We start from the raw sequence: 71,872 nt of genomic DNA on the forward strand, positions 1-71,872 counted from the left end.
ATTCAATTCCTTTGGATAACCATGATCTGGATGAATGAGAACATTCACAGACAATTAAAGGCCAAAACAAAGCTTATTACATTGAATCATTTAATTCAGTTGTGTGTAGGCTACACATGTGTGTGTGTGTGTGTGTGTGTGTGTGTGTGTGTGTGTGTGTGTGTGTGTGTGTGTGTGTGTGTGTGTGTGTGTGTGTGTGAGAGAGGGAAAGAGTCTGCTGCACTTGGTCTGTCTGCTGTCCCCCTTGCTTCTGTTTAAAGCATGTTTGTTCAATCCACTGCAGAATACCTGTGTAGGTAAGCCAGGTCCAGATCATGTAGTTAGGACAGCAGATCATCCTACCACAATGGAGCTACATCTTCTCTGTGTGAGGAGTCGCTGTCCCTGGTGCCAAACCTGCCCCCTTTTTTTAAAAATGTGGCTTGCCACAGTGTGTTTGTGTAATGGGGTCAACAGAGTAAAAAAAAGAAAAGAAAAGCAATTGTTGCATTCTGTGATGCCAAGGTGAAATAAATGTGTATTTATTTCAGTATGTAAAAACATGAATGCCATCCATTCCATCCATTATCCAAGCTTATCCGAATTCAGGTGGTAGGATGCTGGAGCCTATCCCAGAAGTCATTGGGTGGCAGGCAGGAAGACACCCTGGACAGGCCACCAGTCCATCACAGAAAACATGAATGTTCGTGCACAAGTATTAACTTCCATGATTGCCATGCAATCATAGAAGTTAATACATCATAGGTAGCTATTGCATTTTAATAAGTACAACCCATCAAGTTTTGTTTCTGCACAACTTGGTCCATGGTAGGGTCCAGTTTACATACTTATGGTTAGCTCCAGACTGTCTTTACAGAGGAAGGGTGGGATAAAAATATGATAGCACTAAAGTTAAACCGTGTTGATTAAAGTTCAAGACGCTTTCATCTGAAAACTAAGGAATTATAAAAAACACAGGGCCATAGAGTGGACAGGGCTGCACCATATTAAGACAATCTGCAGTCTTTCCATACTGACTACTAAGGCTATAGTACAACCCAATTTAATTTTTATATATATATATATATGTGTGTGTGTGTGTGTGTGTGTGTGTGTGTGTGTGTGTGTGTGTGTGTGTATTTCATTCATTCATTTAATGGCCAGGGTATTTTATCCAGAAATCACAGGTTCGGAAGTATTATCTGACCTAGATATTTCCCTGCAGATACTTGAATTCTTCCAGTACAGATAACAACTACAATGCAAACTGGACACACAGCATACAACAGACATAGAATCTAAAAGGTACACCAAAGCTATTAAGGAGATAGTGGAAGATTCATTAGATCAGACAATCAGTTTTCTTTTTCCATCTGAGAATTTATAGAGCCTTCTGTGACGGTCTTAAAGGCCAAGATGGTTTGCCACTGCACAAAATACATGAGGAACATTCAGTAATTTAGCTGAGATGGAGAACACATTAGTCAACTCTGTGTGAAATAACATTTTAATGCAAAGTCTGATTGCAGTCTTTTAACTGCAGTTTGTGTGCATATTTAAGGGCCCATCAGGGACAAATACAATGGACCCTCTGTTCCTGGCGGGCACAATTGCACCCTCTGCAGGATTTCTGCCAGTGAAGGGGATAGTAGATGGAAGCCCTGAAGTTGGTTTTGTAGTTAGTTAATCGACTAACCCACATGTTAGATTAGTGCTGTTGTGTCTTCCGCTTCATGGTAGGTGAGCCACAACTAGGTAATACAAAGCAGAGTGTTGGCTATTTGTCCATCAGTTGCCCACATACTGGAGTTAGTCCATTTGTAGGCTTACTAAAGTAGGCTTGGATAATAGTAGTAAGCATGCAGTACATATTTAGAAAATATGGTAGATCGGACAATATGTGGTAAAAGGTGCGACAAACACAAAGGTCGTTTAGGCATTTATTTGGAGGCAGGTAGAATTAGGAGTGGCTTGTCCAGGCAGTAAGGAACAACTGTTTATAATTAACCACTCTGCCTATAGATATGCGTGTTTTTCAGGAGAGAGAGAGGGAGAGAGAGTTATGCTGACACTCTGGAGTAGTGGCTGATAAAGGGAGGCTATAAAACTTGTGGTACTCAACAGATAGCCAATTGATGGATCGTGGAATATCAGCATTGAACACTTCAAATAAAGTATTGCTACAGATACCTCTAAGAACAGACAATACCCTTCTTACAACATTTAATCACTGCTGTTTGAACTGGCTAGTTTTGGGGATCTCCTCGGTTCCAGAACGTTTTCAGTGACAGAGGACAAAGATATTAGAGCAGTGCAAATGAAATCTCGGTGTATGGAAAATACCAGGCAGAACATGACAGCACGTCAGAGTGTACAGATCACCAGCAAGAACATCCACCGAGCCGTTATCCAAAAATTACAAATTTGCTTGAATGTAAATACTTAAGAAAAAAAATCACTGATAGTGGGGATTATCAGAAAGTCCTACAATCAAAAGATCTTGCACCTTGACACAAACAACAGCTATGGCAATGCATGCAGAGGTCAGGGACCATCTCTTCACGGCATGTTACATAAACCCTGCACACCTCAGTGAGTTAAATTGCGTTTTTGAGACACAAGAACTGTGTGACCTTTTAAACTACATAGATAAAAAAAAACCCAATGAAGTTGGGACGTTGTGTAAAACGTAAATAAAAACAGAACACAATGATTTGCAAATCCTTTTTGACCTATATTCAATTGAATACACTACAAAGACAATATATTTAATATTCAAACTGATAAACTTTATTGTTTTTTTTGCAAATATTCACTCATTTTGAATTTGATGCCTGCAACACGTTCCAAAGAAGCTGGGCCAGGGGCATGTTTACCACTGTGTTACATCAGCTTTCCTTTTAACAACACTCAGTAAGCGTTTGGGAACTGAGGACACTAATTGTTGAAGCTTTGTAGGTGGAAGTCTTTCCCATTCTCGCTTGATGTATGGCTTCAGTTGCTCAACAGTTCGGGGTCTACATTGTCGTATTTTGCGCATCATAATGCGCCACACGTTTTCAATGGGAGACAGGTCTGGACTGCAGGCAGGCCAGTCTAGTACCCGCACTCTTTTACTACGAAGCCACGCTGTTGTAACACGTGCAGAATGTGGCTTGGCATTGTCTTGCTGAAATAAGCAGGGACGTCCCTGAAAAAGACATCGCTTGGATGGCAGCATATGTTGCTCCAAAACCTGTATTTACCTTTCAGCATCAATGGTGCCTTCACAGATGTGCAAGTTACCCATGCCATGGGCACTAACACACCCCCATACCATCACAGACGCTGGCTTTTGAACTTTGCGCTGATAACAATCTGGATGGTCCTTTTCCTCTTTAGCCCGGAGGACACGACGTCCATGATTTCCAAAAACAATTTGAAATGTGGGCTCGTCAAACCACAGCACACTTTTCCACTTTGCGTCAGTCCATCTCAGATGAGCTCGGGCCCAGAGAAGCCGGCGGCGTTCCTGGGTGTTGTTGATATATAGCTTTCGCTCTGCATGGTAGAGTTTTAACTTGCACTTGTAGATGTAGCGACGAACTGTGTTAACTGACGATGGTTTTCCCAAGTGTTCCTGAGCCCACGTGGTAATATCCTTTACAGAATGATGTCGGTTTTTAATCCAGTGCCACCTGAGGGGTCAAAGGTCACAGGCATTCAATGTTGGTTTTCGGCCTTGCCGCTTACGTGCAGAGATTTCTCTGGATTCTCTGAATCTTTTGATGATATTATGGACTGTAGATGATGAAATCCCTAAATTCCTTGCAATTGTACGTTGGGAAACGTTGTTCTTAAACTGTTGGGACTATTTGCTCACGCAATTTTTCACAAAGTAATGATCCTCACCCCATCCTTGCTTGTGAACGACTGAGCCTTTCGGGGATTCTCCTTTTATACCCAATCATGACACTCACCTGTTTCCAATTAACCTGTTCACCTGTGGAATGTTCCAAACACGTGTTTTTTGAGCATTCCTCAACTTTCCCAGTCTTTTGTTGCCCCTGTCCCAGCTTCTTTGGAACGTGTTGCAGGCATCAAATTCAAAATGAGTGAATATTTGCAAAAAACTATAAAGTTTATCAGTTTGAACATTAAATATCTTGTCTTTGTAGTGTATTCAATTGAATACAGGTCAAAAAGGATTTGCAAATCATTGTATTCTGTTTTTATTCACGTTTTACACAACGTCCCAACTTCATTGGAATTGGGGTTTGTACACTGGTCCTGAACCAGACTTGGCAATTGTGAGGATCAGAGACCACCAACAGCTGGATGGATGAGCTTTCAGTGAATTACGGCACAACTGATGAGAATTCCAAAATAATACATGGCAAGAGACAATACGCACAAAAATAAACAATTAGTCAAGCACTTCTTTTATTTAAAATTTTCCAGACATGTATGAGCTCTACTGGCGCAGCAAGCAGAATGTGGCTGCCCACCTCCTCTGAAGGTTTGATTGCTGTCAAAGGTTACACAACTTCCTGTGACACTAAATGTCCTGAGTCCTGACACCAGTGCAAGTTAGCAGGATAGTCCAATAATATCTTAATGGGGATTCGCCACTTTCACCAAAATGTCTTGAACGTGTTTTGCAGAGGATGGACAAGACATCCGTATGCGTGTGCTGCTGTGCAGGTGGCTAAGGCCTCGGGAGTGTTCCCATCTATGAATGTGTGCAAACCCTGCTGACTCCTGACACGTTACTGATGTCGGTATCTCCAGTGTCTCAAGACGTTGCTTCAGTTAAAATCTTTTTACTTTACTTAAAATGAACACGAAAAGTATTCCAACACATGATATGGGGACATATTTGCCATGCTGACTTCATCAGCACCAATACCTCATAAAAAGCTGCCTCAGCCAAAATTGAATTTACCATAATTGCATTGAACCCCCCCCCCCAAAAAAAGAAAACAAAATAATGTGACAGAGAAGCCAGATACTACTTAAAAATTCCAACAAACAAAATAAAAATACTAACAGCGAATAAGTTGTCAGTGAAATGTGAATTTATAAAATTTCTGTTGTATCTCACAAAAAAAGTTTGCAACCTGAATTTTACACCTTAAAATTTGGAGACCCCTATCACATGATGACTTAATAAACCATTTTAAAGCAACTTGTAATATGAAAATTTAGAAATAAAAGTAAAATACCAAAAATCAGTGTCCAAATATATTGGCATCAACATTGTAATTACTGGATTCATAACCAGGAGCACATGTACCACCTTCATGACGTGCAAACAGTGTTTACATGGTGTGGACAGTCAGTCAGAAACCCTTTACACTTTGCAGCATGACCACAGCAGGGCAAGACCTCCCGTCGCTGACAGTGTCAGACATTTCTCAGGCAAAGGAGAAATACTTTGAGTGAAATGTGGTCAAATTCTAATTTCCCCATTATATTACATTAAGATTCACAAAATATTGTGACCAATTAATTGGGCAGTCCTATATAATGCCTATAATGCCTATATAATTCACCTCCGGTCATGGAAATCAAAGGAAATGAATCCCACTGAGACCTTGGTCGAAGCAATAAGCTTAACTATCTGTAAACATCCGTAAGCGTTGTGTAAAGTGCAATAAAATAAATGTCAGCTACTCATGAAACACACCGTAGCTATGTTTAAAAACTTGGTTAGGACTAAGTTAGAAGACTATTATGGAGAAAACACAATTCAGCTACTTGTATTAAGTTGCAGTTGGAATAAAGAAGTATCTTATATTCGCAGTGAGACACATCAAATCAAATTTGCCAGAATAGACCATATGTTACCAAACAATTTGGCCCTTTTTGAGTCGCCAAAAAAAAAATATATATATGTGTATATATATAAAGATAGATGTAGGGACAAAAACTTTCATTCATAGCAGTGCAAGTTTGTTTTGTGTGTCGTGCACTCATCAGCTGCCAAGTTGGATATACAACTAGGCAGCTGATGCGCGATGCACGAAACAAGCTTGTACTGCTATGTATTAAAGTTGTTTTTCCTACATCTATATTATATATATATAGTGCATCCGGAAAGTATTCACACCCCTTCACTTTCCCCACTTTTTGTTATGTTACAGCCTTACTCCAAAATGGATTAAATTCCTTTTTTTTCTCTCATCAATCTACATACAATACCCCATAACGACAAAGCGAAAAAGGTTTTGTAGAAATTTTTGCAAATTTATTAAAAATAAAAAACTGAAATATTGCATGTACATAAGTATTCACACCCTTTACTCAGTACTCGGTTGAGGCACCCTTGGCAGCGATTACAGCCTCAAGTCTTCTTGGGTACGAAGCTACAACCTTGGCACACCTATATTTGGGGTATTTCTCCCATTCTTCTCTGCAGATCCTCTTGAGCTTTGTAAGGTTAGATGGGGAGCGTCGCTGCACAGCTATTTTCAGGTCTTTCCAGGGATGTTCAATGGGGTTCAAGTCTCGGCTCCTGCTGGGCCACTCAAGGACATTCACAGACTTGTCCCGAAGCCAATCCTTCGTTGTCTTGGCTGTGTGCTTAGGGTCGTTGTCGTGTTGAAAGGTAAACCTTCGCCCCAGTCTGAGGTCCTGAGCACTCTGGAGCAGGTTTTCGTCAAGGATCTCTCTGTGCTTTGCTCCATTCATCTTTCCCTCGATCCTGACTAGTCTCCCAGTTCCTGCCGCTGAAGAACATCCCCACAGCATGATGCTGCCACCACCATGCTTCACTGTAGGGATGGTATTAGCAAGGTGATGAGAGATGCCTGGTTTCCTCCAGACGTGACGTTTGGCGTTCAGGCCAAAGAGTTCAATCTTGGTTTCATCAGACCAGAGAATCTTGTTTCTCATGGTCTGAGAGTCCTTTAGGTGCTTTCTGGCAAACTCCAAGCGGGCTGTCATGTGCTTTTTACTGAGCAGAGGCTTCCGTCTGGCCACTCTACCATAAAGGCCTGATTGGTGGAGTGCTGCAGAGATGGTTGTCCTTCTGGAAGGTTCTCCCATCTCCACAGAGGAACGCTGGAGCTCTGTCAGAGTGACCATCGGATTCTTGGTCACCTCCCTGACCAAGGCCCTTCTCCCCCGATTGCTCAGTTTGGCTGGGCGGCCAGCTCTAGGAAGAGTCCTGGTGGATCCAAACTTCTTCCATTTACGAATGATGGAGACCACTGTACTCTTCGGGACCTTCAAAGCTGTAGAAATTTTTTTGTACCCTTCCCCAGACGTGTGCCTCGATACAGTCCTGTCTCGGAGGTCCACAGACAATTCCTTTGACTTCATGGCTGGGTTTCTGCTCTGACATGCACTGTCAACAGTGGGACCTTATATAGACAGGTGTGTGCCTTTCCAAATCATGTCCAATCCATTGAATTTACTAGAGGTGGACCCCAATCAAGATGTAGAAACATCTCAAGGATGACCAGTGGAAACAGGATGAACCTGAGCTCAATTTTGAGTGTCATAGCAAGGGGTGTGAATACTTATGAACATGCAATATTTCAGTTTTTTATTTTTAATAAAATCGCAAAAATTTCTACAAAACCTTTTTCACGTTGTCATTATGGGGTATTGTGTGTAGCTTGATGAGGAAAAAAAGGAATTTAGTCCATTTTGGAATAAGGCTGTAACATAACAAAATGTGGGGAAAGTAAAGGGGTGTGAATACTTTCCGGATGCACTGTATACAAAACTTAGCTAAAAGAAACATTCAGTGGTAGGGAAAGTGCTCAACAAATAAGGAGCAAAATAACACTTGACTCAGCAATTGACTCACTGGATTTTATATATATATATTCTTTTGCTTCTGTTTTTTTTCCTCTCTCTCAAAGAATTAAGACATGAAATATAAACACATACACAATAGTGCTGCTTGGATTCTGGGCTTGAAATAAAAAGGGACACTGGGTCCTCCAGTGATGTATTTGATAAATCACTGTATCAGCTTGTCTATCTAAAGCCCACTAACCCATCCCACCTAAAACACACACACACACACACACACACACACACACACACACACACACACACACACACACACACACACACACACACACACACGCCTGCACATGCTCATTCATTTGATGTAGATGGGTCTTCATGACAGGGAAAGTGCTCCTTCTTGTACAATCATAAAAGCTGAATTATAAAAAGTTCGCATCTCTGTCTATTGTATTAAAAAGAACAAGCATAAAATGCACAAGGGCCCTCAGACGTGAGAGCTAGCTAGTTCACATTGGTTACAAGGCTAGGAAAACATGCACTCCTGCTAAAAGTATGTTCTGCAAGCAAGGCCCAAATGGCCACAAGCATTCACCTTTTCAAGTAAGCTTGCAAGGGAGGACAATTTAAAAGCTGCTTATAGGGAGTAGGCAAATACGAGCATAACAGTACAGTTATACGTTTCTGTCAGCTACTATGTATACAGTATTAAATCTATTGTCTAAGGAGGTGTATCCTCTGTATTCACAGCAGCTCTTACATACCTACAGTCCTTTTCTTTTTGCACAGCCTCGAGGTATATCAAAACAAGATCATAGTATGCAGCATTCATGAGCATGCCGTCCTTATTTTAAGTGATTTGCTTCACTTTGCCCTAAAGAGGAGTGCCTGTTACTTTAATGTGCTTGGATCATTACTTAGCCTGAGAGTCGCTAGAAAACAGGTGAAACCGGGTGGCTTTACGAGCCTCCATTTATTCTGAATGAAAGGGAGTTGTAGGGCCAGTCATTACATGTTACATATGGCAATGTTGGTCAGATCAGCTAAACATTGTTTTATGGTAGATGACGCTTTTACCCAAAATGTGAAACACGTCGTAGCTATTCCTATCACTCCCATTGGTTTAGTATTAGCAGCGGCTAATTCTCACCAACGTTTGTGTGGCATTTACCAGAAAAGTGTCCTGATGCATGCTCAATAATCCAGGTAAGAAAATCAAAGAAGGTTGAATCAGTTCATCTGGATACAACGTTTATTGACATTTATTGACAGATACGTTTCATCATGAAACGTATCTGTCAATAAACGTATCCAGATGAACTGATTTAACCTTCTTTTAATTAGCAGAAAAGAAAGCAATTCACACACTCCCCATTAGGACGATCTACATTCGATTGTTTTTTTTCAAGTTCTAAAAGCATATGGCTCATGAAAAGCCGTTACATTTTGGAAAACAGATGAAAAAAAAAGACAAATATACATGGAAAAAGAGAAATAAATGTTGCCCCAATGTAATCACATTCAGTCACCGAACCAGTGCATCATACCCTGTCATTTTCAGTGAAATCTAAATTCACCTGCTTGACAGTCGTCTGGTGTGAAAATGATTAAAAATTTCAGCTTAAATTTTGGTTTTGTAGGCGTTACAAAATTTCATACGGCACCTTTTTTCTCACATTTTTGCTCTCCCCTACTGGAGTAGCAGGGAGAGAAGATTATGTTTTTGTGGCTATTTCCTGTCTATGCTTGTGTCTGTGTGCCTTTGGTCAGGTTGAACTTTCCCTCCTAACCTGTAAATCTGCCACCCAGACACCATTTGAGAGTGCTCCTGGCAAACAGGAGTAAGATGTGCGACGGAGCCAGCCAGTGACTGTAAAAACTCATCTAAAATGCTTCTGTCCTACCTCTGCTAGTGCCTAACAATACTGCCTATGCCCTTGACTACCAGTGCGTTCAGAAATTAAATTGAGATAACTTATCTTGGTTCTATTTGGGTATACATCACTGCTGAGAGAGCCAAACAGAGCCAAGAAATATAATGCCGACAGACATTAGTTTGAGACACGCTAGTTTCAATGTACGGAAATTTCCAGGGTCAAATGGTTAAAGTTGATATTGTTGTATATTTCTTAAAGGGAAATTTCAGTGATGGTTTTGTGTATGTACAATCAGAACTGATGAGTAATGTAGTCAATAGAGGCAATAAAGTCCTCACTGTGTACTATATTGACAGAGAAATCGGTGATGTCTTACTGAGAGTCCTCCACAGCACCAATATGAATCAGAATGCATTTCTGCATGCTAGCTTCTGTATCATCGTCCAGAAAATCCTCTGCGCTGGTGTTGTGGGACATCATCTGCACCATCAGAAATGGCGTCCCACAACATTACCATTATCGGAAACGTAGCTTAGCTGAGGGAATGGGGATGTGGCTGAGGAAATGGAGATGTGTTTTCAAACAGTATGTGTAGAGTAGATTAGAGTATTAGAAACCCTGCTAGGCTGTTTGTAGCTTTTCTGGCCGCCAAATGACATCACAAGCAGTCACTTGGCGGCCAGAAAAAAAAAATCACTGCTGCTCCAGAGATGCAGAAATGATCAGGAACAACTGCAGGTGTTTTTCATGTGCTATCCCTGTCAAAGATAGACAGAGATAAGGTTGACGATCTGTGAAATTTCCCTTTAATGCTTCATGGCTTTCACCGGCAAAAGGATACCACACATTGCAAATGATATCAGAAAGTTGCCCATTGAGCCTTTACACCGAAAGAGTAACATATGCCCTCTCCTAATGGAGCATGAACATATATAAATGATTAGATCCTCGGTACGTCCTAACTATTTTCTCATAGGTGGAAAAACAGTCTCACTATTAAGACTGATGCAGTTTTAAAGATTATAGCTTGCTAACAATCAGTTAGTTTAAAGTGACAGGAGATGGATGATGTATGGTTCAGACTGTACTCTTGCTTGGTTTAAGGCAATACGTACAATCATACATACACACCCACACCCACACAAACATACACTTTGCACATCGATGGTCCTGGTGAGGGAGATATGAGGAATGAGGAGAGTCAAGGGGGGAGATGGCTAGATCCATGTTCTGTTCTCTTCTGTCTCTCTGACACAACAGTTTTCCTTCCCATATTTCCCCAGATAAGTGCAATCTAATCTCTAACCCCCTTTCCCTAATTACAGAGGTATTAGGAGAAAAGTGCTCACAATGAAGCTGACTGTGGCTGCAGGTTTGCAGCAGTCTGATCACTTCATTTCTGTATTGTATGGACCTCTTCCTTTGAATGCCCAGTCTTGAACTACCTCTTCTTTCTTCTCCATTTTGCCCTACTTTCATAAAAGGACTTAAGAGGTCCTTAACAGGACCTTTTCCGCCTCATCTCTGCTACTTTTGCAACATCCTAGTTTATTTAAGATAGATATTTTTTCTATGGCCTCTCTCTGATATCACATTTTCTTTCTTTGTCTTGACTTAGGAGCCCACACCTAGGATTCTCTTCATGTGCTCATACACAACATAGGAGATGCTGACAGCAGGAATGACTTTGAGGAAGTTGGGCGCAATGCCGCGGTAGAGGCCTGGTACACCCTCACTGGACATGATGTGTTTGAACAGGTCCAGCATGGATAATTTTGGCTCTCCCTCAGCGGTGGCTTAACAGAGAAAACAGGAGCATTAAGGGGCTTATTTGAAATACAAAATCATGACTACATCACACCCTTTGCATTTGATTGAAAATGCTGTTTTAATTAGCATGAGTGGCAATGACAGAATAATGAAAGATCCGATGTAAATACAATAGACATTTCCCTAAAGTGAATATGAGTAGCATGTCTTACCCTGAGCTTGCATGCGGGTTCGGATGAGGGCCAGAGGATAGGAAGCCAGCTGGCCACAGGTACTAGAGATGGTACCACAGCCTAAGAGGACCAGAACTCCAGGGTCTGCTGAGCCTATGCAATACCTCTGCAGCCAGGCATTCTTCAGAGTCTTTAAAGGGTGGGAGGTAACACACAGTAGGGAGAGGCAGGTTATAAATTAGTAAAGGATGGGGCAAAGGAAAAGCAAAGCTGAAAATGGTACCCAGGAGAAGTGAGGATGTGAGTAAAGAAAGAGTGGAATAAGAGGAGGAAAACGGTAAAGACAGGATACATATGGCTATCTTTCAAGTGAGCATTAACTGAGCATTTCAGAATTTCACTGTGTATCTTTAACAAAAGGATTTGACTGAAGTCAAATATGAATCACTGACACCAGAAAAATGTATATTAAAGTAGAAAAATTTGATAAATTAGGGAATAGCAAATGGTAAAAGAGAGCTGGTGAATCCCACTACTCACCTCATACACAGCAAGATCGATGCCAGCGTAGGGGATGATACCCAATGTGTTAGGCAGATAACCCCTGTAGAAGGCTCGTACACCTTCCTTTCTAAGGATCTCCCTAGCACAGTTAGCTATGCCTTGGTACTGCCCCGTCTTCCTCAATGTAAGACGAGTTTTCAACACCTGCCGAATGGTACAAAAGGAGGTTGGAAAGGGGTGGATTTTGGTGGGTATGTAGAATGCAAGCTTGAGAAAGTTGGAATAAAAAGATATAAAGAAACATAAGAAACTGAGAAAGCTATTTGCAAAAGCAGAATGGAGCTACAAACCGCCTCACCTCCATAGGGTAGATGATGGTCTGGGCAGTGGCTCCAGCCAAGGAGCCAGCGATAAACCTCTCTTGAACCTTTAGACTGCCGCCCTCTTTATGCCCTCGGATCAGCCACTTGATCTACAGGAAGAGGAGAGGGAGGAACAGCAGAAGGGTGGTAGATTAAGGAAGGGGACATGGTTGAAATGTTAGGGAAAATTTTGATTACAATTGGTGATGGGGGGCATTTGATTGTTGATGTATGTAAAGAAACACATGCTGATCAGTACTTAAGGTTTGACTCTCATCATCCACTGGAGCACAAACTAGGAGTCATTAGGACGCTGTATCAGCGAGCTGACAACGTCACCACCGACACAGTGGCCGGGGAAGGGGAGAAATCCCATATTAAATAGACCCTGGTTAAGGGTGGTTATTCTAACTGGGCGTCTGTCAAAGCCAGGAAGACACCCAAGCAGTGCACTGGCCGATTGAAGAGAGGAGAAGGACAACAGCTGCCTAAGTGTAAACCAGTGGTGATTCTGTATGTGGCGGGAGTGTCGGAAAAGTTGAGATGCATCTTTTCCAAACATCGCGTCTCAGTTGCTTTCAAACCCCAAAACACGCTGCGTCAGAAATTGGTCCACCCCAATGATTGCATCCCCTGGCACAAACAGAGCAATATAGTGTATGCTGTTAAGGGCCAAGAGGATTGCCATGACTTGTACATTGGGGAAACTAAACAGATGCTGGTCAAGAGGATGGCACAACACAGGAGATCTAATGCATCAGGCCAGGACTCTGAAGTCTACACCCATCTACAGGCCAGTGGCCACTCTTTCAAAGATGAGGATGTGCACATCCTTGATAGGAGGAACGTTGGTTTGAATGGGGAGTCAAAGAGGCCATCTATGTGATGAAGGAACGACCATCCCTGAACCGGGGGGGGGGGGGGCTAATAGTACATTACATTACAGTCATTTAGCCGACGCTTTTATTCAAAGCGACTTACAATAAGTGCATTTAACCAAGGAAATCAGGAGAACTACTAGTCATCAGAGGTCATAAATGCATCTTCTCTCTAAACAAGTATCTAAGAGCAAAACCAGTGCTAAAGTAAAGCACAAGAAAGAGTTTTTTTTTTAATGAGTGAATACAATAAGTGCTAAGAGCAAGTAACAGGGTAGTAGTTCTTGAAGAGGTGAGTTTTCAACCTGCGCCGAAAGATGGGCAGCGACTCCACTGTTCTGACATCAGTGGGGAGTTCATTCCACCACTGTGGGGCCAGGACAGAAAAGAGCCGTGACCGGGTTGATCGGCAGCAGGGGCCTCTGAGCAGCAGGGCAACCAGGCGTCCCGAGGCAGCAGAGCAAAGTGGTCAGGCGGGGGTGTGGGGCTTGACCATGGCCTGGAGATAGGAAGGAGCTGTTCCTTTCACTGCCCTGTAGGCTAGCACCAGAGTAATTATATGTTGTGTTCTTCCCCTCTACTTCCAGTTAGTCAGGCAAATAAAGTGTTTTAAAAAAGATTATACAATTACCAAAGCGAAGACAAAATTGGAAGGGAGATGATTGTTAGGTCTATGTGAAGCAGTAAATCTGTCGCCATCTTACAATGCTGTGATTGCAACTATTCCCCGATCCTCTGAATAGTACACATTGCCGTTGTAACTAGTTAATTGTGCTTGGTGATGTAAGGCTTGCATGCAGCTGCTCGGCCATGGAAACCCATCCCATGAAGCTCCCAGTGCACAGTTATGTGCTGATGTTAATGCCAGAGGAAGTCTGGAACTCTGCAGTTATCGAGTCAACAGAGCGTTGGCGACTTCTACACACTATGTGCTTCAGCGCTCGTTGACCCCGCTGTGTGACTTTACGTGGTCTTCCACTTTGTGACTGAGTTACTGTTGTTCCTAAACACTTCCACTTTTCAATAACACCACTTACAGTAGACTGTGGAATATCTAGCAGAGAAGAAATTTCACAAACTGACTTATTGCAAAGGTGGCATCCTGTGACAGTACCACGCTTGAATTCACTGAGCTCTTCAGAACGACCCATTCTTTCACAAATGTTTGTAAATGCAGACTGCATGGCTAGCTGCTAGATTTTATACACCTGTGGCAAGGGGTCTGAATGAAACACCTGAATTCAATGATTACGAGGTCTGTCCCAATACTTTTGTCCCTGTAGTGTAGATCAATATAAGATTGAGTGTCAAAAAACTGTCTCTTGGACAAGACACCACTTACAAATCTGCTTTGGAAAGAATTTCAGTGTTAAATGTATTTTTTCTTTGGGATCCCCCCCCCTTTTTTCTCCCCAGTTGCACTTGGTCAGTTACCCCATTCTTCCGAGCCATCCCGGTCACTGCCCCACCCCCTCTGCTGATCTGGGCAGGGCTGCAGACTACTGCATGTCTCATCCAATACATGTGGAGACGCCAGCTGCTTCTTTTCACCTGACAGTGAGGAGGTTCGCGAGGGGGCGTAGCGTGTGGGAGGATCACGCTACTCCCCCCAGTTCCCCCTCCCCCCTGAACAGGCGCCCCAACCAACCAGAGGAGGCACTAGTGCAGCAACCAGGACACATACCCACATCTGGTTTCCCACCCACAGATGTGGCCAATTGTGTCTGTAGGGACGCCTGACCAAGCCGGCGGTAACACGGGGATTCGAACCGGCGATCCTCGTGTTGGTAGGCCACGGAATAGACCACCATGCCACCCGCATGCCCCCTCATGTGTCATCTTTAACGTGACTGAGCATGTTGGTGCCGGTGTAGCTCTAGCCATAGATAATGATTAATGATATTGTTGCATCTGTCAGGTGTGTGTGTGTGTGTGTGTGTGTGTGTGTGTGTGTGTGTGTGTGTGTGTGTGGCCGCCGTGCCAGGCTATGTGATGCTGTTAATGCTCATCTTGGTGCCTGTAACATTACCTCTGACGAAGTATAAGGCTTGCATGATTAAACTGTGGTGTATTCAGGCAAGTATAGTTGTACTGGTCTATTTTGGTTAACATGTGCATTTCAGAACCTATTAAGTATGATTGGTCTTAGATGGGCTAGGCCCGCTGGATTTTCTCTGCCCACCCACACTGTGATTTCTGCCTATGCCACAGCTAAGAAGGTTTAATTATTCATTGTTTTTCATCATTTTAGTCTTTCCTCTGTTCGTTCCCTCTGTTGAAGTGTCGTGAAACAAACAAGCCATTCCCTACGGCTAATCTTGTAGGCATTGTAGATCATCTACACTACTATTATTTCCATCAAAGTCCACAGAAATGTTTCAGCTAAATGACAGGAAGTAAGGGGCGTCTGGGTAGTGTAGCGGTCTATTCCGTTGCCTACCAACATGGGGATCGCCGGTTCAAATCCCTGTGTTACATCCAGCTTGGTCGGGTGCCCCTACAGACACAATTGGCCATGTTTGCGGGTGGGAAGCTGGATGTGGGTATGTGTCTTGTTCGCTGCACTAATGCTTCCTCTGGTCGGTCGGGGCACCTGTTTTGGGGGGGGATCTGGGGGAATAGCGTGATCCTCCCACGCACTACGTCCCCCTGGTGAAACTCCTCACTGTCAGGTGAAAAGAAGCGGCTGGCGGCTCCACATGTATCGGAGGAGACATGTGGTAGTCTGCAGCCCACCCCGGGTCAGCAGAGGGGGTGGAGCAGCATGACCAGGATGGCTCGGAAGAGGTAATTGGCCAAGTACAACTGGGAAAAAAAGGGGGGGGGGAGCCCCCCCAAAAACAAAAACGATTTGAAGCAGGAAAATTCAATGAAAAGAAGCAAGTTGTCTCTATAACCATGCTATAACTTTCAGTTTCATAGTTCCATACATTGTAAGACACTTCCTGTGTGACCCAAACTGCTTTAGTACTTGAGTATGAGTTTTGGCCATTCAAACAAAAGGTATATATTACTAGTAGGGTTTATTATGCTCTTTACACCAGACAAGCCATTATTATTGCAGAATATACCGAATGCAGCTAAAGCGATAGAAACTGACAGCAGAGATTCCTCCCTGCAGTCAACATTGGTATCAGGAACTATGAAAATCTCCCCCCAGAATAACAGGCTTTTATTGATTATCAAGTCAAGTCAATGTTATTTGTATAGCCCATTATCGCAAATTACAAATTTGCCTAGGGGGGTCTTTACAACAATACATGCTGTCCTTAGACCCTTATATGGGATAAAGAACAACTACGTAAAAAAAAAATCAACAATTCAGTTTACAAAAAAGTCCAATATTCCCTTTTTGGGTTTTACACATGAGCAGTTACATTGTTTTTTTGTTTTTTTTACCCTAAGTAATCCCTTACCACTAACAAACCTGCCACCAGTGTCAATACTAGATGGCTGCACATGTAAAATGACATCTTGTTGCATGTTTTTTTTTTTTTTTTGCCACTCCTCTACTTTCACTGTTAAACGATGAGCAGTAAAAATCTGCCCTGTCAACCTTTGCTTCCGTTTATAAGCTTGAATTTCAGTGTCGATAGTAATAAAACGATCTCCGACCTGAGTTTAGTGGTGTGTAACAACATTCTGGTGCGCTTCATGGGACTATTTATTCCACCGAGATTCAATCCTGAGACCATCACGCCATTCACCACTTAAGTTTCAGTTGTTTTTGGACATTGACCTAACAATGAAACATGAGACCGATCCATCTTTTTAAAACTCTTGTGAGTTATACACACTACCCTGTAGGAAATACACAACATTGCACTCCTCCATGTTTTCAGGAATATATATATTTTTAAAAATTTTCCCCTTTATCTCCCCAATTGTATCCAGCCAATCACCCCGCTTTTCCGAGCCATCCCGGTCCCTGCTCCACCCCCTCAGCCGATCCGGGGAGGGCTGCAGACTACCACATGCCCCCTCCGATACATGTGGAGTCGCCAGCCGCTTCTTTTCACCTGACAGTGAGGAGTTTCACCAGGGGGACGTGGCATGTGGGAGGATCACGCTATTCCCCCCAGTTCCCACTCCCCCCCGACAGGCACCCTGACCAACCAGAGGAGGCACTAGTGCAGCGACCAGCAAACATACCCACATCCGGTTTCCCACCCACGGACATGGCCGATTGTGTCTGTAGGGACGCCCGACCAAGCCGGAGTTAACACAGGGATTTGAACTGGCAATCCCCGTGTTGGTAGGCAACGGACTTGAACGCTTTGCTACCCGGATGCCTCGTTTTCAGGAATACTGACAGGCTATTGGTTATTTCTCTCTGAATAGTTTGTCCAAGACCTCGACTTTCTGGGCTAACCGCCGAACTTGTAAGGTTGTGCTGAGTTCTGTGAGACATGTTCTCAGCTCAACATTTGACATCATGTGCCTGGGATGTCATATCACTTATCCGATCGGATTCATGTTAGAAATAGGGATAGAGTAAGCCCAAAGTCAACCCAACGTTGACCTGAGAGCATCTCTCACTTGCAGAAATCAATGTGCAAACTTGTACATTGAGGTATTTCTGGCTTATCGAGAGCTGATAACGTGAGTCCCACACACTGAATCATGAAACCAGTTTCTTGTGATCGTCACTTGAACAGCTCAAAGTTGATTGACCTTGTCTTAAACATACTATCTCTCGATGAGCTTCTTCAACACTGGTGATAGGCCAACTTCCTCTGAAAAATATCACATTGCACATTAAACTGACATCAAACAGACCTATGTAAGCACAAGTAGATAATTCAACTGGCAATGGATACAAACCACTGAAGTCGAAAATCAAATTGTCTTAATATACTTTAACATAAATATAATTTAAAATCTTTCCCTGTTTTTATATGCAATACAGAAAATGGGTAAAATTAATAAGAAGCTTGACCACCCCCTGTCAGCTACTGCTTAACTTATCTCAAAGGCTCAAAAATGTTTAGGATATGAATCTCACTGCGAAACATTTTAAAACTATTAAAGTTGGATGTTCAATTATGATAAAATAATCTCCTAATAAATAATCGCCATCGGTGCTGTGCCCTCACAGGGTACAGATGGAAACTATCAAATCCGCTGTGGCCACCCATGGGAAACAGGGAACAAGCTGAAAGAAGAAGAATCTCCTAATAAGACCACGCATCAGTGAGGTTCCACCCTGAAGTGTCTACTTGGGGTCTGACTTGCTGTTAGGGCAGTGAAAGGTTCAGTAATCATACACAAAATAAAATGCTTGTTGGCCAGAGAGAAGGCAACCATCTCAGTAAGCCCACATGGTGGTCAAGCTCATTGTCTAAAATGATTCAGAAGACGTACATCAATGAGCCCCCCTTCTTATATAAGTGCATGTTTTGTCCAACCCTCTCCAACCTCAGACACAGGAGAACTGATTATCACATTAAAAAACTAAGACTTGGTCATTGGCATGTTGATTGAAAATGATACACAGATGACACTAGATAACCAGTATGATTTCCCAGTAACTAGCGCTTCTGCTCATCAGCATTTCATGAAGATATAAGTAGACGGTCAGTTGGTGGAGAGCTGTGTGCATTTGCCATTGATACGTTCTTTGCACTGACCTGCTCATAGGCCATGAACTTGATGGCAGATTCTGGGGCGATCTTAAGGACGTTGATGCCGTTGCCCCTCCAGAGTGAGCGAAGACCTCCTTCCTGGATCATGTCCTTCAGCCTAGACCACATGTTGCTACCCTGAGAGGCAGAGCCATGTACCTTGACATACAAACAGTGCCAGGTTAGTCATGATATTACAACAATGCCTCTGCTTCAAACTAAACCCTGCAGCCACAGGAAGGCTGCATGATATGAGTCCAACAGCTTGACGTGATAATTTTTTTTTTGTTGGATTTTCCCCCCCTTTTTCTCCCCAACTGCAGTTGGCCAATTACCCTGCTCTTCCGAGCCATGCCGGTCGCTGCTCCACCCCTTCTGCTGATCCAGGGAGGGCTGCAGACTGCCACATGCCTCCTCTGATATATGTGGCATCCCCAGCCGCTTCTTTTCACCTGACAGTGAGGAGTTCCACCAGGGGGACGAAACTCGTAGGAGGATCATGTTATCCCCCCCCCCCCCCCCTGCACAGGCGCCCCAACTGACCAGAGGAGGCACTAGTGTAGCAACCAGGACACACACCCACATCCGGGACACTTGACCAAGCCAGAGGTAACAAAGGGATTCGAACCGGCAATTCCCGTGTTGGTAGGCAACGGAATAGACCGCTACGCTACCCGGATGCCCTTAACTATTATTTTTAAGGCAACTAAGAAAAATAGTGAACTTTTGGCAAATAATGGACCAAAAGCATATCTCTTATTAACCAAATCTATCTATTTCAGAGATGCATTAAAAATAAAATAGCTAAGTAAAACAGGGTTTTGGAAAACGACCATGTTACAGATTATATGATAGCAACCAACTAGCAGGTGACATTACAGATTGCTGCCATGTTATATTACTTGCTGAAGGGAAATACTACTCAATTCAAACATTATTTATATGGTGTAGGATACTTAATGCTTTATTGATTATTTGAAAGAATATTAAATCTCACTGTGTTGCCACAAAAAAATGTAATAGCTTTCAATAAAAATGTAAATTTCAAAACATTTTTTTAATAAAAATCTCACCTGCAGGAAAACCTTGAGACGATCCAGGGGGGCAGTTCCTGTCCTTGAAACTGCCCCGGCCATTGCCCCAGCTACCAACTGCCTCCATACCACTCCTGAGCGATGCTCCTGCTCTGAGAAATCATCCGGCACTGTCAGATGTTCCCCAATGTCAAACATCTAGAGGACATCACAGTGGTTTAGCAGTAGGCATAAATTACTCAAGCTCTCCCTTAGCACCTGACAAACACAAAGATGATAAAAACACACACAAAAGCAATAAACTGTCTATTTCAGAAAAAGCACTACCTGTGGACATATTAGACATGTAATTTCCAACATAATTGCTTGTTAGTTACTTGATCTATTTAACTTTATATTGGTACATCAATATGCATTCTGCGCTATCAGGCTGCAGTAACGTGCATACATGCACTGACTGCTGGCTTGCTAGATAAATGTTTGCGTTGGATAGGTTTTGCAGATGTAGTTACAAGACAAAACGTTCTCTGGTGATACAGGTCTTCTCAGCTTATAATAATCACGCCCTTCGACAGCACGATAAACATTTAGAGGATTTAAAATATTTTAAGTTTAACAACCAGCAGCCTGTTCGGCTGTCCCTACAGACACAATTGGTCGTGTGTGTGGGTGGGAAGCTGGATGTGGGTATGTGTCTTGGTCGCTGCACTAGCGCCTCCTCTGGTCGGTCGGGGTGCCTGTTCGGGGGGGAGGGGGAACTGGGGGGGGGGATAGTGTGATCCTCCCACTCACTACATCCCCCTGGTGAAGCTCCTCAGGTGAAAAGAAGCGGCTGGCGACTCCACATGTATCGGAGGAGGCATGTGGTGGTCTGCAGCCCTCCCCGGATCGGCAGAGGGGGTGGAGCAGCGACCGGGATGGCTCGGAAGAGTGGGGCAATTGGCCATGTACGATTGGAGAGAAAAAGGGGGGAATAACCAGCAGCCCCAACAATTCATGTCCAAACTTAAAAACAAAACAAAAACAAGAAAGACGTGTTTTTCAGCCACTGCATAACTTACAAATTTTACATTCATTAACAAGATCATAAAATGTGCTTTTTTTAAAAGAGCTGAATAAATTATGGATATGACTCTGACTACCCTCTATTGTTCAAAATTTATAAGGAAAAAAACTGAAAGGGATTGTGTGAGCCTTGTCTTCGTGTTATTCATGTGTATTGCTGCTTAGATAAACTCTGGGAGGTGACTGACGTGGGAGCGCTTCCAGTAGCGGGCAATCTCCTCCATGTTATGGAAAGGGTTGAACAGGAAGTGATCTCGCCACTCAGTCCAGTCGATGGTCATGGTGCCATCCTTGTCCATACTGAGAGGACACACACACACACACACACACATACACACACACACACACGCACGCACGCACACATACACACACGCACACAGGTGTCATGCTTAGCCAATAAGAAAACAATGTGGTATAACAGTTCTTTCTGTTTCTCTCTCTCTCTCTCTCACACACACACACACACACACACACACACTCACACCTCTGAAGTATTCTGGTGGCCTGCTCCTTTGTGACCTCCAGTCCGAGGTGTCGCAGTGACCGCTGGATCTCCCCGACATCAATTTTACCTACAAGCAAAGTTCCAAGTTCAAATCACTGGAGACAATAGTGTGTTTGGTTTCTTACCCACAATGACAGACTCAAATGAACTAGAGTGTATGTTATTGTTTGCAGCTGTTCTGCAGAGTTACAGAATGCCAGAAAACGTGTATCTCCGTGAACGTGTGTGCATGTTTGCAGGCTTATATGGGTAAGTGAATATTCAGTATGCCCGCCACACCATCCTTGTTGTAGTCCAAGCTGCGGAACATGAGCAGCAGTCTCTTCTCTTGAGCCCGCAGGTAGTGGGAGAACTCTTGAAAGTCCAGCAAACCGTCATGGTTGACATCACTTTCCCGCACAATCTAGTTCAGGGTTGAGATGGAGGGTGACCGTATCAGAGGTGACAGGGTGAGGATGAGTAAATGATGGGAAGGAAAGGGAATGAGAGATAGATATATTGTGGAAAGGGGCAAAAATAACAACAATAAAAATAATAAACGTCATTTATAAAACACATATCAAAACAAAGTTATAAACTGCTGGGCAATAAGGAAACATTAAAACAACTGAAGCAGATGGCAATAAGACCAAAACAAATAAAAAGCAAGAATGATGGAAGGCCTTAAATGATTTTGAGAAATGATTTGAAGAGGGGCGTTCAGATGGCGTAGCGGTCTATTCCGTTGCCTACCAACATGGGGATCGCCGGTTCGAAACCCTGCCTTACCTCCAACTTGGTCAGGCGTCCCTACAGACACAATTGGCCGTGTCTGCGGGTGGGAAGCCGGATGTGGGATGTGGGTATGTGTCCTGGTCGCTGTACTGGTGCCTCTCCTCGGCAGTCGGGGCGCCTGTTCAGGGGAGACAGGGCACCTGAGGGGAATAGCGTGATCCTCCCACGCACTACATCCCCCTGGAGAAACTCCTCACTGTCAGGGGAAAAGAAGCAGCTGGCGACTCCACATGTATTGGCGGAGACATGTGGTAGTCTGCAGCCCTCCCTGGATCGGCAGAGAGGGTGGAGCAGTGGGGTGGTTGGCCGGATACAATTGGGGAGAAAAAAATCAGCCCCCCCCCCCCAAAAAAAGAAATAATTTGAAGAATAATATCCAATTTGCCAGCCTCAGCGACTCAGAAAATTCATCCCAAATCCCAGGGACCCTGACAGCAAAATGCTTGGACACCTTAAGTCTTTGTCCTGGATACCAGACTGGCTAAAGGGGCCATGACCGAGTAGTTCAAGCTGTGCACTGGCTCTGAAGGGATCCAGAGTTCAGACAGATGAGTCGGTGCAAAATATATGCAACGACTTGAAAGTCACATATATAAATCGATTCTGAAAGTGATCAGCTGGGGAACACTGAAAAAGGAGGCATGTGGCCTTTCCTCGTTGCATTTGTTGGAGGCTTTGCTGCTGAATTGTGAACACGCTGGAGCATTCCCACATGTCTTTGGTTAAAGCAGGTAAACAGGAAACCGCAGTAGTCCAGGCTAGAAGAAATACAGAAATGTACATTTCTCTCTGTATTCCTGACATTAAACACAGGTCTAACTTAGAGCTGGGCAATAAGTCGATATTATCATTTCATTGTCTTTAATTGGTATTGTAATTGAAATTTGGATGTCATATCGTTACAGACGATTTTGTAGCCAAAATGAATTATAATGAGTATCTACACGTTCCAATGAAATTATTCCAACAATATTTGTAATTTTGTGAGGAATCCCCCCCCCCTTTTTTTTCTCCCCAATCGAATTTTTGGCCAATTACAACACTCTTCCGAGCCGTCCCGGTCGCTGCTCCACCCCCACCCCCTTCCCCCCAGTTCCCTCCCCCCCCTGAACAGATCCAGATGGCAAGTATATTACTGGAAATATACATTCGCTCCCTGTCACATTATTGAATTTATACGGTCCAAATACTGATGATCCAAACTTTTTCCATCGTGTTTGATTTAATTCCAGATCTCAGTACCACCAATCTGTTAATGGGAGGTGATTTTAACTGTTACCTTGACCCATATCTTGATAGGCTCTCCTCCCACATCCCACCTGCCATTACATCTGACCAAACATTAAATAACCTAATTAAATCAAGAAATATGGCTGACATCTGGAGACTACAACCCCCAACGGACAGATTTGTTTTTCTCTCGCATCCGTAAGTCATATACGAGAATTGATTACTTTTCATACTAAGTATCATAACATATTAGCCTCCTCACAATGCCTGCATTTCCTGAGGAGGCTGAGGAGCGCCCGTCTACCCCCCAAAATTCTCACCAACTTCTACCACTGCACGATAGAGAGCATCCTGACCATCTGCATCTCAGTCTGATACGGCAACTGCACCTCAGTAGACCAGAAAGCTCTGCAGCGGATCGTCAGGGCGGCCCAGGATATCACTGGTACCCAGCTCCCAGCCATAAAACACATTTATCACAAACGCTGCCTTTGAAGGGGTCTGAGCATCAGCAGAGATCCCACCCACCCCAACCATGGACTGTTCTCTCCCCTGCACTCTGGGAGGCGCTACAGGAGCCTCAGAGCCCGCACTAACAGGCTCAAAAACAGCTTCTTTCCACAAGCTGTTGCCCACCTGAACCTGGCTACCCACTGAATGTCTGTAGATATTTTTAAATATTTTGTACTCCAGCTCTTTTTTGACTTATTTTTAGCTTTTGGTCTTCATGTGTGTATATCTTATATTGTGTTTGCTTTGTTTGTCTGTGTCTGTCTTGCACTGTTTCATGAAGCCACAGCCCTCATTTCATTTTTAACATGTGCCTGCACATTGTTTTTAATGACAATAAATTGAATTGAATATTAATATCAGATCATAGTCCAGTATTGCTAAAACTGAAGCTTGATTTGCCAAAACAAAATTATTATTGGTGCTTTAACCCATGGTTTCTCACAGACCAAGGGTTTATTAAGTATATGGCAGCATGGTTCAAGGTGTTCCTTGAGACTAATGATACTGGGGAGGTGTCAGATTCCATACTCTGGGAGACCCTCAAAGTAGTAGTGAGAGGTTATATAATTTCATTTGAAGCCTCCAAAAAAAGGGAACAGCGCCATTGGTTGGTGGAGATTGAAAATATACTCCCAACTTTTGAACAGTCCTACAGGAATGCTCTTCTACAAGAAGATTATAATAAGATCTTGACGTTAAAATATGAGTGGAACTGTATTCTCAGTGGAAACATTAGCAAACTCTTACTCAAGCTCAGACAGAGACATTTCGAGTTGGGCGACAAACCGGAGAGGTTGTTGGCCAGACAGTTAAAGGGGGCACAGGCGAGCTGTGCAATTCATAAAATTAAATCCAAAACAGGTGATTTGTTAATTAACCATAGAGAAATAAACAACCGATTTAAAGAATGTTATTCAGAATTATACACCGTTGAGTCTCAGGCCACTAGTGCATACTTTACTGGCTTCAACTCTCTGTTTGCCAAAACTGGATGAGTCAGCTAGGATAGAATTAGATTCAAATTTTTCAGAGAGGGAATTAATAGAGGTAATTAAAACATTTCCCTCCGATAAAGCACCAGGCCCAGATGGGTTTGGTTGTGAATTTTACAAGACATTTCATAAGACACTTGCCCCACTTTTACTTAGGATGATTAGCGACTCCATTAAAAATGAAAGATTGCCTAAGTCCCTATATGTATTCTGTTAAAAAAAAAAAGGTAAGGAGGAAATGGAACCCAGAAGTTATAGACCCATCGCTCTCCCCAACTTTGATTAAAAGTTGGTTACAAAAATACTAACTAACAGAGTGGGGAGGCATATTTCGTCAATTATACACTCTGACCAAACACGATTTATCCCAGGTAGATTCTCGTTTTGCAATGTACGTTGGCTCCTGAACAATTTATATACAAACCAGGTCGGGGAATCTGGAGCGGCCATCTTGTCCCTCGATGCCGAAAAGGCATTTGATCAGATAGAGTGGCCCTATAGGTTTAAAACACTTCAAAGATTTGGGTTTGGGGGATTCCTTTATTGCATGGGTCAAAATGCTGTATCTCTGCCCGTCATCCTCTATCCTCACCAATAGTGCCAGTTCTGGGCCTTTTGATTTACAATGTAGGGTCAGACAGGGGGATCCTCTATCTCCCTTACTTTTCGACATAGCCCTTGAGCCCCTTGCAACAGGAATTAGGAATCATTCCAGTATCAGAGGTGTTAAGATAGGAAACCTGGACTGAGCCTTTATGTTGAGCATAAAGGCTCACTCCAGGTTTGAGTGAGCCTTTATGTTGATGATACATTGATATATCTCAGCGACCCAGAAGCCTCTGTTCCTCCCTTGTTAGATTTTGTTAAATCATTTGGCAAACTCCCTGGTTACACAATTAATTAGGGTAAGAGTGAGTTCATGCCACTATCAGAGAGTATAGACTCAGATTTCCTTAATGCGCTACCATTTAAACTAAAGTATGATCATGTGACATATCTAGGGCTCATAGTACCACGAAATCCCAAACTCTTATTTAAACTCAGTTATGCCTATATGCTCACAAAGCTTAAACTGAATATAGAGAGGTGGATGATTCTGCCATTGTCTATGGTGGGGTGTATCAGCGCAATTAAGATGGTGTCTCTCCCTAGATTTTTGTACTTATTTCAGAATCTGCCATTCTTTCTGATGGCATAATTTTTTAAGAAACGGGACTCCATTATCTTTCCATTTGTTTGGGGATATAAAGCTCATTGAATAGCAAAAGCACATCTACAAAAGCCAATAAATGAGGGAGGTTTAGGCCTTGTATTTAGGAACTATTATTGGGCAGCCAATGCAAGGGCTTTGATTTGCTGGCAATGGGGATTTTCAGATAAGACATAGCAGAAGGGAGACAACTCTCCCTTGTGGTTAAGCATTGAAACTACAGCAGTAAAAACCTCTTCCCTTTGTACTCCACTTTTTTCCAAGACAGAATCCCCTGATAAATTTATTGGTAATAATTTTATTTTAAGAAACTCTCTTAGGATTCTGAATCAGATCAGAAGTGTTAACAAACTGCCTAATGTCTCAATATACACTCCCATATGTAATAACCATTCCTTTTTGCCATCTCAGACAGATGGGGCATTTGCTGTCTGGAGGGACAGGGGTCTTGCGACCCTTGGAGATTTATATATAGATAAAAAGTTTGCGTCATTTAATCAGTTGTAAACAAAATGTAACATCCCTAACTCCCACTTCTTTTTTTATCTCCAAATTAGGCATTATGTCAAAGACAAAATTCCAAATTTTGAAAACAGGCAAAAGAGTTGTCCATTCTATGACTGCCTGCAGCTTTCTCCGCACTCCAAACATCTGATATCTCGCTTTGTGCGTCTGTTTACCACCTCTGTATCTACTAACCATCTGATGGAAGCCTGGTCCACTGAGCTGAATCTTGAAGTGTCTTGACGACATTTTGAATGAAGGTTTGACTAGAATCCAAACTTGCTCAACCAATGTCAGATATAAACTGATCCAATTCAAAATCATCCATAGACTCCACTATTCAAAAACCAAACTACACAACATTTACCCATCTGTTTCTCCATTGTGTGATAGATGCAAAGTTGCAGTAGGTTCTCTCGTGCATCTTTTCTGGCTCTGTCCTCATTTACACAAATTTTGGTGTGAAATATTCCAGTGGTTCTCTGGAGCCTATGAAAGGGACATTCATCCTGATCCAGAACTGGCACTCCTTGGATGCTCAGAGACTGCTTTAAGCTATACACCTGAGGAACAATCGGCATGGATGGTTGGCATGGTAGCTGCCAAGAAAATGATCCTAACAGATTGGAAATCACTTACACCCACCTGCTTTCAGAAATGGCTCAATGAAATGTTCATAATCATACAGATGGAGAGAATACGCTTCCATAAATCTAAAGCATCCAATAGATTCTTGAGCATATGGGGTCCATTCATTGACTATCTCAAAGAAAAATAATGTTTAATAACAGTCTGTAGTGATGCAACCTGGTGCTCTTTACCTTTTACCTGTAGTCGTGTAATACCTGTGTAATTCATGAAAACTGATGTGAACCAAGTCATATATATGTATATATGTCTGGCAGCTTTTTTCTTCCTTTTTTTCCTTTTTGTTGTTTTTGTTTTTTATCTGTTAATGTTTTATCTTAGCCGGCACGGTGGCACAGTGGTTAGCGCGGTCACCTCACAGCAAGAAGGTCCTGGGTTCGAGCCCCGGGTTAGTCCAACCTTGGTGGGTCATCCCAGGTCATCCTCTGTGTGGAGTTTGCATGTTCTCCCCATGTCTGTGTGGGTTTCCTACGGGGGCTCCGGTTTCCTCCCACATTCCAAAGACATGTAAGTCAGGTGAATCACCCGTACTAAATTGTCCCTAGGAATGAATGGCTGTGTGTGTGTGTGGGCCCTGTGATGGCCTGGCGGCCTGTCCAGGGTGTCTCCCCGCCTGCTGCCCAATGACTGCTGGAATAGGCTCCAGCATCCCTGTGACCCTGAGAGCAGGATAAGCGGTTAAGATAATGGATGGATGGATGTTTTATCTTATTTGCATGTGTCCTGAATATAAAACTGAAAAATTGAAAATAAAATATTAAAAAAAAAGAAGAAATGCCTAAAGACTTTCGTTTAACAGGCCCACTAACTGCTATTTAGTGGTATTAGTATTATTATTACTATTAGTAAACAGTATTTAGTCCTATTTGGTTATGAATTACAACAATACAATATGTAAAAATTTCAGCAACATCTGAGCATAAGTCTAAATGTGCAAGTGCTGTTATCAAATATTTTTTTTTTGTTCTGAAATTTTAAACGTCTTTATTGCATGTTACTCTCTCTGCTAAAGATGACTACAGTACACTTGCAAAACAAAGGACGAAACACTTCACTGAAGTACAAGAAGTGAGAACAAGATGCCTGTAAGAAGCGTATGTGACAGAAAAGAGCACGACTTTCCAACTCAGAGATGAAATCCTGCTACACAATGCTGGTAAAAGCAGGCAGAAGGGTGGCAGGATCCAAATAGACTTCTCTGGACCACACGCCACTAGTACTATTTCAGGGAAGGTGGTGTCACTGATGAAGAATCAGGATGGGTATATTCAGAAGACCAAATATACACTCACCGGCCACTTTAATAGGTACACCTTGCTAGTACCGGGTTGGACCCCCTTTTGCCTTCAGAACTGCCTTAATCCTTCGTGGCATACACTACCGTTCAAAAGTTTGGGATCACCCAAACAATTTTGTGTTTTCCATGAAAAGTCACACTTATTCACCACCATATGTTGTGAAATGAATAGAAAATAGAGTCAAGACATTGACAAGGTTAGAAATAATGATTTGTATTTGAAATAAGATTTTTTTTACATCAAACTTTGCTTTCGTCAAAGAATCCTCCATTTGCAGCAATTACAGCATTGCAGACCTTTGGCATTCTAGCTGTTAATTTGTTGAGGTAATCTGGAGAAATTGCACCCCACGCTTCCAGAAGCAGCTCCCACAAGTTGGATTGGTTGGATGGGCACTTCTTTGAGCAGATTGAGTTTCTGGAGCATCACATTTTTGGGGTCAATTAAACGCTCAAAATGGCCAGAAAAAGAGAACTTTCATCTGAAACTCGACAGTCTATTCTTGTTCTTAGAAATGAAGGCTATTCCATGCGAGAAATTGCTAAGAAATTGAAGATTTCCTACACCGGTGTGTACTACTCCCTTCAGAGGACAGCACAAACAGGCTCTAACCAGAGTAGAAAAAGAAGTGGGAGGCCGCGTTGCACAACTGAGCAAGAAGATAAGTACATTAGAGTCTCTAGTTTGAGAAACAGATGCCTCACAGGTCCCCAACTGGCATCTTCATTAAATAGTACCTGTTAGAGCCTGTTTGTGCTGTCCTCTGAAGGGAGTAGTACACACCGGTGTAGGAAATCTTCAATTTCTTAGCAATTTCTCGCATGGAATAGCCTTCATTTCTAAGAACAAGAATAGACTGTCGAGTTTCAGATGAAAGTTCTCTTTTTCTGGCCATTTTGAGCGTTTAATTGACCCCACAAATGTGATGCTCCAGAAACTCAATCTGCTCAAAGAAGTGCCCATCCAACCAATCCAACTTGTGGGAGCTGCTTCTGGAAGCGTGGGGTGCAATTTCTCCAGATTACCTCAACAAATTAACAGCTAGAATGCCAAAGGTCTGCAATGCTGTAATTGCTGCAAATGGAGGATTCTTTGACGAAAGCAAAGTTTGATGTAAAAAAAATCTTATTTCAAATACAAATCATTATTTCTAACCTTGTCAATGTCTTGACTCTATTTTCTATTCATTTCACAACATATGGTGGTGAATAAGTGTGACTTTTCATGGAAAACACAAAATTGTTTGGGTGATCCCAAACTTTTGAACGGTAGTGTAGATTCAACAAGGTACTGGAAACATTCCTCAGAGAGTTTGGTCCATATTGACATGATAGCATCACGCAGTTGCTGCAGATTTGTCGGCTGCACATCCATGATGCGAATCTCCCGGTCCACCACATCCCAAAGGTGCTCTATTGGATTGAGATCTGGTGACTGTGGAGGCCATTTGAGTACAGTGAACTCATTGTCATGTTCAAGAAACCAATCTGAGATGATTCGAGCTTCATGATGTAACCCACATGATTACATGTACCCTGTGACGTATGTAAGTTCCACGAGTAGCCTCTAGGAGGCACACGAGCTACAGAGTTTAAACCATGCAAACAACCGTCGACAATAGAGAAGAGAAATACGGATATTTAGAAATACGGACAACTTTGACTATGGATACCTGAATTATTGATATTTGAACTACGGATATTTGAGCTACAGGACATTTGAACTACGACAAAAAAGATCCCTCCCACGAAGCTTCCTTGGTGAGCCGCTAGCCAAAGCTAAAAAGTAAACAGCTTTCTGTGTTCCATGTAATCATAGCCATTTACGTAGGATATCTTGATTTTATCCAAAGACAGATGATCTCCCGTTGAAGGAAGAAGGAAGACTCTTTTCTCTTGTGTTTTGTACGCTGCTGGAATCCTGACTGTTTTTTTAGTACCCCGAACAACCCCCCTTGCTACACCCTTTTGGAACCCTTGGATACCCCCTTTGGATTGCCCCCATCATCGCCCTGGATTTGGATTCATCATCATCGCCTCTACATTAACTTGCCCCTGTGATTGTGGTAGGATCTGGACATTGCACCTTGCACAGATTGGAAGACTGAATCATTCCCCCTTTTCTTTTCTTTATTTATTTTCTTTGAGTGCACTCATACTTTATTTTGGATTATTTTCTTTAATTTGTTAGTGTAGAATATGGCTGCATGAGTAATATATTAGAAGGGTATAAAATAGAATATAGATAGATATAGACAATAAATAGAATATTAGGAAGAACTTTTAAAAAAGTACAATAGAGTAAAATATATATATATATATATATATATATATATATATATAACACATCTAATTTAGTATTGATATTGAAATAACTTTACTTTGAACTGTTGAAATAAATTGGTTTTTTTATTGTAAACTATACCCACGAGTGTGTGTGTTGTCTTTGGGGTGAGTACTAGAATCCGGTCTAGAAAAAAACCTACACCAATCTCCACTGAACTTAGACATTAGACTGTAAACTGTCCCTGCGCAAGCATAGGCCCATTCCCCTGTCGTGCAGGTTACAGAAAGTTGGCGAGCCAGCCAGGAGATTGGTTAATTAGCGTTTCAGGCCATATACTACCCCACTGACCACACCTCTCTATAAAATACTTGATTATATATATTTATATTTTGAAAATAACACAGTCAATATGGATCTTTGCAATCAGTATAAAGTCCATGGACAAAACTGCTTATTAGTTGAAGGTGTCAATGAAATGAGCTCTGCCGAAACGATAATAAGCTTCTTCGAACAACATGGGAAGATCTCATCCTGCATCAGAGTTGTGGATGAGCCCAACCAACCTAATGGTAGGGTAATAATAGAATTTGAGTGTGAAAAGTCAATCACCAGGATAACCCCAGATACCCTTGGCCTTATACCTAGCCCTGTTGATCCAACTACTCTATGGAATGTCAGAACAATTAGACAAATATGTCAAGAGGAAATAGGCAAAGACTTAGCCCAGCAATATCTCGAAGAACTCAGCGCTATTGGTGGTAGTGCCATGTCAGGCTATGCCTCCATCTTAAAAAATGAACTGAGGCGCATTCGGTCTACAGCATCAAAGAAAACTGACAACACGTCTTTAGCGGAACACAGCCCTATGCAAGACACTAAGCCTAGCATTGATGTTGAGCACATGCCTAGCATGACCCAAGAATGTAACAGACGGCCATCTATATCTGACATTTACCGTGCTCCAACCACACACTCATCCATGCGTAATTCAATGAGCCTTGAAGAAGACATCATTAATCCCCCGAGCATCCAGAACGTAGTAGTAGAGCATGTTATTAAGAATGAGTCAACACAACCATACAGTAGCCCAAGTAAAATTCGAACCTTCTCAGGTAGGCTTCCAAAGCCAAATGGGGAAGTAGATTATGAAGCTTGGAGAACTCAAGTTGAGCTGCTTCTAAGTGACACCTATGTCACCGATTCACAAAAAATCAGAAAGGTTCTAGAGAGTTTGGTTGGTCCAGCTTCTGACATGGTGAAACCGCTTGGTGTCAATGCAAACCCTGTTGCGTACGTAAACCACATCGAATCAGCCTTTGGAGTCGTAGAAGATGGAGAAGAGCTTTTTGCTGCATTCTTGAGTGCAAACCAGAATTCTGGAGAGAAGCCATCTGATTATTTATTCAGACTCCAGACCCTCCTCACTAAAGTCATCTCTAGAGGGGGAGCTTCACTTGTAGATTCAGAAAAACACTTAATAAGACAGTTCTGCAGAGGATGCTGGGACCACTCGTTGATTTTAGGTCTTCAGCTTGAACAGAAAAAAAATAGCCCACCCTCATTTCCTGAATTGCTTCATCAGCTTAGGACAGAAGAAGGCCGTCGTTCAGCTAAACTAGATAGGATGAAGAAACATCTAGGGAGCTCAAAAGCTTCAGTGCATGCCCACACTGTTTATGGAATCGAAGGCCCAGCCGAAAACAAAAATGAAGACACACAGAAACTCCGCGATGAGGTAGCTGAGTTAAAGAAACAAATTGCAACCCTGTCCATCAAGGAAGAACCACAGCCAAACAGAACTCAGATTGAAACCAGCTGCATGGTCATGAATGCCTCCACACCTCGAATTTACACGCGTCGTTTTCCCAAGCCATGGTTCTGCTTTAAATGTGGTGGAGATGGTCACATTGCTGCCCACTGTGTGAGTGCCCCCAACCCCGCTCTTGTCCATCAAAAGAACACCAAGCTGAGACAAAAACGTGAAGCTCACAGGAATACGCATACCCTCACCTCCATGCCTTTAAACTAGTAGCAGCTCCTGTTTCGGGACGTTCAGGAGCTAAGTACCAGCATAACAGTCCCAAACCCATTAATGATATTATGAATAGAACCCAGACAAGAAAAAATAGATACAGACAAAGATACCAAAATAGCCTATCCCTTCCCTGTGAACTTGTAGGGCCACGCTGCACTGCATCTGTCTCCATTGAAGGAATAGAATGTGAATCAATCCTTGACACCGGTTCCCAAGTAACAACCATTTCAGAGACATTCTACTTGAACCACTTATCGTTCCTCCCCATCCAGCCCATTCAGACTCTTTTCCAGATAGAAGGTGCAGGTGGCCAACATGTTCCTTACCAGGGTTATATCCAAGCCCTCATCTCCTTCCCCAGCAGCATCACTGGCGTAGCTGAACAGGTCTCTTCATTAGTTCTCATTGAGCCAAATTGCCATTTTAACACTCAGATTCCCCTATTGATTGGAACCAATGTCCTTGACAGATTATATGAAGGTGGCATAGAAAAGCATGGAAGAGAATTCTTACAAAGGCCCAATATCAATAGTGACTGTATCTTGCTGTTCCAGCATGTTGCCCTAAGTCATCAGGAAGAGATTTCAGCCAATCATATTAAGTTGCATGGACGCCATCCTGTCACCATTCCACCAGGAAGAAAAGTGTCTGTCTTTGGAGATGTCAGAGTGAAGAAACATTTCCCACGTTCCCTTTTCGTGGTCGAATCCCCTGAAACCGTTTCCTTACCTGGTGGAGTGTTCGTTGAAAATTCCTTGATAGAAACTCCACTTCGATCTTTAAACAAGATTCCTGTCATTCTCAGAAATGTGACTGATCGTAGTGTCACACTGCATCCAAGGCAGGTGATAGCTGAAATGATGGTAGCACAGTATGTGATGCCGTCTGAATCCCAAAATATGACTGTGCCTGACATCCCTCAGTCTCAGAGTAACACCACCAACTTTGATTTGGAAGATTCCCCCATTCCAGAAGAGTGGAAAAAACGGATCACACACCAGCTGAACAGCATGCCAGAGGTGTTTGCTGTTGATGACTTGTCTCATGGTCATACGACTGCAGTAAAACATCGCATCCGACTCCAGGACGAGGCCCCTTTTAGAGAGCGACCCAGACCCATTCATCCCTCTGACAGAGAAGCTGTCAAACAACACCTAAGAGAGCTGCTAGACGCTGGAATTATTCGCGAGTCAGAGTCTCCATTTGCTTCCCCCATTGTAGTTGTCAAGAAGAAGAATGGTGCAATAAGACTCTGCATAGATTTCAGGAAGCTGAACATGAGAATGATCAAAGATGCCTATGCTCTCCCCAACATCGAAGACACCTTCTCTGCTCTTAGTGGAGCCAAATGGTTTTCTGTCATGGATCTGAAGTCAGGCTACTATCAAGTAGAAGTTGCAGAGGAAGATAAGCACAAGACCGCTTTTGTCTGCCCTCTAGGCTTCTATGAGTTTAATCGTATGCCCCAAGGTGTGACAAATGCACCAAGCACCTTTCAGAGACTGATGGAGAAATGTGTTGGAGACCTGCATCTCAATGAAGTACTAGTATTTCTGGATGACCTGATTGTCTTCTCTGACACACTAGAAGAGCACGAGGCCAGATTGATGAAAGTGTTGAACCGGCTCAAAGACTATGGCCTAAAGTTGTCCCCTGAAAAATACCATTTTTTCCAGACTTCTGTTAAATACCTTGGCCATGTTGTAGATGCCAATGGAGTCCACACAGATCCAAGCAAAGTCTCTGCTTTGAGAGAATGGCCTCAACCCACCAACAGAAAAGAGCTCAAATGCTTCCTAGGATTTGCTGGATATTACCGACGTTTTGTGGAAGGGTACTCTAAAATAGCAAAGCCATTGAATGCTCTAACTGCTGGCTATGTTGCTCAAAGGAAAAGAGGGAAGATTTACAAGAAGGACAGGGTCAAGACTTCCATCAATCCCACCTTACCTTTTGGAAATGAGTGGACTGAAGAGTGTGACGTTGCTTTTAGAACTCTCATAGATAAACTGACTTCGGCCCCTGTTCTTGCCTTCGCCAATCCCAATCTTCCTTACGTCCTGCATACTGATGCCAGCCGCGATGGTCTCGGTGCTGTGCTCTATCAGGAACACGATGGGAAGCTGAGGGTTGTAGCTTATGCCAGCAGAGGACTATCCAGAAGTGAACAAAACTATCCTGCCCACAAGCAAGAGTACCTCGCCTTGAAATGGGCCATCTGTGAGAAATTCCATGATTACCTCTATGGAACAGAATTTCAGGTTTTAACAGACAATAACCCCCTAACTTATGTGTTGACCACAGCAAAGCTTGATGCAGCAGGACATCGCTGGTTAGCCGCTCTGTCAACCTACAGATTCACCATAAAGTATAGGGCTGGGATCAGCAATCAAGATGCCGATGGGTTGTCCAGAAGACCCCAGAGTCCGTCAGAGGAAGATGAGGAGTTCAAGCAGGAGAAAGCGAGGATAGAAGAGCTGAAGCAAAGGGTTTTGGATGGAGAAAGCAAAACTGTTTCTGGTGACATGCTGTCTGCTTTATGTCAACGCCACTCTGTGACCACTTTGGCTGACTATTTGCAGCCAGAACTCCCCATTCTTGCCGAATCCTTAGCTTTAGATGCTTCTGCCATCCCTGATGACTTTGTGTTCTCTGGACAAGGCACCCTCCCTGGAATGACTCACAATGACTGGTATCAGTCTCAAAGACAGGATCCATCTATCAGACGTGTGATCAGTTTCATTCAAGGAAACCGAAAACCCACTTTTCAAGAGATGTCCTCTGAACTGTCAGAAGTCAAGCTGCTCCTTAGAGAATGGAATAGACTAGAGCTTATAGATGGAGTACTGTTCAGGAAATGTCTTGATCGTGGGAATCAGATCTATCAGCTGGTGCTGCCTAGTAGCCACAGAGAAAGAGCATTGCAAGGCCTTCATGATGAAGTCGGTCATCTTGGCGCTCAGCGTGTCCTTCATCTTGTTCGTTCCAGATTTTTCTGGCCAAAGATGTTTCAGTCTGTTGAACAGAAGTGTAGGACTTGTGAAAGATGCGTGAGGCGGAAAGCCAATTCCCAGCATACTGCTCATATGGAGAATATACAGACCAGTTATCCCCTTGAACTGGTGTGTATGGATTACCTCTGTATTGAGCCTGATAGTAAGGACACTAGAAACATCCTCGTCATCACGGATCACTTCACCAAGTTTGCCGTTGCCATCCCCACGAAAGACCAAAAGGCGAATACGGTTGCCAAAACACTGTGGGAAAACTTCATTGTACAGTATGGTTTTCCAAGTCGCCTTCTCAGTGACCAGGGGAGAGATTTTGAATCCCACACCATCAAGGAGTTGTGCTGTCTGATTGGAACCGAAAAGATCAGAACCACGCCATACCATCCACGTGGAAACCCTGTCGAGAGATTTAACAGGACCCTTCTCAGCATGCTCGGGACACTAGAAGACAAGGATAAATATCATTGGAGGGACTTTGTCAAACCGCTAGTCCATGCATACAATTGCACGAAAAATGACACCACAGGCTACTCTCCATATGAATTGTTGTTTGGTAGACAGCCAAGACTACCCATTGATCTGGTTCTAGGCCTTACACCAGACCAAATTGGATTCAAGTCGCATTCAGAGTATGTTAAACATCTTCGACAGCGCCTCCAAGACAGCTATGCACTTGCTTCTGAAAGCTCTAAGAAGATGGGAGAGAAGAATAAAGCCAGGTTTGATAAAAAGATCAGAGCCGCAGAACTTGTTACCGGAGATAGAGTCCTGGTGAAGAATGTCAATTTAAGAGGAAAACATAAACTTGCGGACAGATGGGAAAAGGAAGTCCATACTGTGGTGAAGAGGATGGGAGATGGCCCAGTGTATGTCGTCAAGCAAGAACAGGGTGAAGGTCCACACCGTACCCTTCACAGAGACCTTCTTCTGCTCTGTGGCTTTCTACCTGTTACAGATAAAGTCTCAGAACCTGACACAAACTTACCAACAAGGAGGCTGAGACGCAGGGAAACAGTCTCGCAGCAGACCAGGCACGACAATATTGTTGACCCAGATATGCCCAGCAGTGACGAGGATGAGGATTGCTATCCACAGATCTCCACAAGGTTTCCCCAAAGCATTAGGACAACCACACAGGCCACCCCTCTAGCACGTGCCACGGAACTGTTGAACCCAGTCGGGTTGAATCCAAGTCCGTCGGAGTTCTCCCAATCTGATAGTCCACTCCTTAGTGAAGTACCCCATACCCCTGAGTCTGTTCACAATCAGTTACTTGAAAAGAAACCAATTGGGCGTGAGACAGAAGTAGTCACAGATGAATTCTCTCAACCTGTTCGAAGACACTTACCTGAGGGAGACCCCGCATCATCCACTACTGTTGTACCTCAATTTGGACCTATTGAAGGACGTTCACCTGAAAACAACCCACTTGAACCCGAGAGTGCACCGCCCACTGGTGTGACAGGCCAGGCTGACCTGTCTGACGGAAACCCGTCTGAGAGCGAACCGATCAGAAGATCTATCAGAGAAAGACATCCCCCTGAGAGACTCTGTTATGGTGAACTAGGAAGACCTTTAGTCCTAGCCATGGCCTCATTTTTCGAAAGTTTGGGCAGAAATGTCCCTGATTCTTCTAGAGTGCCCTCTGCAAGACCATACAGTGTTTAGACGCATGCAGAGACTGATGCGGTTTAGAGGGGGAGAATGTAACCCACATGATTACATGTACCCTGTGACGTATGTAAGTTCCACGAGTAGCCTCTAGGAGGCACACGAGCTACAGAGTTTAAACCATGCAAACAACCGTCGACAATAGAGAAGAGAAATACGGATATTTAGAAATACGGACAACTTTGACTATGGATACCTGAATTATTGATATTTGAACTACGGATATTTGAGCTACAGGACATTTGAACTACGACAAAAAAGATCCCTCCCACGAAGCTTCCTTGGTGAGCCGCTAGCCAAAGCTAAAAAGTAAACAGCTTTCTGTGTTCCATGTAATCATAGCCATTTACGTAGGATATCTTGATTTTATCCAAAGACAGATGATCTCCCGTTGAAGGAAGAAGGAAGACTCTTTTCTCTTGTGTTTTGTACGCTGCTGGAATCCTGACTGTTTTTTTAGTACCCCGAACAACCCCCCTTGCTACACCCTTTTGGAACCCTTGGATACCCCCTTTGGATTGCCCCCATCATCGCCCTGGATTTGGATTCATCATCATCGCCTCTACATTAACTTGCCCCTGTGATTGTGGTAGGATCTGGACATTGCACCTTGCACAGATTGGAAGACTGAATCATTCCCCCTTTTCTTTTCTTTATTTATTTTCTTTGAGTGCACTCATACTTTATTTTGGATTATTTTCTTTAATTTGTTAGTGTAGAATATGGCTGCATGAGTAATATATTAGAAGGGTATAAAATAGAATATAGATAGATATAGACAATAAATAGAATATTAGGAAGAACTTTTAAAAAAGTACAATAGAGTAAAATATATATATATATATATATATATATATATATATAACACATCTAATTTAGTATTGATATTGAAATAACTTTACTTTGAACTGTTGAAATAAATTGGTTTTTTTATTGTAAACTATACCCACGAGTGTGTGTGTTGTCTTTGGGGTGAGTACTAGAATCCGGTCTAGAAAAAAACCTACACCAATCTCCACTGAACTTAGACATTAGACTGTAAACTGTCCCTGCGCAAGCATAGGCCCATTCCCCTGTCGTGCAGGTTACAATGACATGGCGCGTTATCCTGCTGGAAGTAGCCATCAGAAGATGGGAACACTGTGGTCATAAAGGGATGGACATGGTCAGCAACAATACCCAGGTAGGCTGTGGCGTTGACACGATGCTCAATTGGTACTAAGGGGCCCAAAGGTTGCCAAGAAAATATCCCCCACACCATTACACCACGACCACCAGCCTGAACCGTTGATACAAGGAAGGATGGATCCATGCTTTTATGTTGTTGACGCCAAATTCTGACCCTACCATCCGAATGTCGCAGCAGAAATCGAGACTCATCAGACCAGGCAACGTTTTTCCAATCTTCTATTGTCCAATTTTGGTGAGCCTGTGCGAATTGTAGCCTCAGTTTCCAGTTCTTAGCTGACAGGAGTGGCACCCGGTGTGGTCTTCTGCTGCTGTAGCCCATCTGCCTCGAGGTTCGACGTGTTATGCGTTCAGAGATGCTCTTCTGCATACTTCGGTTGTAATGAGTGGTTATTTGAGTTACTGTTGCCTTTCTATCAGCTCGAACCAGTCTGGCCATTCTCCTCTGACCTCTGGCATCAACAAGGCATTTTCGCCCACAGAACTGCCGCTCACTGGATATTTTCTCTTTTTCGGACCATTCTCTGTAAACCCTAGAGATGGTTGTGCGTGAAAATCCCAGTAGATCAGCAGTTTCTGAAATACTCAGACCAGCCCGTCTGGCACCAACAACCATGCCACGTTCAAAGTCACTTAAATCACCTTTCTTCCCCATTCTGATGCTCGGTTTGAACTGCAGCAGATCGTCTTGACCATGTCTACATGCCTAAATGCATTGAGTTGCTGCCATGTGATTGGCTGATTAGAAATTTGCGTTAACGAGCAGTTGGACAGGTGTGCCTAATAAAGTGGCCGGTGAGTGTAACTTTAATCACATAAAACCATACAGGAGAGGCCACATAGAGGACACCACCACAGAAATGCCACATCTGTCAGCACAACGTCTTTCTGACACAGAATTGCCTTTTGAAACAAAATCATCAGCAAAGGTTGGATGTGTGTTTTTGTCTGTCATTATTGGGCCTCAACAAAGCCAGAGAAGAGAGTCTGCTAATAAACATGTGGAACATTAAAGGGGGGGGAAAAATCAAATCGAAGTTTCAAGGAAGAAGTATCCATCAGAATGAGAACATGAGAAACCTGAAAGGGAGCAAGATTAAGGCAAGTATGTATATATACACTATATATATATGTACTATATATATATAAAATCTCTCTTTCACACTTTTTCAGATGGTTTGTGTCTTCCTCAAGCTTGGGTCCTCTACCAGAGGCCTAGGAGTTTGAGGGTTTGCGCAGTATCTTGCCACTCAGTCCAGTCGATGTTGTTCCAGGAATCTGCTGGAGCCACTCTCCCAGTTTGGGGGTCACAGCCCCAAAGTGCTCCTATTACCACTGGGGCTACTGTGGATTTCACCTTCCACATCTGACCTAGTTCGTCCCTCAGCCCTTGGTATTTCTCTAGTTTCTCATGCACGTTCTTCCTGATGTTGTCATTGCTCCGGATTGCTACATTGCTCACTACTGCCGTCTTTCATTCCTTGTCGACCACCACAATGTCTGGTTGGTTAGCCAGCACCTGCTTGTCAGTCTGGAACTTGAAGTCCTACAGGACTCAACCACCTTTGGCAGCGTCTCCCATTTAGACTTGGGGACTTCCAGTCTGTATTCAGTACAGATATTCCTGCACACTACCCCAGCTGCTTGGTTATGCCTTTCAGTGTACGCTTTCCCAGCGAGCATTTTACACCCTGCTACTAAAGTGCTGGACTGTCTCAGGGGCATCTTTGCACAGCCTGAATCTTGAGTCTTGTCTGGTGTGGTAGACTCCTGCCTCAACTGATCTGGTCTTGTACTGCTATGATCAGAGCCTCTGTGCTGTCCTTCAGTCCATACTGAAGGATATAGTATGTATACTGTGTGTGTGTGTGCGTGTGTGTGTGTGGACATGCATGAATGTTCAAACTGTTAATAACTTCAGAGCAATTTTTTTTAGAAATTAATCTATTGGAAAATGAATGGAAATGTTATTTTCCATGGTGCAGCTTGACACTTCCTCTCGACAACATTGTCTCGCCAAATTATGCTCAGACAGTGACTGGACTGCATTATGCAGTGTCTGTCTCAATACAGTCTCTACTGGCAGGACTTGGATAGGTAATTAATATTACTGTTGTGACCTCTTCAGTCAGTTTAGAATGAAGAGGTCACTTAGATGAGTGATGAAATGTTTCAATAAACATTGTGATCAGATGAACTGATTCATCTTTCTGCGATATACAGAGGGTCGTTGCTACTATTTGTGGCCTTGACTCTTAACAATCTCTGCTTTTACTTCCAGGACACTCTCTGCCATTATTAAATCCTGCCCCCTGAGCTCAGGTACTCACATGTGTACACACCCCTCCCTCCATGTCAGTCTACATCTGTTTGTTACTTCGATTATTAATTAACATTTCACATCTCCCTGTAATATTTCTTAGGACAATGACTTCTGCTGAAACAACTACTGACTCTATTTGCTACAAGGACCTTACTGACATGACACCACTTGGCTAGATTTCTACACTGCAAAGTTGCCAAATATTTGTGATATATAGCTACAGTAAACCTATCATTAATATTTCTTGGCTCATTGCAACCATCTTCTATGTGTCTTGCAACAAATTGGAATAAAGAAAACACCTTCCTGCCTTGTACAGGTGAGACATCATGTGCAATGATTTATCTAGAATTGAAATACATTTTACAATGATAACTAGTGGTCCATGTTTGTTAGTACATCTTGTGAAAATTCTTGCAGCATTACTTACATATACAAGTCCCCGTGTCTTGTATTGCCGAAACAAAACAGCTTTGCCTTGTTATTTGGCTCATTCAATGAGAAAGAACTTGTACAGCTGTTGCATTCACTGGCAAATGGGTTTACTTGCTAAACAAATTCGTTGCTAGTGGTCCCATCAAAGTAGCCAAAATTGTATTCTCAACCATTATACACACTCTCCACATCGACAAACAACCAATTTGCACTCACTTTGGTCCAGCTGTTACTAGGCAACGCCTCGTCTGGTTTCAACATCTAACATGGGACTGTTGACTTAGAAAAGATGGTCCCTTTCAGCACAACCCTGGCTCACACAAGTACAGCTCGACATCCCTCAGTGCAGCAGAATGATGGCCTCTGTGGACTTGCAAATGTTTTGGGCATGCTTCAATCACACACACACGCGCGCGCGCACACACACATATGCACGCACGCACGCACGCACACGCATGCACACGCGCGCGCACACACATACACACACACACACAGTGAGGGTAGATTATTTGAATTTGTGCAGAGCCAGGTGTCTATTTGTCACTTGTCACTGGCTCCATCTGAGTAGATTCAAAAATGCAGGTTTCATACGAGAATGAAACCCCAGAATGAAGATTTTCTTTTGTGCATACCAAGCTGTTGCTAGGCCGGGGCTTTCTACTCACAGTGGCCATGACACTTATAAAGATAAGAACAATTAAAATATTATTTTCTTAGTTCCATCAAGAAGTTGTTTTTTTAAAGTTCAGCAACCATTTTAAACGATCTTAAGTATTCATTTCCCTCTGTAATTGAAGCATGAAATCCCCATCTCTTATTTAGAAGATATTTTACATGAACTTTAAAGTTTTGTTTTGTTTTTCCATCCCAGAGTGCTTTTTGAGTATATATTATTCCTTTTTTAATTTCTGTATATCTTTGAATGAATTTAGCATTACTGAATATCTGTTGGTTGTGTTTTGTATTTTCTGTAAGTCACTATGAATATTTGAATATTTTGAGGTGGTGGAAAACTACATATCTACAAGACAGCATTCAGAAACAGGGTGTCTGGTAGAGAGAGTAACCGAGATGAGAGGCATCTGTCAAATCTGTTGATTGCTAGATATACTTTGGGATTATTCGCTGAAATTTGATGCGTATCGAAATGTTGAAAACTGCTGTAATTCATACATGTGTGGTGCTGTCATCAGTCTGGCTCCAAATAGGGTTTTTTTCTGCCTTTCAGTTTCACATAGCTGATGTGTCCAGTTGTGGAATACTACCATTTGGGAACATTAAAAAGCAGATATTTGTACAAAATATCAAACCTCCATTTGATATTTTGCTTTTTACACAAGTCTACAGATGTGCCTGTAGCCTAATTTAGCTGCAGTTCTCATTCCAAGAACTTTTATGTGCATGTGTTGAAATCCTTTATGGGTTCAGTTATTGATATGTAGGCATTCATCGTATACGGTTTAAACAATTAAGTACAAAGTCTCCTTTCTCTAAGACAGACTTTACCCTGTACTCCAATGAGCGGAGGGCAGTTGGTTTAGACTTAGCAGCAGAAAGGTGGCAGGTAAAGCTGTTTTCCTTGCAATCGTTCTAAATCTACCGTTGGCCACTTTGTGATTAAAAGAGAGATCCTGGCATACTAATAACCATCTAAAATGTAGACTCTAAATCACTGAGTTCTGGTGCTTTTGAATCTTTAGAAAGAACAAATGCAAACCGGGATAAACCAGGTTTGCGTTAGAAGACAAAAAGACAATTAAAAACATTCACCCATCAAAAAGTGGGTCTCTGCAAACAGGGACAGCTGCCCAGGTATATGTATGTATGTGGAAGAGAGTAGGCTATAGCTAGGCTGCATAAAATAGCAGGGTAATCAACCTATCCTAAAGGTCATTGTATATCATAATATAATATCTACATGGCACATATTGTCCTTGGTGAACTTACAGGGCCAAAGTAAAGACATAGATAAGTGTATAAAAACACTTGATGAGCATCTAGATAAGATAAGCATCTAGAAAAAGTGCTAAACGTTTTCACCAGCTGTATAGCGCAAGAGCGGCTCTAGGAGGTGGACAGGGGTGGCTGATGCCACCCTCAACAAATACCTGGCCACCACTGCTGCCACCCCACTGCATGAAGTAAAATAAAGATGCTAATTTAGTTAGTGGCCCAGTAAAACGACATCAGACGTTTCCCATGAGACAGCACTGAGAACCCTGTGAACTACTGTGACTTGATGTATGAAGCAGGATGGTCTGGTGGGATTTAGTGAGAGGAGGGAGCTCTATTTGACTGACAGCCAATCCAGGCTGGGCATTTTTTAGAGGAACGTGGACATCGATATGCTATTGGCTGGTTTCAGTTTGGTGACAGAAGATCACTCGTCTTCTCTCAATCTTGCTCCCACTCATGGGATTTGTATGCCTGTGAGTGAAGTGGGATGCAGTTAAAAAAAAAAGTGTTTTTCAGACGAAGAAAAACAATACTATTATGAACAAAAAAATTACAAGAATTTGTTTTTGGGGGATTTCTGGAGCATAATGTTAAATTGATATAGATTAAGTGCAGATATAAAAGCGCTTTTCATGGGACCTTCTAGCAGTTCAGAATAACCTTATTGGTTTCAAATCAGCATTCCCACAATACTTTGAACAGACCTTAAAATTATGGACTGTTGTATCAAGATAGTTGTATAGGCTTGTATCTTATTTCAAGACAGTGCCACAGAAATGTCGGCGGATAGCGTAACTACCATACACCAACGAGGGAGACTGCAAAGATGGAGTCAGCACAATATCTTAAATTTTCTGTTACTTCAAATAGGGGTTTTATTCTATGACACTGAAGTAGTCATTTGTGCTAATTTCACAAATTATTTCTCCTTTTTTACAGTATTGCACAGTGACGCAAGCTGAAACCGTAGTGTAAAGAATATGCTCCAGATTTGAAGAACATTTTGAGCGCCACCCTCCAAATAGTATCACTGGTCCCTCTTTGACCATTCATCCATTATCCAAACTGCTTATCCTGCTCTCGGGGTCGCGGGGATGCTGGAGCCCTGTGTGATAGCCTGGTGACCTGTCCAGGGTGTCTCCTGCCACCCAATAACTGCTGGGATAGGCTCCAGTATCCCCGCGACCCCCCCTCTTTGACCACCCCGTTCAAAATTATTCTGCAGCAGCCACTGTTAGCCCTACATGATACATGGGTTACAGTGCTACAGTTGTCTGCAGATTGAAATGAATACAAAACAAAAAACCCCAACTACAAAACAGCTAACTATGCAAGAGCAGAGGGTGCACACCAACAGATGTGGGAGTATAGAGTCTTACAGAATGAAAGTACAGGAGAGTAACACGTTGCATTGCATGACAGGACAAGAATTTGCAACACCTCCAGTTAAAGCAGCCTTGCACTCTGGTCCAAAACGGGGGGGGGGGAATGTTGTGTATTCTGGCTATACAGATCTCACCTCCTCCGCCTCGCGGCGATGCAAACCGCGCGCTGCGAGTGCAAACCTCAGCTCGCTGATGTCTACCCTGCCATCTTTATTCAGGTCCAGCTCCTCAAACAGCCGGGCGTATCTCCTCTGCCTCTCTCTCTCGGGGTCCGAAGACGCGTGGTTTTCTCGATCGTTAGTCCGGCTCCTCCCAAACCAGTACCGAGTCCTGTCCTCGCCCATGTGAATGTGAGAGATTCCCCCTCTTTTTTTCTTTCTTTCTTTCTTTTTTTTTAATCCCAACGCGTCCCTCACTCCCGCACCATGAAGTTCAAGGTCGGAAGTCGTTTCCACGAGTAGATAGAAATCTACATCACCGTTCAGGCGACCGGAGACTAAAATAAAAGCACGACTTGTCTACATCGTTGTCAGACCACCCTGAATCCGCTGTTGGTTGGAGGAGTAGGGGAGGTTTGTTCGCAGTCCCCTTTCCGTGTAATGAAAGATTTTTTCTTTCTTTCTGGTGATGATGATGAGGTGTAAATGATCTCTCTCTTTCTCTCGCTGCCTCTCTGTCACCCAATATTAATCCTCCTGTTTGCACGAATCCCAGTAACTCACACCAATGAAGTTTGCGTCACCGCCCGGAGCAGTCCAGCGTCTCTGCCTGCCGCAGTCTCTCGCCGCTCTGACATAACGCGGCGATGTCCCTGTTTGAACTCTCTAATATCGGATAAAACAGCCTTAAGCAGCCCTTTATTATTATTATTATTGTTATTATTATTATTGTTAGTATTACTGTTAACGACTGAAATTCATTCCCGTGGTTTGCCCACCCCCTGACGTGTTCCCCGGTATCGTCGAATCACGCCGTCCGGTCCGTCCGGTGTGCCCCGCTCACCGAGGGAGGCTCCGAGCGGAGAGGACGGGCGGCCCAAACATCGCTCAGCGTTCAAGTCTCCGTGTGTCTCCCAGGTCACAGGTCATCTGATATCAGCGGATATTTATAGACAGTAAGAGGGATTGCTGGCCGTGACGCTCGGTACAACATGTGGAAAGCGCGTCGTCAGCATCGCGAGGGACATGAGGGAGATTACTGGGATGACTGACACTGTGACACACGTATCACATGACGGCGCATGGATTTGAGCCAAACGTTTGCAATATTAGCCCAATAACTGGGGCCTTTTTTAAAATATAGTTGTCAAATCTGAGTGTTTTGCAGTAACAGAGTGTAGCTACGACGCAACTAAATGAATAAGGTAATGTTGGGGGGGGGGGCATCCCGAGTCGAGCACTACAAAGAAAGCAGTTGCAAAAGTGTTCAAAGGAGTTTTAAACTGGCCCGTGTCATCGTTTATCATGTTCTGCAGCGGTCACATGACGTACAACCGCTACAGGCCTCCTCCATATGTAACCTAAACTGAATTAGGTGCCGTAAACTACGTATATAACGCTCGTTTTCTATCACAAATGCTAGTATCTTTCGATGTTGTCGTATAAGGCTGTACATGTCCCCTTCTTAAGAGGAGACGCAGACCACGTGTCTGCCCTCCGTTAGCCACACTTTTGTATGCTAAGCTATATATATGATCATTGTCAGAAAGTGGCCCTGTGATGGCCTGGCGTGTTCAGGGTGTCTCCCCGCCTGCCGCCCAGTGACTGCTGGGATAGGCTCCAGCATCCCGGCAGCCCTGAGAGCAGGATAAGCGGGTTAGATAATGGATGGATGTCAGAAACCTTGAGGAATGTGGAGGTTACCAGCTTTCTAACAAAGGTTTTAGTGGGGTTACATATTCTGACAGGCCAGTCATGTAGTCTGCCAGAATATGTATCCCTGCCTTATGAAGTATGCTAATAACTTGGCCATGTGTTAATGTACTATTCAATTATCATACTGTACCTGTTTCAGCTGAGGTGGAAAGGCTAATCCGTAAACGAAAATATGCACATTAAGTACTTCAAATTTATTATGAGAATGGATCAAAGACGTTACAACCGCATTGTGAATTCTAAATTGAAAAGGGAATACCCAGAATTTTCAACGAAAAGAAAGAACAATTCCCTCTTTAATGTCAAAGTGATAAAAACTATATTGAAGGAAATTTAAACAGAGTCCTCCTCTTTCTAAATGTCATTAATTACTCTATTGAAATAGGCATGGGTAAGTCAGCTGTACATCCAGCCCTGTATCATTTTCATATAATGACATACCATTCCATTTACAAAACTGCCCCCCCCCACACACACACACCTGTTTTCAGACTTTTCCCTGCTACATTCCCAGCACTTTGGTCTATCAATAATTGAACAATAATTGAAACATTTTCCATGATATGTTTTCATCAGGTTTCACAATGTTCAGCTTGCAATGGATCAATTGGAAAGGCAACAGGGTACACTCCAATAAAGGTTAGTTTATTTGAAATTGAAGGGGAGAAAAAAGTCTGTGAGAAAAGGTGTGCGGGCCTTTTGTTTAGAAACTATCTTAATTTTTTTATTTGCAAACCTTCTAGTAATATTTCAGCAGTCGCTGGAGGGAAACATCTTGATATTTTACTGTACTGGGAAACTGGATACAAAAGGACATAGTCAGTGGAAAGAGATATGAGGTGCTGCTCCTCCCCCACTGTAATATCTGAGATGTCTTTGTTGATTTGAATGGGCTGGGTGACTTCAGCTGACAGGAAATGGACTGGATGCTAGACGATTTGATTAGTAGACTGTTTAATTGAAGCCACTGGATCTGAATGCAATTGGATCAATTTAGAAAAATCTGAACCCAGGTTAACCTTTTCCATTACAGCTTATAAATTACAGTCCAAGCTTTCAGATAGGCAACCTCTCTTCATTTACATTGACTCATTTTGTATTTTGTCGACACTTTTTATGCAAAGTGACTTACAAGACAGTCGGCAATCAGAATATCAGTGTTAGTGTTACCAAATGGCATCACAGAGCACTATGTAAATAGTACTCATATTGTAGCCGAGAGCGCATACTATGTCTGGTATGTTTAGTGCAAGTGCACCTGAGACGGTCAAGAGGCAGCGATAGGAGAATTGGGTTAAAAAGGTAGCTGGACAATAGCACATGTAAGAATCACACCATCATAGCCATGAATACATACTATCATGTGACATGCAGGTAGCAGAGGGGCACAACAGTAGTAGCTATTATGCCCCTCTGCTACCTGCACTTGATAACGATACTTATCTAAACCAGGTCTGCATAGTATATACTTACTACACAGCTTCAGCAAATAATTTATTACTTTAAATCTGCATTTTTTTCTTCACATCACAAAAACAAAATTTATGAAATGTTCCTTCACTCTTCCAAAACAGTGGGGGAAAAAAACACTGAACAGGAAAGCACAAGACAATTTCACACTTGTTACAGAGTCTTTACTGATGACATGTTCTTTGACAAATCAATTGCGTACAATGAAAATCTGTATTTTGCAGGCAACACATGACAGATGTAAAAAAAAAAGAAAGAAGATAATAAACATAATTTTTGCTGCATTTCAGGTGGTGAAGTCACATGTGGATACAGTTGTCATTCATCGTCCGGTAAGTTGATGGTGTTCCCAACCCACCGACAGCGATGAATGTGAACCGGATGCCTGTTTTGAGAAGGGGATAATGGCGGTACACCTGCTCCATGTGGGTGGCTTACAAAAAGGACACTTGGGGGCAATCATTTTGAGGTCTAGTGTGAAAAGATGTTTTAATGGATAAAAAATGTAGAAAGTTTAGTGTGCGTGTGTATGTGTGTGTGGGGAGGGTGAACAAAATATATATGTGTCTGTCTGTATATTTGTTTGTATGTATATGAGACAGACAGAACAAAGGAAATATATAATCCATATCTGTAATTCAGGATCCGTGCTTGACAAACGTGAGCTCAAGTGTAAGGATACACTCAACGCTCGATGGTTTCTGTCAGTTACAAACTCACCGACAGCGTTGAATGTTCCCCAGAACTTGAAAAATCCAGGCTGACAGCAAGCTAGCAAACAGTCTCGCCTCACGTGTACCAGTAGGGGTGGGCAGACGTGACAAGGGGACACAGAGAGGAAGCAAAAAAACGCAAAAACAACCAAGAGAAAAGCATTCAAGTGCTCTTGTGAACATGAATGTCATTGTGTTGACCATATCGTGAGTGAGTTGTACATTTTTTTGTCACTGAAAAGCTGATACAGAGAGGCAGAAATCATACATGTCATGTACCAAGCAAGTAGGCTCGAGAGACACAGGTCAGGGGGGCAAAAATTACTGTTTTTTTATTTACCCGGAATATATTGAAAATAAATGGGTAAATGCAAAACCAGGAAAGTGTAGTGGGGGGGGGACTCTCTATACATTGACCTAAAATGAACTGTTAGGTAAAATTGGCAAAAACAGGCCTGTTGTGATGACTCAACAGTAATGTTGCACCATCCATCTACTTACAGTTAACGAGACAGAGAAACACTGGGAACTTGTATACACAGTGCGTACGACTAAAAACAATGATAAACAAAATGTTGTACATTTACATAACTACATTTAGCTAAATATTAACCTTACAATTTGCAAAACAAATTTCAAAAACTCAGGTAAAAGGTCATCTAAATTGGTGGGATTAATTGAACCGTCTTCCCCTCACTTTGGGGTAAACTGTGTTTTTCAAATCTGTCTCTTATGTCATTATAATGATCCAGTCCAGTCATGCCACTCCTTTCATGGCAGTAGTCAAGAGTCTGAGCAGCCCCCAGCAAATAGACGACAAGTCAGATACTGACTTACTGAAAAGCCCACCAGTACATATAGATTCAACAAGTCCAGCAAGAATGAATTTCATTGCATTGATACATCTCCCCCCCACCCCCCAATTGCACTTGACCAATTACTCCACTCTTCCAAGCCGTCCTGGTTGCTGCTCCACCTCCTTTGCCAGTCCGGGGAGGGCTGCAGACTACCACATGCCTCCTCTGATACATGTGGAGTCGCCAGCCGCTTCTTGATGTAGCGCGTGGGGGACCACGCTATTCCCCCCAGTTCCCCCTCCCCCCTGAATAGGCGCCCTGACCGACCAGAGGAGGCGCTAGTGCAGCGACCAGGACACATACCCACATCCGGCTTCCCACTCACAGACACGGCCAATTGTGTCTGTAGGGACGCCGACCAAGCCAGAGGTAACACGGGGTTTCGAACCAGTGATCCCCGCGTTGGTAGGCAACGGAATAGACAGCTGCTTTGATACATCTACACTGTGTACACGCAACAGACTAACTTGTAAAACCAAATAATACAAGTGTGCATATGGTGTATGAAACAAAAGCCATGTTTGCATCTTATGTGGTGTCGTGTGTAATGGATGTTAAAATGTGTTGGTCCATAAGAAAAGAGAGAAACAAAATATAGAAGGTGTCAACCACAAGGAGCACAGACTTAATGTGCACCAGCCTTTACACACACACTTCTCAAATACAAATGGACTTTTAAGTGTGTACAAATATATGTGCATTGCAATGTGTGTGTTCATATACTATTAATATACACATCTGCTTTCTTATTTCTATGTAAACTATGTGGAAAATGTGAAAAACAAACATGTTATTTTAGAATGGCTACTTGAATTGAAGTCACTCCATTTTAAAACAACTATCCTGAAGATAGTTGTTTTTGGTGAACTTACTGACAAGCGTGTTGACAGTAGAAACTGCAGTGGTGTCTGAAGAAACCCAACCCCTGAGATCAGCTGCAAATAACACAGCATGACCGCTGCTGTCGTGCCAGCAGCCGAGTTTTCCTTATGACGGCTGTGTTATCTGCTGGTAAAAGTGCCCTGCGGGTTTGCTCTGCTCGTTCGCCACAACAACTTTACTTCTCATTCAAGACCTGCCACTGTCGGTCTTATCATTCCCTGTTTGGCTACTGTGGTGAAACGCTTGAGCATTGTGCAGTGTCCATTTTTCCTCAGCAGAGTCCTACCTGACAAGTCCTACCCGTCAGTTAGAATCAGCAACTCCAAATGCACTCATGCATATTTATGGATTAGAAATTCTCTTTAGTATGCCAGCGACAGAAAGTGTCACACATGACATTTGTTTGCACAGAGATGTGGATGTGGAGCATTGATGGGACTCCATGTAAACCTACTGAACTATGTACGTATGTACCTGCAGCAGGAAGCTCTTACTGAAGGAAAGCTGAGTGCATTCGGTCTCGTTGTGCCACTGTGTAGGTGTGTGTGTGTGTGTGTGTGTGTGTGTGTGTGTGTGTGTGTGTGTGTGTGTGTGTGGGTGGGTGTGGGTGTGGGTGTGGCATAACTGCTGTAGGACGATTGTACGATGTTGGAGGGTGAGGTGAGCAAGATTCAAAGGTGAAAGGGAATATTTGGTGGAAGGTTTGATGGCAGGTGGGGGGAATGGAGAGAATGAGAAGTGGGGGAGAAGGGGGAGGAGGAGGGGCTGTCTGGTAGAGAGGGATGTTGATCAATTCCAGGCTTGGTATGTCAAGACAGGCTGAATGGTAAAAGGCAAAGGTCAGCTAGTCTTATTACTGATGAAAGAGGCAGATAAATAAGTGTGTAAATGCCTGTAAATCATTTTGTGAGACCATCTCACAAGATGTATGTGAAAGACACACACACACACACACAAACTATATATATATATATATATATATATATATATATATATATATATATATATATATATATATATATAAAACTTTGTTAAAAGAAACACTCAATGGTAGGGAAAGTGCTCAACAAATAAGGAGCAAAATAATCTAGTTAGTCAAGTAATTCTCTATGAGACAGTACAAGCCTGTTTCATGCCATAAGCAATCATCAGCATGAAACAGGCTTGTACTTTCTCATAGAGAATTTACTTGACTCACTGGATTATATATAAAAAAAAAAAACACACACACATACATATACACACACACACACACACACATATACATATATGTATATGTGTGTGTGTGTGTGTGTGTGTGTGAGAGAGAGCATGTATGCATGCATGTCAATAAATGTCTTACCCTTCAACAGATGTCACGGCTGCTGATATAGAAGCATCACACTGACACGATGATAATACTGCCTCACACACACACACACACACACACACACACACACACAGGGGTGATGCATTTGTCACATTTTCAATGTGTGTGTACCTAACTTCTTCTCAGTATGTCATGTGTGTGTACATGTGTGTACCTGACTTCCTCTCAGTATGTCATATGTGTGTACCTAGCTTCTTCTCAGTATGTCATGTGTGTGTACCTAGCTTCTTCTCAATAAGTCGTGTGTGTGTATGTGGCCTCTTCTCAGTATGTAATTTGTGTGTACCTAGCTTCTTCTCAGTATGTCATGTGTGTGTAAGTGGCTTCTTCTCAGTATGTCATGTGTGTGTACCTGACTTCTTCTCAGTATGCCATGTGTGTGTACCTAGCTTATTCTCAGTATGTCAAGTGTGTGTACCTGGCTTCTTCTCAGTATGTCATGTGTGTGTACGTGGCTTCTTTTCAGTATGTCATGTGTGTATACGTGGCTTCTTCTCAGTATGTCATGTGTGTGTACCTGACTTCTTCTCAGTGTGTCATGTGTGTGTATCTGGCTTCTTCTCAGTATGTCATGTGTGTGTACCTAGCTTCTTCTCAGTATGTCATGTGTGTACCTGGCTTCTTTTCAGTATGTCATGTGTGTGTACGTGGCTTCTTCTCAGTATGTCATGTGTGTGTACCTGGCTTCTTCTCAGTATGTCATGTGTGTGTACGTGGCTTCTTTTCAGTATGTCACTTGTGTATACGTGGCTTCTTCTCAGTATGTCATGTGTGTGTACCTGACTTCTTCTCAGTATGTCAGGTGTGTGTACCTGGCTTCTTCTCAGTATGTCATGTGTGTGTACCTAGCTTCTTCTTAGTAAGTCGTGTGTGTGTACGTGGCTTCTTCTCAGTGTCATTTGTGTGTACCTATCTTCTTCTCAGTATGTCATGTGTTTGTACCTGGCTTCTTCTCAGTATGTCATGTGTTTGTACCTGGCTTCTTCTCAGTATGTCATGTGTGTGTACCTAGCTTCTTCTCAGTATGTCATGTGTGTGTACGTGGCTTCTTCTCAGTATGTCATGTGTGTGTACCTAGCTTCTTCTCAGTATGTCTCGTGTATGTACCTTACTTCTTCTTAGTATGTCATGTGTGTGTACCTAGCTTCTCCTCAGTATGTCATGTGTGTGTACGTGGCTTCTTCTCAGTATGTCATGTGTGTGTACCTGACTTCTTCTCAGTATGTCATGTGTGTGTACCTAGCTTCTTCTCAGTATGTCATGTGTGTGTACCTGACTTCTTCTCAGTATGTCACAGGTGTGTACCTGACTTCTTCTCAGTATGTCATGTGTGTGTACCTGGCTTCTTCTCAGTATGTCATGTGTGTGTACGTGGCTTCTTTTCAGTATGTCATGTGTGTATACGTGGCTTCTTCTCAGTATGTCATGTGTGTGTACCTGACTTCTTCTCAGTATGTCATGTGTGTGTACCTAGCTTCTTCTCAGTATGTCATGTGTGTGCACCTGGCTTCTTCTCAGTATGTCATGTGTGTGTACCTGACTTCTCAGTGTGTCATGTGTGTGTACCTGACTTCTCAGTGTGTGCTCATGTGTGAGTTGCTAAGGTTTGTTCACAAGAGGACAAGTGAGCTTCACTGCTTGTCCAGGTCTTGGGTACGCAGTTGCCTGAGTATGAGGAGCAGAAGACGGGGCGGGGCTCATAGAAATAAAGTAATAAAGAAAAATAAAGGCGGAAAGAAGAAAAACAGAAAGGGGGAGGGCCTCCCCTACCCTGTCCCCCACCCCCTCTCTCCCTTACACCCTCCCCCACTTAGGACTTGAACCCATGAACCCCAATGAAAGAGGTCACGGGAGGCACCGCCATTATTGGGAGCTGCTGTTGTGCATGTTTGTGTGTACTTCAGCGTCAGGGTGTGTTGGCCATTTGGAAGTGACCTAAATTGAATTTTGTGAGTCCGAGTATTCACTTCTCCAGATAAAACCCTGTTGTGTTTTGATAGCTGTGTGTATACCATGTGCACTCTGGATGTGTGTATGTGTTATGTGACAGTATCTTCTTGAATAGTTTTCTCATCAGTTCTGTTGAAAGAATATTTTGAATGAGAGCGTGCAGCTGTTATTGGTAAAGGTAAATTAATGTGTCTAGATGTGTGTGCATGTTTCTGTAAGTGTACTTGTGTTATTGATGTGTGATGTCACAGGCAGGGGGAATGGCCCATCCCCCTGCTGTCTGGGTGACTGAGTGTCCATTTAGATACCTGGACCAGACTGGATGGTTTTTTTTAATACAATTATCATTTGCTTCCATTTTGACTATCTATCCCAGACACACACACACACACACACACACACACACACACACACACACACACACAAAACCACACAAAGCATATATACATGTAGACACACACATGCACATGTTCTTGCAAACACACACGCACGCACACATGCACACACACACACACAACAGTTAATGGATCCAGACATAATATTTATGTGCACATCAGAACAGAGAACATCACAAGTTAAACCATAAACATATGCCCAGACATAAACACATGCAGGCTGACACACACACATGCACCCAATCGACCCGAGATCACATGACAAGAGGACAAGATATGAGTGAAAATCACATTGTGTATATTCACTCTTCACACTTCACCGTCTTTAAATGTGTACTACTTGAACTACTTCCCTTCATTTACTTCAATTTAAAAGCTCGTTTCTTTGGGCGTCTCTTATTTTATTGCGTCATGCTTCTATATATATAAACAGCCACTGGAACTGTGACATCATGTTTGTGTCTGCAGGCAAGAGCCTCTCCCTACAGTATGACAGTGTAACTAGATGGCCAACCCAGTCTCGGGTTATAACATAGACATGTTATTTTTCAGATACATGCAAAATGCAATGCACAAACAAAACAAGATATAGCATTGCAAGAAGATGTTCACTTACCCCAAATCCTCTAATGCAGACAGTCTCAGTCCCCACCTCTCTCACGCTCTCCTCCATATCCTCAGCCCTGTCGCGCGCTCTCTCTCCCTTGCTCGCCCTGCATTCCTCTTATCTCTGTCTATTCCCTTTTATTCATTCCCTTGCCTTGATCCGCTGTTGAAAAGTCGAGCCACTTTTCTGTCTCTTTAAATCTCTCTCACTCTCTATTGTCATCTCTCACTCGTCTCTCCGAATCCGCCCTCGTGCCTCACCCTGTTTTTCCTCCTTCTCCTTTTTTCTCAGTTTATCATACAGTTTTTTTCTTCCTTCTCTCTGTCTCACAGTGTTTCCCGTGTCTTCTCTCTGCTGCTGTGAACTCAAATGCAGACTGTCTCGTGCTTCTGTGCTGGGAAGAGGGAGAAAGAGAGAGAGCAAGAGAGGGAGCAGGAAGGGACGGGAAGTGCAAGCCAGGACACACAGCCGCTGTCAGTTTAAATGACAATGAAAATTGTGCACGCTTGGGTTCTCTCTCTCTCTGTCTGTCTCTCTATCTATCTATCTCGCTCTCTCTCTCTCTCACTCTATTTCTCTCTCTTTCTCTCTCTCTATCTCGCTCTCTCTCTGTCTCACTCTATTTCTCTCTCTTTCTCTCTCTCTCTCACTCTCTCCACTTCTACTTCTTGACCAGACACCCCTCCTCCATTTCATTCCCTCTTGCCCTCCTGCCCTATTGTGTGCATATGTTCTACCTCACTTGGTCACACACATAACAGTTACATATTCCAACACTGTTTTTCTCTGCATGCACACAAATACTTACATACAAATACTGACTGTTAAGCCTTTGATTTGGCAGCACGTATTTGTTTTGTGCTTATCTACTTTTGTCTACATGCTGTTTTAAGCACCACTGGTTTGTTTCCCTTCATCAAAAGGAATGCTTTGAGAAATACGCCATCGTTTCTCAGTCTCCTCACATTGATAACCCACTCATTTTCACTGCACAGGCTCATTTGCAACTTTCCTTCTCCCCTCGTTCACATTCTTCAGCTCATCCCCCACTACAATGTCTCTCCATCCTTAGTTACATATTGATCGGGTTACTGAGTGTGAGCTGTGGTCGATAAGGTCAACATGGTGTCCAGACAGACAACCCCACCCCACCCCCCATTTTTTATTGCCTCCGCCATCAACCCCCTGCTCCCTCAACTCAGGGCTGCAGTGACCTAGAGAAGCTGAGGGAAGGAGATCGGATGGTAATATCAACATTTCTGAGGACGTCAGGAGCTAAAATCAAACCGTTAAGCATCACATTTTTAGCTTAATCAGAATCAGAATCACAGCTGGAAAACTTAACTGTCGATCTCACAGCATGGATAGAAAATATCTTTTGACACTAGCTGAATTGTTCACAAATTCAAACATAAGGCATACAACAGTGACCGGCATACAAACATGAAACAGAAGTTAGCGATATACAGAACATACATGGCATCACAGCAATAAACAAAATACAGCAGCGATAAAAAGCACAACCATGAAGAAAGTCTGAAACATAAAAGCAAATGTAAAACCAACCACAACAAGTGTTTAAAATAAGGTGCAGTATTGTTCAGATCATCTAGGGGTAAAATAACCCCCCCCCCCCGATCATATAGAATTCTCTGTTGTGTCGGTGTAAATTTAACTTTAGTATATTTGTTTTTTTTTAATCTGGATATACTTTGGCAAGTCGTCTGTCTCTAGCAATTGGCTTGTCAGATAAAGGCGATCCTTGTTGGTCATGGGAGATGAAGCATATGTCTGTAGGCAGTATGGAGGGAGGAGGGGGTTAGATAGATTGGACTTCAGGGTTGACAGAGGCCATGGGGGAAGGATGCAGAGAGTAGAGGGAAAGGCTAAAACGGTGCAGCCAGGCCCGGATTAACACAATGTGGTGCCCTAGGGTGACCACACTTGAAATGCCCCCCTCCTCCCACTATACACATAAAAAAGTGAACTTTATTATGGGTGTAAAGACCATAGATTTACATGAACTTATAGCTAAAGTACAGGCTCAACACATACTACAGAAAAATGTAAGAGCTAACAAAAAAACCAAAATTTACACCATAGATAGACATGGGCCTACAAATGCCATACTAGCCCTTACACTGGTGCCGGAAATCGAAGGTGTGGTGATGGATGTTGTCAGCACAAATGCCCTGCAAGTTAGTTGTGAGATGGAAGAGAAAGAGGAATTCTGGAGTGAGTTGGATGAAGTAGTGGAGAGTGTACCCAAGGAGGAGAGAGTGGTGATTATAAGGGACTTCAGTGGGCATGTTGGCGAAGGGAACAGCGGTGATGAGGAGGTGATGGGTAGGTATGGTGTCAAGGAGAGGAATTTGGAAGGACAGATGGTTGTGAAAAGGATGGAAATGGCTGTGGCGAGTACGTATTTCAAGAAGAGGGAGGAACACAGAGTGACATATAAGAGTGAAGTAAGGTGCAGGTAGACTATGTTTTATGCAGGAGGTGCAATCTGAAAGAGATTGGAGAATGCAAGGTGGTGACAGGGCAGAACATATAGCGAGGCAGCATCAGATGGTGGTCTGTAGGATGACTTTGGAGCTCAAGAAGAGAAAGAAAGTGAAGGCAGAGCCAAGGATCAAATGGTGGACGTTGACGAAGGAAGACTGTTGTGTAGAGTTCAGGGAGGAGCTAAGAGAGACACTAGGTGGTAGTAAACAGTTGCCGGATGGCTCGGCAACCACCGCAGAAATGGTGAGGGAGACAGCTAGGAAGGTACTTGGTGTGTCATTTGGACAGAGGAATGAAGACAAGGAGACTTGGTGGTGGAGGAGACTTGGTGGTGGAATGAGAACTTTATTATGGGTGGTGGAATGGAAGTATACAGAGGAAGAGGTTGGTGAAGAAGAAGCGGGGTAGTCAGAGAGATGAAGAAAGTAGCCAGGAGTACAAGGAGATGTGGTGTAAGACAATGAGAAAGGATAAGGAAGGAGAAAAGGCCTTGTAGTGATTGGCTAGAAGGAGGGAGTGAGCTGGGAAGGATGTGCAGCAGGTTAGGATGATGAAGGAGAGTGATAGAAATGTGCTGACAAGTGAGGAGTGTGTGTTAAGAAGGTGGAAGGAGTACTTTGAGGGACTGATGAATGAAGAAAATGAAAGAGATGGTTAGATGATGTGGGGATAGTGAATCAGGGAGTGCAGTGGTTAGCAAGGAGGAGGTGAGGGCAGCTATGAAAAAGATGAAGAGTGGAAGGACAGTTGGTCCAGATGACATACCTGTGGAGGCAGGGAGATGTTTAGGAGAGATGGCAGTGGAGTTTTTAACTGGATTGTTTAGCACAATCTTGGACAGTGAGAGGATGCCTGAGGAGTGGAGAAGAAACATACTGGTATTGATTTTCAAGAATACAGGTGATGTGCAGTGCTGTAGTAACTACAGTGATATAAAGTTGCCACAGCAACAGCATGCCATAGTATGAAGATTTGGGAAAGAGTAGTGGAAGCTAGGTTAAGAGGAGAGGTGAGCAGCAGTATAGTTCCATGCCATGAAAGAGCACTACAGATGTGATGTTTGCTTTGAGGGTGTTGATGGAGAAGTATAGAGAGGATCAGAAGGAGCTAAATTGTGTCTTTGTGGATTTAGAGAAAACATACGACAGGGTGCCGGGAGAGGAGGTGTGGTATTATATGAGGAAGTCAGAAGTGGCAGAGAAGTTAGAGTGGTGCAGGATATGTACGAGGGCAGTTTGACAGTGGTGAGGTGTGTGGTAGGAGTGATGGATGGGTTCAAGGTGGAGGTGGGATTACATCAAAGTTCAGCACTGAGCCCTTTCTTGTTTGCAATGGTGATGGACAGGTTGATCGATAACATCAGGCAGGAGTCTCTGTGGACTATGATGTTCGCAGATGAAATTGTGATCTGTAGTGAGAGTAGGGAGCAGGTTGAGGAGAGCCTGGAGAGGTGGAGGTATGCACTGGAGAGAAGAGGAATGAAAGTCAGTAGGAGCAAGACAGACTACATATGCATTCACGAGAGGGAGGAGGGGTATTACACCCGAACGGGCACTACACTAGTTGCTGAAATAAAGCGCATCTCTCCCTCCATGCCACCCTCAGGGCGGCGTGGAGAGAGAGATGCGCTGAAAGACACACAACAGTGGTAGCTGCTGTAGAAAATATGACATATTTTAAAACATATTTTAAATATTTTAAAATTCTTGTCATCATCTTAATCATTTGGTGCCCCCAGCACTGCAAATTGGCTGGTGCCCCCAGGCACTCACCCGATGCCATATAATCCGGCCCAGAGCACAGAAGACAGAAGTAACAATGATGTAAAAAAAAAATATGCAGTACTTAGCTTTTTTTTTTAATTTCCCTTTTCAACATGCCTTATTTATGTATTTATTTTTTATTTTGAGATACTTTATTGATCTTCGTAGGGAAAATATGCTCTGCATTTAACTCATCCTGTGTAGCTAGGAACAGTGGGCAGCCACTGTGCAGCGCCCGAGGACCAACTCCAGTTCATCTTGCCATGCTTCGGTCAGGGGCACAGACAGGAGTATTAACCCTAACACATATATCTTTTTGATGGTGGGGGAAATTGGAGCACCCGGAGAAAACCGACCGCAGACACGGGGAGAACATTCAAACTCCACACAGAGGACGACCTGGGATGACCCCCAAGGTTAGACAACCCCGGAGTTCAAACCCAGGACCTTCTTGCTGTGATGTGACAGCACTAACCACTGTGACACCATGCCACCAACCGGTAGAAATTCTCTCGCAGCAATACTGAATTGTGTTTATTCACCTTATATCTCCACATGCCAAATATGGGGGCTTCTTCTCACCCAAAGAGAAAAAAAAACTGTCATATTCATGAACCTTTATATCAAATTAAGAAATTATAGCAAGTAGTCAGAAATCTGGAAAGGTCCCATGTCTTAGACTAGGGTTAGATAAGTATTTCATATTTTCTGTGTTCAGGCGTGTTTAAAGAAAATTAATTTTTACAGAACAAGGTAAAGTATTCTTGTTGATGTTTGTGTTTATAAGTGAACAACTCAGCTCACTTATGGACCAAACCGAACTTTGTCCTTACCATCAACTGAAATGATTAGTTCTGTCACAATTATAAACACCTAATATTACCCTTTTTTTTAAAGATGGTTTTATTGGCAATGTACAAATCCTCAGAATTAATCAGTATCAAGTGTTTTCCTTATTAAGCCCATCCAGTCTACCCACCTCCCTCTATCCGACCCACCCCCAACACTAACCTCCTCGAGCCCCTTATCCTAGCTCAAGGAACAATAATGATAGTAATTTAGGCTTAGACTGCTTTATTTGTCGTTGCTTCGTATGCATGTCTCATACATACAGGGTAACAAGATTACATTTTACATGGACCACAATGCCACATAAAAACAAATAACACGCAATAAATATTAAACACAAAAAGTGCATTAAAAACAAAAATTACTTCACAGACCTAAACATCACAAGCACACCTGACACAGACAGTGGGTAAGAAGGTCAAAAACTCATTTTGTGGAAGGTCTAAGTGTTCAGGCTGTTGAGGAACCTCACAGCCTGAGGAATGAAACTGTTGCATAGTTTGGTGGAGGCAGCATGGATTCTCCAGTACCTCCTGCCAGAGGGTAGAAGAGTGAAGAGGATGTGGGAAGGGTTCTTCATGATGCTGAGAGCCTTCCAGGTGCACCGTGCATCATAGATGGCCTGGATGGATGGGAGAGCAGTTCCTATGACCTTTCCAGCTGTCTTCACGGTCCGCTGTAGAGATTTGCAATAATTATAAATAAATAAAGCATTTAAAAGGAAGGAAAAATGTAAGGGAGAATTATGTATATGCATGTATGGGTCTTTTGTAATGTATGCAAGGCCACATTTTTGATTCAAGAATGCCAACATGGAATTAGTCATTTAGAAGTTGTCCACGCATTGCCATGATATAAGAGTTAACCACCAACAGAGTAATTATTCTGGAGAGATGGTGGATAAACAATTGACGTATGTGATAAGAGGTCACCAGTGACTATAAAATTAGTCTGTCTTATCCTGCAGAGAGAATTTGATTTTCTCCAACTCCAGAAAACACCTTCCACCGGAGGAGCACTGGGATAGGCTCCAACACCCCGTGAACCTAATTAGGATAAGCGGCTTGAAAAATTAATGGACTCCAGAAAGACATTGCATCACTCAACGATGAAATAGTTGATGAGGTTGACTGCTTTTTCCACAGCCGAAGGAATCTCAGATGGGTTATTAGAAATGTAAACGAGATGAAATGTGCTTGTTTTGCAGATGCACTTTTGCCTGCTTCAGGAACACCATATATAGCAATTTGTGGAGACAGTTCTGTTAGTAGTCCTTATATCTTGGAAATTATTCTGAAAAAAGACTTCCAATACGCCACCAGTTTCAGGCATGACTAAAAACATATGAGTCTGATTACATAAGGCCTGTGAACATCTATCACAAGCGTAAACTATATTCAGGTATATTTTGGGTAGCTTAGATTTACTATAGTGTACCCTGAGTTGAAATTTTGCACAAACCGAACAGGACTTTATTTCCTTCAGTGCATCCATCCACCATTCATCTGACACAGTGATCCCAAATTCTGTTCCCCCACTCCGTTTTAACGTTGAGCAAGGCAGGGGGTGTATCTGGGCCTGTGGGACCATATAAAATGAAATTACATTACAGTCATTTAGCCGACGCTTTTATCCAAAGTGACTTACGATAAGTGCATTTAACGTAGGAAATCAGGAGAACTACTAGTCATCAGAGGTCATAAGTGCATCAAACAAGCATCTAAGAGCAAAACCAGTGCTAAAGTAAAAGTTCAAGAGTTTTTTTTTTTAAATGAGTGAATACAATAAGTGCTAAGAACTAGTAGTTCTCTTGAAGAGGTGAGTTTTCAACCTGCGCCAAAAGATGGGCAGCGACTCCGCTGTCCTGACATCAGTGGGGAGTTCATTCCACCACTGTGGGGCCAGGACAGAAAAGAGCCGTGACCGGGTCAATCGGCAGCAGGGGCCTCTGAGCAATGGGGCAACCAGGCGTCCCGAGGCAGCAGAGCGAAGTGGTCAGGCGGGGGTGTAGGGCTTGACCATGGCCTGGAGATAGGAAGGAGCTATTCCTTTCACTGCCCTGTAGGCTAGCACCAGAGTCTTAAACTGGATGCGAGCAGCTACTGGGAGCCAGTGTAGGGACATGAGAAGGAGAATTGTGTGGGAGAACACCAGATGAGCCGCAGTTTTCTGAACAAGCTCCAGAGGTCTGATGGCCGACGCCGGTGTGCCAACAAGGAGGGAGTTACTGTAGTCCAACTGGGAGATGACCAGAGCCTGGATGAGCACCTGTGCCGTCTCGTCGGTGAGGAATGGGCGAATCCTCCTGATGTTATAGAGGAGAAATCTGCAGGAGTGAGCAACCAATACAATGTATTCAGCAAACGACAATTGGTCATCCAGGATCACACCCAGATTCCTCACAGTCCGAGTTGGCATCACCACGGTGTTGTCAATGGTGATGGCCAGGTCTCAGTGTGGGCAACCTTTCCCCGGGAGGAGCATCAGCTCTGTCTTGTCCAGATTGAGCTTCAGGTGGTGTCGCCATCCACTCCGAGATGTCAGTCAAGCATGCAGCAATGCACGTCTCTACTTGTGTGTCAGAGGGAGGAAAGGACAAGATCAGCTGGGTGTCATCGGCATAACAATGGTACGAGAAGTCACGCGAGCGAATAACAGAGCCCAGGGATGTCGTGTACAGGGAGAATAGGAGAGGATCCAGAACCGAACCCTGTAGTCAGTCTGTGAGGCTCCGACACAGATCCCCTCCATGTCACCTGATAGGAGCAACCCGTCAGGTAAGTTGCAAACATTGAGAGTGAAGAGACTTTGACACCCAGCCCCTCGAGGGTAGAGAGGAGGATCTGGTGGTTCACTGTGTCGAACGCAGCTGACAGGTCCAGGAGTATCAGGACAGAGGAGAGAGAGCTTGCTCTCGCAGAGTGCAGTGATTCTGTCACTGCAAGGAGGGCCGTCCCGGTCGAGTGACCCACCCTGAACCCAGACTGGTTGGGGTCCAGGAGGTTGTTCTGGTGGAGGTACAAAGAAAGTTGGTTAAAGACAGCACGTTCGAAAGTTTTGGATAGAAAGGGAAACTGGTCTATAGTTTTTGACGTCAGAGGAGTTAAGTGATAGTTTCTTGAGAAGGGGGTGACTAGCAGTCTTGAAGGCAGATGGAAAGCATCCTGACTGGAGGGAGGTGTTGATGAGGTGGGTTAGATAAGGAAGGAGTTCAGGTGCTATAGACTGAAGAGGGGAGGGGACCGGGTCAAGGGAGCATGTGGTGGGACGACTGGATGTGATGAGGTGTAGAACCTCGTCGGGGAAGAGGGGAGCAAGGTGGGACATGGAGAGGGTGGGCTAGTGCAAGCAGCACTAACCGGGTGGTGAGAAAAGGAGGATCTGATGTCATTTGCCTTCTTGTCAAAGAAGTTAGCGAAGTCATCAGGGAGAAGGGTGGGAGTAGGAGGAGGAGGTTGAAGAAGTACAGAGAAGGTTTCAAAGAGTTTCTTAGGATTAGAGGCAGAGGATAGGATTGTAGAGCGATAGAAGGCAGCCTTAGCAGAAAGTGGAAAGAAGAGACTAGAAGTTGAGAAGATCCTCTGGGAGTTTGCCTTTTCTCCATTTGCGCTCTGCCAGTCTCAGGCTCTGTCTGTCAGTACGTACCGAGTCGGTCAGCCAAGGGGCAGGTGGAGTTGGGCGTGCAGGCCTGGAGGTGAGGGGACAGAGATTGTCTAGAGAAGAGGGTAGAGAGAAGAAGATCAGTAGCAGTGTCAGGGGGTAGGAGAGAGAAAGATTCAGGCAGTGACGTGCGGTGAGGTTCGTGGCTGGTGAGGCACTGACTTTTTCAGAGTCAGATTTACAAATATATGAACCCAATATAGTAGCTTCAATTCACCATTCATTTGGCAGCTTGCACACTGACTACTGCTTGAGTTTCATATCTCATCAGCATTCTTTACACACACATAATTAAGGTACATATTTGGACAAGGAGCGGCTCAGAGAAAGCGCGCATTTGCTCTGCACCGTGCGTGTTTTCCTAATTTGCCATCGTAATTCCACAATTACTATTACTGTTGTTGCTTTTTGTATTTGTTTATCTTTGTACAGTGTCCTTGAGTGTCCAGAAAGGCGCTTATAAATAAAATGTATTATTATTACTACTATTAGTATTTAATTAATTACATACTCATTCAATACAAATAAAAGGATGTACTGCAGGGTATGCATGGGCTTACCTTTACTTGAAAATTAAGTCCATTCTCCTATCCGTCTGGACAAAAATCTCCGTGACTTTGTTGTGTAGCGCTATCTATCCTTTTTAACTGTCAAGGACAACGCTCCTGAGTTCTCTATACAACTCGGTATCCAATAAACTATTGAAGTATGTTAACTTCGCTTTTTATGTGTTTAAAGTATGTTCTAAAGGCTCTAAATGTCTTACAGTGTCATCTGGTAACTCCAACTAAAAAGGTTGACTACCCCTTTAAGGCGCTCAAGTATGGCATATGACCCCTTTAAGGCAATCTAACATGGTTTAGACACCTCAATGTGTCACCGAGTAACTTATATTAAAATGGTGGACTAGCCCTTTAAGGTTGTCTCAACATGTCACTTACCATAGCCTAGACACCACAGGAATAAACACACATGAATAATCCACACTCACACAGGTACATAGAATTATATATACAAATGTATTATGAGTAATAATTATTAGAATGAATGAAAGTGATAAGCCTCAATGGCTAACAAGCATCTGCATTCAGATATACACAAATTAATCAGACTAACACATTAGCATACAGCTCAATAACCCTATAACTAAGCCGGCAATAAAATAAAAGAAAGTCAACCCCCAGTTGCAGGCCTGTTTCTTTATCGGGTACGTTGGGACCCTAAACAGCCCTCTTCGCTCCCCTTGGAAGCCCGCACATCCAGCTTGTACTCACAAAGAATGAATGCTCCTCTTCGTCTCGCGTTTCCCACCGCAGCAAATGTCAGGCCGGCAGCCATCCTAGCTAACTGGCTAGTTAGCCGTTAGCACCATCTCACGGTAGAACCGTGCGCTCGCCTCGGCAGACCAACACGGCAACAGACGACTCCTTCTGCGTTCCTCGATGGTCGCATGAACCCACCACTACACTGTACTGATAACGTTACTTCGCTAAACTAGAAGACGGCCCGACTCACTGTGGGGCAAGCCCCTTACCGCATCCAGTCCATTCGCCCGTCTTGCTGTGCTAGCAACGAACACCGACTGGCTAGCTCGCTCTGTAACGTCGCTGGGTCCCCATATGGGACTGACGAGTAGTCAGTTTGTCTCCCAAATCCACACAAACCGTTCCCGGGATGGGTCTCGGTCAGACACCCGCACACATCACTGTTCACTAAACTTCAATTACTTTTCTCTCGCCGCAAAATAGCATATAACAACTCGACATCAAACTGCTCCGTTTCGCTCACACAAGGGACGAGAGCTCCTCCTCCCCGTCCAGTCTGCTCGTGCTGACGTTTTCCGCTGCCCTCTCAACCAATCACATTCAAGGTAAGTTTCCACTAAAGCAAATGCATTTCACATTGGTAAACAACTGTTTTGCAGAACAATATCAACAATATAATATATTCATATTCAAAAGGTATACAAAATAACAAACATAGGCCAAACTCTTATCTAATAGTGCAATGTAATATATCTAAGGCCTATAATTTAACCACAGGGTTACAGTTGTAAAAGTCCTCCTTATCTTCTTTTAGTTTTAGAAGTCTTTCCGTCCTGTAAACCCGTGGGCTGACGCATACGCCCCCTTCAGTGAGGCAGAGGTACTGGCTGCCTCATCTCATGCTTTTTCAGTGCGGTTTTATGTAAGATCAGCAAGACTAAATATGTTATATACATACATGAAATACATTAACTATTTTAAGGAAAGTGAGGACATATAATAAAAGTGTCTACAAACATTACATTGGTGACAAACAGTGAGAAAGCAAAAGGCATGCGCTCAACCCAGTTTGTGAGGGATTGCGCAATCCGAGGTGAGGCTCCACTCCTCGCTGCCTCAACTCGCGTATCTCCCCTCTAATTGAACAGGAAATATGCAAATTCAGCGATTTTGACAATAAAAATGATTTAAATTGTTGGGATTGTACATACATTACATTTATAGCACAGATCAGTAGACAAATATGAATATTTATCATTTGTTTTTTCTTTTCATGATGAAAGGTGAGGCTCTGCCTCACCTGCCTCCCCTGAATCATTCAGGTGTAGGAAGGATAGAGGTAACAAAGGAAGAAAGATCAGTGGCGGAAAGAGAGCGGAGGTGTCTACCGGTGGAAACCATGTGGGTAGGGGAAGGGGCTGAGGGCGGGGAAGAGAGAGAGAAAGAGTAGGACATGAAAAAGTGGCCAGAGAGCTGGAGGGGAATAACAGAGATTAGAAATAGGACAGTGTCTAGTAAAGATAAGGTCCAGCTGGTTGCCGGCCTTGTGGGTAGGAGGAGAGGGTGAGAGGTGAAGGTCAAAGGAGGAGAGGAAAGAGAGAAGAGGATCTAGCTTGTTAGTGTGGATGTTGAAGTCACCGAGAAGGATAAGTGCAGAGTCATCAACAGCGAAGTCTGAGACAAGTGTGTCAAGCTCCTCCAGAAACTCACCAAGGGGGCCTGGTTGGCAGTACACAACCACGAGTTTGACTGGATAAGATACAGTAACAGCATGAAATTCAAAAGAGGGCAGAGAGAATTCTGGAATGGAAACAGAGTATTTCCATTTCAGGGAGATTAGCAGTCAAGTACCACCACCCCGCCTCCCAGCTCTGGGAGTGTGAGAAAAAGAGTACAGATCAGACAGAGTTGCAGGTGTGGTAGTGTTTTCTGGCATGATCCAGGTCTCAGTTAGAGCAAGAAAGTTGAGGTAGAGCAAGGATGCGTAGCTTGAGATAAACTCAGCTTTCGGCACCACAGACTGGCAATTCCAGAGCCCTCCCATCACCACTTGCTCAACGTGAGTGGAGAGAGTGGGATAGATGAGATTGGTAGGGTCACAGCACCGAGGAGTAACCCAACATCTATGTCTATGAAAAGGAAAGAACAGGAATGCGAAGGAAACACATAGTTTATACTAGGTACAAAAATTCAGATGACTGACCGGATCTAAAAAGAGCAGTCCGTGCTTGACAAAGTCTTGGCTTGAAAAAGCCACGCTTGCCTTTGTTCACTCTAGCCTTTGTTCAACCTAGGCTTGTTTGCCTGATCCAAGTAGCAGCAGTGATTTAAAGAACACTGATTGCTAATTGTCTGCCATGAGTGTGGCCACTTAACCCCCAATTGGCCAAATAGGTACACTGAAAATAGGCTTATTGCCCAGAAACTGGACACGTATGTAAAACTCTATCAAAACTCACACAATACTATTAAAACTGCAAACAGCAAGTTACCAATGAATATATTTATAAGCTAAAAGGATAACCAAGTCAAAACAGCTAGGCAACAAGAAATATTTGAGGGCACACTAGGTGAAAAAACAGCTACAGCTAGATTAAGTAAATAAGACAAGTAAATAGAATAAGACAGCTACAGCTAGAAAAAGATCCCACTAAGAACCAGCAGCAGATGTATAGAGAAAAGGACTAATACTCAAGCAGCTGGAATAAGACTAATAGCAACTTGTTAAGCAAGAAACATGATACTTACTCTATACTATATGAACCAGCAATTCAGAATCACTCCAGAAGTTAAAATGCACACTCAAGAAATATTTCACCTTGTAATTTTTTTTCAGCAGTAGTAGCTTATCAATGCCAGAGGCCAATGGGGCATCTGGTAATGAAGGTGTGTTTGATTTGAGAAAATTATGATTTTGAAAGTATCTTAAAAGGTCAGACTGCTGGAGGTTGAAGGCAGTACACAACTGATGAAACTGGAAAATGTACCTTCGCTATAGAAGTCACCTATTGTGCTAAAACCTTGTTTCCCAAAGAGAGAATCTTGTATCACTAGTTTGAATAGGTCATTATTACATATTGGGGCATTAAGGAGAAGTTTACCCCGGCCAAAGTGTTGTTTAATTTGCTGTCAGATTTTCAAAGTGGATATGAGTATCAGATTTTACTGTCTGGGTTTGAGTCGGTCATAATTAACGTTTACAGAGCTAGAATAGCATGGATGTGACCAATTGATACCAATGGGTTTCAGGGTAAAAAGGCCCAGCGTGCAATCTTTTGCATGTTGGCTGCCCCGTAATATAGTTGGTAGTCCATACCTCCATCTGATTTGATCCTCTGCAATAAGGATTTCCTCCTTTTCCACACAAAGGAGGAAAGCATACAGCAGTGGTGCCCAACCCTGCTCCTGGAGAGCTACCCTCCAGGTGGTTTTCACTCCAACCCTGATTTAACACATTTAATTCAATTAATCGAGGTCTTGGTCAGTAGGTAATTAGTAGAATCAGGTGTGTTAAATTAAGGTTGGAGTGAAAAACGGCAGGATGGTAGCTCTCCGGGAGCAGGGTTGGGCACCACTGGCATACAGTCAGTTCTATGAGAGAATTCTACCTCTCTTGCTTAAGAAGGAAGACATGTAAACATTGAAATAAGTAAAGATATCAGGGGACAATATTCAGTTTAATACATTGTATTCTTCTTGCCAGTGTGATATGCAAGCTGTTCTACCTTTAGAGATTGTCAAGTAGTGATGTCATAGTAGAGGAAATGTTAATTCTTAAATATTTGAATGCTGAGGAGGAAAGAATGTGAATGGCAAGTCAGACTTATACCATCAGCCAGCTTATTAATAGTAAAAAAACTAATAATTCTTTTTCTTTGTATTGAACTTATACCCAGAAGTCTCTAAAAATGTGGTCTAGCACTTATTGGATCTGATACATAGACAAGCAGGTCATCTGCATACAGGAACATTTTATGCCCAACACCCCTGCTCCCAACACCTGGTATGATATACCAGGCCTTTAGTGCTATATACAAAGATTCAATGGCTATGGTGAAGAGGAGGGGGGAGATTGGGCCCTCCCGGTGTGTCCCCTGCATTGAAGGGAAGGATTTTGATCATACTGTTTTGGTACACACATGCTTGTGGAAAAGAGTACAGTAAACACAACCAAGAGATACATTTTTTACCAAAACTAAATCTTTATATTAAAAAAAACAACAACAAAAAAGGCCCACTACAGACAGTTGAGGCCCTTTTCAGCGTTCAGGGAGATTATACTTTCTGGGACTTGCGTTGAAGGTGGAGAGAAAATTACATCAAGAAGTCTTGATATAATTTGTGAACGAGTGACGATTTGTGATAAACTCTTGTTTGTTCTTATGATACGATAGTGGGTAGAACAGTTTCAAGTCTATGTGCCAAGACTTTTGCAAGCACTTTTGCATCCACATTAAGGAGTAAGATAGGTTGGTATGATCAACACTTATCCGGGTCTTTGCCTTATTTAGGTATTAGAGATATGGAAGCTTAAGTGAGAGTTGGGGGTAATGTGCCGTGCTGCAGAGATTCATCAAACATTTCAAGAGGTAGAGGAGCAAGTTGTTTGAAGAACTTCTTTAAAAAATTCTACAGACAAGCCATCAGGCCCTGGGGAATTTCCACTCTGCATTAATTTAATGGCTTCCATTATCTCAGATATTTTTTAATGGGGTTTCCAGGTTATTACCATGTTCAGTTGATAGTTTTGGAATGTTTTGATTTGAGAAGAAATTTAGCATTCCAGAATTGTCGCTTGGTGACTGATTTATAAAGTTGGGAGTAAAAGGAGCGGAAGACATTATTAATACCAGATGGGTCGGTGTTTTATTTGGGGAATCAACTGTGAGGCTAACCAAATCTTCAGCTACTAGGAAGTGCCCTGCTTTTTCTCTGTGTTTGTATAGGTTGTCAGGTGTTTTAAGTAATAATTTCTCTGCCTCCTTTGTTGATAGGAGGTTGAACTCCGTCTGAAGTTCAATTTTTTGGTTCTCGAGATGGAGTCAATGCATAACATTTATCTAGGTCTATAATAGACTTTAATATTTCACTCTGTTGCTCTTTTTGTACCTTATTAATATGTGCAGTATATGAGATTATCCTACCTCTAAGGACAGCTTTAAGAGTTTCACATAGTAAATTGGGGCTAAGACCTTTAGTTTTGTTAGTTTTCAGAAAAAAAAATCAATAGACTGACTAACAACGTTGCTAAAGGAAGTATCTGATAAAAGAGCAGGGTCAAGTCTCCAAGGATGAAGTTCTTTGGGGTTGGGACTTGAAATTGAGGTCTGATAATTTGCAGGCTGTCATTATCACACAAAAATCAACTTGATGTCTCAGTGATCAGCCAGACTAAAAAGGGGCTGTAGCATCCAAAACAGGGAGTGGACATGTTAACATAATGGGACAGACACTTGCCATGGCAAAAAAAAAATGCACAGAGCCCTCTATTTCTGTCTATTCTGTTGCTATAGCAAAAAGGTAAACCAGTAAATGGTTACCGGCAGGTCTGGGAATTGGCAGGTACTTCCCAATTTGATATTACAGCGATATTTTAGTGCCAAGTCAATTCAAATTGCAAGATTTTAAATATCATGATACCGTAAATATTGCAATTTTGTATTACACCTTTTCAGGACTCCATCACCTCTTATCCATAGTAAACTGTGAAGACTGTAATAATCCAAGAAAAATGTACGACAAAAAAAGTTTGTTCAAATCCCCATGAATTACAAAAGTTTAAAACACGAGTATGCTTCAAACAATTCATGCCTTCTATTCCACTACAAGAGTCATATGAATAATAATAATAAAAAAAATCTCCCAAAATGTTACGCTGTGAAACACAATGTTCCATTATATATATATATATATACACATATATATATACACTACCGTTCAAAAGTTTGGGATCACCCAAACAATTTTGTGTTTTCCATGAAAAGTCACACTTATTCACCACCATATGTTGTGAAATGAATAGAAAATAGAGTCAAGACATTGACAAGGTTAGAAATAATGATTTGTATTTGAAATAAGATTTTTTTTACATCAAACTTTGCTTTCGTCAAAGAATCCTCCATTTGCAGCAATTACAGCATTGCAGACCTTTGGCATTCTAGCTGTTAATTTGTTGAGGTAATCTGGAGAAATTGCACCCCACGCTTCCAGAAGCAGCTCCCACAAGTTGGATTGGTTGGATGGGCACTTCTTTGAGCAGATTGAGTTTCTGGAGCATCACATTTGTGGGGTCAATTAAACGCTCAAAATGGCCAGAAAAAGAGAACTTTCATCTGAAACTCGACAGTCTATTCTTGTTCTTAGAAATGAAGGCTATTCCATGCGAGAAATTGCTAAGAAATTGAAGATTTCCTACACCGGTGTGTACTACTCCCTTCAGAGGACAGCACAAACAGGCTCTAACCAGAGTAGAAAAAGAAGTGGGAGGCCGCGTTGCACAACTGAGCAAGAAGATAAGTACATTAGAGTCTCTAGTTTGAGAAACAGACGCCTCACAGGTCCCCAACTGGCATCTTCATTAAATAGTACCTGTTAGAGCCTGTTTGTGCTGTCCTCTGAAGGGAGTAGTACACACCGGTGTAGGAAATCTTCAATTTCTTAGCAATTTCTCGCATGGAATAGCCTTCATTTCTAAGAAACTCAATCTGCTCAAAGAAGTGCCCATCCAACCAATCCAA

General features: G+C 43.0%; 1 protein-coding gene across 1 annotated transcript; it reads right to left on the reverse strand.

The window, feature by feature from the left end:
* Nucleotides 1-11,213: 11,213 nt before the first annotated feature.
* slc25a23b (solute carrier family 25 member 23b) lies at nucleotides 11,214-45,317 on the reverse strand. Its single transcript, XM_056288420.1, has 10 exons — nucleotides 45,108-45,317; nucleotides 21,794-21,917; nucleotides 21,494-21,581; nucleotides 21,198-21,309; nucleotides 19,984-20,142; nucleotides 18,917-19,069; nucleotides 12,405-12,518; nucleotides 12,083-12,250; nucleotides 11,582-11,732; nucleotides 11,214-11,395 (listed from the first exon to the last, which is right to left on the reverse strand). Exons 1-10 carry the CDS (start codon nucleotides 45,315-45,317, stop codon nucleotides 11,214-11,216), a joined length of 1,461 nt encoding a protein of 486 aa, XP_056144395.1.
* Nucleotides 45,318-71,872: the final 26,555 nt, after the last annotated feature.

The sequence above is a fragment of the Lampris incognitus genome, chromosome 10 (genome assembly GCF_029633865.1).
Source record: "Lampris incognitus isolate fLamInc1 chromosome 10, fLamInc1.hap2, whole genome shotgun sequence".
Lineage (NCBI taxonomy): Eukaryota > Metazoa > Chordata > Actinopteri > Lampriformes > Lampridae > Lampris > Lampris incognitus.

What these genes read in the sequence shown, in the direction of transcription:
- slc25a23b (XM_056288420.1), bottom strand. Translation starts at nt 45,317, where the DNA reads ATGGGCGAGGACAGGACTCGGTACTGGTTTGGGAGGAGCCGGACTAAC. An exon ending in GCTACTGGAAGCGCTCCCAC is followed by an intron (nt 20,143 to 21,197) that starts GTCAGTCACCTC and finishes GATGTCCTCTAG; the next exon opens with ATGTTTGACATTGGGGAACA. An exon ending in TCGATCTTGCTGTGTATGAG is followed by an intron (nt 11,733 to 12,082) that starts GTGAGTAGTGGG and finishes CACCCTTTAAAG; the next exon opens with ACTCTGAAGAATGCCTGGCT.